The sequence below is a fragment of the Mirounga angustirostris genome, unplaced genomic scaffold (assembly GCF_029215605.1).
Source record: "Mirounga angustirostris isolate CCGP_5_RB_7025 unplaced genomic scaffold, mMirAng1.0.hap1 SCAF_2, whole genome shotgun sequence".
Classification (NCBI taxonomy): Eukaryota; Metazoa; Chordata; class Mammalia; order Carnivora; family Phocidae; genus Mirounga; species Mirounga angustirostris.
The window spans coordinates 210,430-269,471 of record NW_026991710.1 but is presented as its reverse complement, the minus strand read 5'-3'; the positions used below and the strand labels follow the sequence as shown (position 1 = coordinate 269,471).

The 59,042-nt window shown below is 50.8% G+C and overlaps 1 protein-coding gene and 1 pseudogene across 4 annotated transcripts; one reads left to right on the top strand and one right to left on the bottom strand.

The window, feature by feature from the left end:
- Nucleotides 1-3,697: 3,697 nt before the first annotated feature.
- PCGF3 (polycomb group ring finger 3) lies at nucleotides 3,698-58,779 on the bottom strand. 4 transcript variants are annotated; one of them, XM_064584070.1, is made up of 12 exons: nucleotides 58,595-58,778; nucleotides 41,459-41,506; nucleotides 40,977-41,129; nucleotides 39,777-39,983; nucleotides 36,565-36,682; nucleotides 35,304-35,400; nucleotides 31,816-31,871; nucleotides 22,470-22,580; nucleotides 21,498-21,586; nucleotides 15,151-15,288; nucleotides 8,049-8,129; nucleotides 3,698-7,650 (listed from the first exon to the last, which is right to left on the bottom strand). In XM_064584070.1, exons 5-12 carry the CDS (start codon nucleotides 36,671-36,673, stop codon nucleotides 7,603-7,605), a joined length of 729 nt encoding a protein of 242 aa, XP_064440140.1. In that variant the 5' UTR covers nucleotides 36,674-36,682; nucleotides 39,777-39,983; nucleotides 40,977-41,129; nucleotides 41,459-41,506; nucleotides 58,595-58,778; the 3' UTR covers nucleotides 3,698-7,602. The 4 variants fall into 4 exon arrangements, with proteins under 4 accessions (XP_064440140.1, XP_064440139.1, XP_064440142.1 ...); XM_064584069.1 differs by lacking the exon at nucleotides 39,777-39,983; XM_064584072.1 differs by lacking the exons at nucleotides 15,151-15,288; nucleotides 39,777-39,983 and having other exon boundaries at nucleotides 58,595-58,779.
- LOC123849147 (U6 spliceosomal RNA) lies at nucleotides 39,550-39,643 on the top strand (annotated as a pseudogene).
- Nucleotides 58,780-59,042: the final 263 nt, after the last annotated feature.

Genomic DNA, 59,042 nt, shown 5'->3' with positions numbered 1-59,042 from the left:
TACAAAGCTGTCATCATCAAGACAGCATGGTACTGGCACAAAAACAGACACATAGATCAATGGAACAGAATAGAGAGCCCAGAAATGGACCCTCAACTCTACGGTCAACTGATCTTCGTCAAAGCAGGAAGGAATGTCCAATGGCAAAAAGACAGTCTCTTCAACAAATGGTGTTGGGAAAACTGGACAGCCACATGCAGAAGAATGAAACTGGACCATTTCCTTACACCACACACAAAGATAAACTTGAAATGGAAGAAAGACCTCAATGTGAGATAGGAATCCATCAAAATCCTAGAGGAGAATACAGGCAGCAACCTCTTGCTAGACACGTCTCCAAAGGCAAGGGAAACAAAGGCAAAAATGAACTATTGGGACTTCATCAAGTGGAAAAACTTTTGCACAGCAAACGGAACAGTGGACAAAACCAAAAGACAACTGACAGAATGGGAGAATATATTTGCAAATGTTTTATCACATAGAGGGCTAGTATCCAAAATCTTTAAAGAACTTATCAAACTCAACACCCGAGGAACAAATAATTCAATCAAGAAATGGGCAGAAGACATGAACAGACATTTCTCCAAAGAAGACATCCAAAAGGCCAACAGACACATGAAAAAGTGCTCAACATCACTCGGCATCAGGGAAATCCAAATCAAAACCTCAGTGAGATACCACCTCACACCAGTCAGAATGGCTAAAATTAACAAGTCAGGAAACAACAGATGTTGGCGGGGATGTGGAGAAAGGGGAACCCTCCTACACTGTTGGTGGGAATGCAAGCTGGTGCAGCCACTCTGGAAGAGTATGGAGGTTCCTCAAAAAGTTGAAAATAGAGCTACCTTACAACCCAGCAACTGCACTACTGGGTATTTACCCCAAAGATACAAACATAGTGATCCGAAAGGGCACCTGCACCCCAATGTTTATAGCAGCAATGTCCACAATAGCCAAACTCTGGAAAGAGCCCAGATGTCCATTGACAGGTGAATGGATAAAGAAGATGTGGGGTGTGTGTGTGTGTGTGTGTGTGTGTGTGTAAAATGTAATATTATGCAGCCATAAAAAATGAAATCTTGCCATTTGCAATGACGTGGATGGAACTAGAGGTATTATGCTAAATGAAATAAGTCAGTCAGAGCAAGACAATTATCATATGATCTCACTGACATGTAGAATTTAAGAAATAAAACAGAGGATTATAGGGGAGGAGAGGAAAAATGAAACAAGATGAAACCAGAGAGGGAGACAAACCATAAGAGACTCTTAGTCATAGGAAACAAACTGAGGGTTGCTGGAGGGGAGAGGAGTGGGGGGATGGGGTAACTGGGTGATGGACATTAAGGAGGGCATGTGATGTAATGCTGGGTGTTATATAAGACTGATGAATCACTGACCTCTACTTCTGAAACCAATAATACATTATACATAATTATTTGAATTAAAAATTTAAAAATGTTAGGAAAGGAAGGGAGGGAGGGAGGGAGGAAGGAAGGAAGAAAGAGTGATAGATAAAAAGGCAACCCAAAAGACTTAGGTCTAAATCTAACCAAACATGTATAGGATCCATATGCTGAAAACTATAAAATGCTGATAAAAAATTTAAAAAGACCTACATAAATAGAGTGATTTAACATACACATGAATGGGAAGACTCAACATGGCATATCAATCTCCCCCAAACTGATCTATAGAATTAACATAATTCCAAAAATCTCGGTAGGACATTTTCACAGATACGGATAAAATGATTCTAAAATTTTTATGAAAGGGTAATGGAGCTAGGATAGCTCAAGTAATTTTTTATAAAGAAGAACAAAGGTGGATGAATCAGACTACCCAATTTTAATGCTTTCCCTAAAGCAACAACAATCAAGACAGTGTGGTGTTGGCAAAGGGACAAGACACACAGGTGAATGATCAGAATAGAGTCCAGGAATAGACCCAAATACATATGGTCAATTGATCTCTGAAAACTTGCAAAAGCAATCCAGTGGAGAAAGGACAGTCTTTTCAACAAATGGTAATGGGATGATTACTCATCATATGCAAAAAAATTGAACTGTGACGTACACCTGTGATGCTTCCAACTAACTCAAATTGGATCACATATAAATAGGAATAAAAGGATAAAATGTTTGCAAGAAAACAGAAAAATATATTCATGACCTGGCATCAAGCAGAGTTTGGAAATGACACCAAAAGCATAATCCATGAAATAATCCATAAAAGAAAAATATTGACAAGTTGGACCTCATCAAAATGAGAAACAGTTGCCCCACCAAAGACAGTGTCAGGAGAATGAAAACACAAGCTAAAGACTGGGAGAAATTTTTACAAACCACATATCCAACTTAGGACTTGTATCTGGGATATATAAAGAACTGTCAAAACTCAAAAATGAGAAAAAAAAACCTCAGTTAAAAAGTGGGCAAGAGATGCATCATAGATGATATAATGGCAGACATGCAAATGAGATGTTCAACATCAGTAGCCACCAGGGAAGTGCAAACTCAAACCACAGTGAGACCCTCCTGCACGCCTATAAGTGGCTAAAATCAGGGAGGACACTGACTGTTCAAGGGTGTCTGATACCTTGCTGTCAGAAATGCAAACGAGGGCAGCTTCTCATAACGTTAAACGTACACTCAGCATGTGATCCAGCAGTTCTACTTCTAGAGAAAGAAAACCTTATGTTCCGCATGCAAACCTATATAGGTTCAGTTGCTCTCTTCACCATCATCGAAAACCGAAGGCACAGATTTGCGTGAAATGGCAAACTTCTGCAGCAAGTGTCGACTCTCCAGATGATGACCCTTTCATGTCTGACTGTATCAGAAAGGCGACTGCCACCAAAACCTCTGAACAGGGCAGAGCACCCCGCCCCCCGCCCTGGCCTGGACATAATAAGCACTTTATGCACAGAGAGCTGACCTGCACTGGACCAAGTCTTCATCCCAACTGCTCCCTCACAGGCTGACTTCGCGTTTGGTTTGTTAACATCTTATCCCCTTGTATCTTGTTTGTTGTGTGATTTTTTCTTTAATGTACTCTGGTTTGTGTGAGGTATATGAAGCCAAATAAAATGTGTAGTGCAATGTCACTGAGTTTGGAATCCTAAGCCTGCTTTTATCTTGCTTTACAACTGAATAAAGCTGATGTTTTGGGAAAGCACAGCCCGCGTGTGCTCCTTAGCGTGCTCATGACAACATACACAGATAGGTACGTGCATGTATCTTTTGCCGCTTCTGCCCTCTAGAGAACCCCGACTAATATCCTAACAGGGAAGTAAAATACTGTCATCCACCCACCACAGGGACTAGCAGGTTCTTTTTCTAACAGTATTTTCATTGGCACACGGAGCTCTAAACCAAAGTGAGTTCTCCCTCCAAGCCAACAGATGAGTGGCGCGGACGTTACCCACATTCCCGCCAAACCTTTGGTACCAAACACTGAACCAGATTCACTGAAGTTGTGCAGATCCGAGGGCTGTGTGGAGTAGAATGATAAGCTAGTTAACACGTGCAGGCTCAGGACAGGGTGAAGCAGAGAACGGTGTGTGGGGTGTGGTATTTTCCCATTACACTATCTTATGCTCTCACAAGTACTTGACATTATATACAAAAAAACCTAACCCCCCCCCCAAATGAAATGTTTTAGATTATAACTTTTAAAGAATTTAAAGAATTTTAGGTAAGTTTTTCTTTTGCTTTTATTACAAGCATATAATATTAATTGGCAAAACACTGAGTACAAGCTTCACTATCATAAAATCAAAACATTTAAGCAATATTCCAAGAAAGATTTTAGACAAAAACTAGCCACCAATAGTACAAAAATTACACACCAACACAAAGCATAAAAAATGTAAACTTTCAAATTAAACAGTCAAAAATATGTATCTGCGTTGTCATCTCAATAAACCGCGACACGGGTGATGATCAGGCTAATGGCGGCTCACACCCCTGGACCCTACATCATTTGAGGAAAAATGGTTTTCTTAGACCCAATTAAGTCGTCAGAACAGACATTTACACTAACGCTACACACATTTTAGGGGACACTCAAACTTCAGTCCATCCTTCAGACACGCTCCCGGACGTGGTGAACCACGCGATGCAGGCGGGGGTGGGGGTGGTTGCCCGGGCAGAGCCTCCTTGGTGGGCTGGCGGCTGGCAGGGGCAGAATCCTCGTGAAGATTATGGCTAGTGTGAATAACGGTTTTCTAATCTACTCAGCCCAATTACCCAGTTTGTTTAAATACCAAGGCAAACGAACACACGGGCTCATCAGGCTGGGGTCCCACGTGATGTGGTGGACTGTGAATGATTTCCTGAGGAAACAGAGAAACTGGATTTGTTCTGATTTAGCTATCTGCGCTGTTTACTTTCAACGTCTTGAGAACGTATCTAATATTCACGTATGAAGTGGAAATCAGCTGGCTCGTTCCTAGAACATTCAATCCAGTAACACATTTCAAATTGCTGTAAAATGCCCTCCTGTGTGCTCTGAGGAGAAAATGAAATGGGTTTCTCAAGATCTCACCACAAGGAGTCATCAGATCCGCACGCCCGAGAGGGCCCGCCGCCGGTGGGATGGGGGGGCAGTGTAGGGCCGTCCCAGGCGTGGTCGACACACGGTGGTGCATCCAGGGCTGTGAGCGCGCAGGGTCTGCAACAGGAGACCCAGGGCGGCCACACACCACTTCACTTCACGGCTGCCTGCCCGGTCACGCACCCTAAAATATTCTCGCGCAGGGCACACGCACACGCACACGCACACACACACATCCCCAAACAGCATTCTTATAACAACAGGGAAAAGAGAAAACCAAATAGCTGAATGTACATATTTTGAAATTCCACCAACATTCCCTTTCGATTTAGCAGAAGAGATGCGACATTACAATTTAAACAGATGTCTAATAAATGCATCTTGGAACCTATTGCACAAAAGCATAAACAATGCTCTTCATCTATATAAAACAAAAACGTACAAATTAAAAGCTACTCAAAGTAAAGAGAAGAAGCTTGCAAAACATGTCACAATTTCATTTTATATGCCTGTAAATAAAGCTGGACCACGGAAACCAAACAATTGGATGGGAAAATATGATAGAAGGCTTAAAATAGAATAAATAATTTTATAAAGTTAAGTTTTCTTTTTTTTAACCCCCCAAATCTTAAATTCAATATTATATATTCTATCTGAATTTTCTATCTTCATGAAAACTGCATTTAGTGAGACCGCGTGCTGGGCAGCAGGTCCCACCACGGTGACGGTGATGCAGGAAGGTAACTGAACAGGACTTGTGTTACCAGCGTAAACAGTCGTGAAAACCACGTCACAGGAACTCCGTCTGTTAAGAAAGAAACTGATCCTGGCTTTCATGCTGGAAAAAATGAAACTCAGCCTTTTGAAGTGAAATGAAAGCGTGCCAGTGGGGAAGGGACCAGGGAAGCTGCCCTGGGACACAGGCTCTGGGCTCCTGTCAGCCGAGGGGCAGGGGGTCCCCGGGGCCGTCCTGCAGTGAAGACAGTCTGCATGAGGAATCTTAGAAAAATAGGTACGTCTGCTGCTGAGGTTTTGTCAGGTTAACACGATTACAAAAGGGGGTCACAGGTGGGTCAGCAGCCAGCCGGTGGTGTTAGCCAGGCTCCGACTATCTCCACCTCTCTGTGTATCGAAACGCGTCCACTTAGCACCATAACAAATTCAAGTGATTTCAAAGATAGCTACAAAGTTACAAATATATATTATGAGATTATTACAGCGATACTCAGTCTAATCTGAACTGTGAGCTGATTTTGTTTGAATTTGGATGCTTACACTGCTGAACCCTCCCCTCCTCCACCACCCCGGAAGATACCCAAGTTCCAACGCTACACCTAAAACCGCACTGCACCTGCAGTTGCAGACCACAGCAGCAGTAATGTGTATGCTGAGGTAGACAGGTAATATTTACTCATACACATCTACTCATTAAACCTGTGGAGTAACTCTAAGACATGATTTGGATGAATAGCAAGCTTAGCGACCCGAACACGGCAAACAGCACTGGGAGTTAAGGGGCTTCAGTGAGGGGTGAATGTTGACCAATTCCTAACAGAACTTGTTTTTAGGTTTCTAAAAGGCCTTACGTTAGAGTCACTCGGATTCAATTAATCTGAATGGTTTTCTTGTCACCAAGATTAGGTCTTACGTATATGGAAGAGGAAGCAGAAGAAACCCAACCATAACTTTCAAAGCAAGCGTGAGAAGAAATCCTAGTCAGGACGGTGACATACTCCATGAACAAAGGAGGTGGGCTGGCGGCCACCTGGGGGGGTGACTGAGGAGGGGGAGGAACCCAGAGCTCACGGACAAACGGACGGTGCGGATGGAGAGGACAAGGACGGACACAGAACCCCAGGACAACACTTTCACGGCCCCGGAGAACGGCTGCTTTCTCCTCCTGCCTTTACACATTCCGAGTTACTCTTTTAAAGGGACAAATACTTATGTGCTGGCAGAGTTTATTCACTAATTCCACAAAAATATTAACACGTGGGAGGAGAAAGGGGTGAACAGAGAGTGTGCTGCCTGCGACTGGCGTTTCAGGTCATGAAGGAACTGAAAATGCAACCAGCAGGCTCCTCTGCTCCCGGCAGGGTGCGCCTCCCCCTGACAGCAGCCTCAGGCGTGGGCGGCAGACGCAGGGCAGAGCTGCCCACGGGAGGGCGTGGGCAGCCGTGCTGGGAACCGCAGTCTGCACGCCCGGGGCACCTGCCCTCCTCCGACCCTCGGTGCCTTCTCAGGAAAACCCCCAGACAATGCCACCCCCTCTCTTCAGCACGATGAACGTGGGAAAGAATTAAGTAGGGAATTTAAGTGGCAGCCCTGAACCATCAGAGCCCTATTTCATACCAGTAATGTTTAGGAACATGAATGGCTCTGCAAGCCAGCATTAAGCCGGCCAAGCCATCTCTGGTCTACCCTGCGGAGCCCCGGGCCGTGTCTGGGGAGCAGCGGGGGGGTGGAGCCCCTCCCTCGCCTCAGGGCCACTCGCCCCAGTGCAGCCTCGGGGCCCAGAGTAGGGGCCAGGCAGGGGCCGAGGCAGGGGAGCTGCCGGCTTTTCATGGTTCCCAACGTGGAAAAGTAAATACTGTGGCTAACTCATAGTATTAATGGAATGCTTTTAAATTAACCCTTTATATACCTTCTAAGTCTTCAGGAAGCTAAAGGCAACATAAATATTGTCATTCACCATGAAGAGATATTTTTCAATAACTTAGGAAGGGTCCAGTAAACGTACAAGTATTTTTGAGGCTTATCGTGAACCCTAATTCAGAAACGAAACGGAAAGGACCAGATCTTCAAGGCCTGGAGAGCAAGCACAGGCCGTGTGGCCACTCTGTTTACCATCTGGTCTGTGAGGGGCGCCCTTCGGCCGCTGAGACTCTGAAGTGTCTCGTCGTCTTGTAACCGTGGTGCTGGTAGTGTCTTGCTGAGTGTGAATTCTCTCATACAAAAGTTATAAATACTCTCTATTCAGAAATCTGGTCCCCACGACACCGCAGGTGACTCGGCGGGGCAGCGGGGCCCGGCCCGGGGCCGAGCTCAGAGCAGGTCCATCTTGGGTCTGTAGTGCAGCAGGAGTGGGGCCTTCTGTAAGACAAAGGCAGAGCACGGCGCCCGTCAGGACCGCCGGCCGAGCGGACAGCCGCCCTCCCTGGGGCCCGGGTGCCCCGGGGCCTGCGCACACCTGCTGCCCCACCCGGTCCCGTCGGCTTTCACCCCCTTCTCCGGGCTGCCGCGCAAGCACTCGGGGACTCGGGGTCCTGCCATCTGCGTCCTGCAAGGCGGGGGTCACCTTGGCCAGGAAGGGCAGTGCTCACCCAAGGGCCCCGTGTGGCTGGGGCACTGATCATTGCAGAATGACTGCCCTTCTCACCAGGCCCGTGACAGGTACTTCTAAGCTCTCGGTTGAAAATATGCACAGACAAGTAGTTGCCATTTGTAACCGACTCTGACAATCAAACAATCCAACCTTCACAAAGTCTTACCTTGAATCTCCACCTCGTGACAACCACAAATTTGAGCGTGTGGTCCTTGCCCAGGATTTCCTCGTTGCATAAAATGTCCAGCTGGCGGGAGAAGGAGGGTTCCGTCAGGGCGCCAAGGGCATGGCACTCGGCACCCCTGGCCTCCGGGCTGTGCCAGCTACGTCAGTCGCCCGTGGTGACGTGTCCCGTTTCCAGGCGGCCCAGGTGGGGAGTGCTCGGAAGGCCCCGGCCCAACCCACCTGAGGCCTGAGGGGTCCACACCCACCATGCCCCGCCCCCCCAGGGCCCTCGGTCACCACACTGCAACCGTCTCCCCACCTCAGTCCACTCTTGGCCAAGTTTGTCCCTCTTACCTCGGTGGAAAAAGGAAATGGGTTCTTCAGATGGTCTTTTTCCTCTCTTTTTTAAAAAGACTACTTTTCGGGCAGTTTGAGGGCGAGAGCAACACTGAGAGGGGGGTTCAGAGAGAGATCTCCCGTGCGCCCCCGTCCCCCCACTACCCACATCTGCACCGGGATGGGACATCTGTTACGGCGGACGGGCCTCCACGGACACGTCATCCTCACCGAGTCCACAGATGGCCGCAGGGCCCCCCCTGGTGGCGCACATTCTGTGGGTCTGGACACGGGCATCAGGACAGGTGCCCACCACCGCAGCACCACCCAGAGTTGCTCCCCGGCCCCCACATCCCCCGTGCTCCCCCTCCTGCCCCCAACCCCTGACAACCGCCCATCCTGGTGCTGTCCCCGTGGTTCTGCCTTTTCCGGGATGTCCCACGGCTGGAATCCTATTGCGTCCTTCCCTCAGTAATGTGCATTTAAGGGTCCTCCTGTCTTTTCACGGCTTGGGCGCTCGTTTCTCGTGAGCATGAGTGATAGTCCATTGTCTGGGTGCAGCATGGTTAATTTACCCACTCACACACCGAAGGACGTCTTGGTTGTTTCCAGGTTTTGGCGACTATGAATGAAGCTGCTATAGACATCGTGTGCGGTTTTGGTGTGGACGTAAGGTTTCAGTTAATGCGGGTGAACACCACGGAGCAGGACTGCTGGACCGCATGGTGAGACTATATTTAGTTTTGGAAGAAACTGCCAAGTTGTCTCCCACCAGCTGTGGACGGGAGTTCCTGTTGCTCCGCATCCTCACCAGCATGTGGTGGTCAGAGGTCTGGATTTTGGCCGTTCTGGAGTGGTATCGCATTGTTTAATCCTTTTCCCTGATGACAAATGATGTTGACTCAGATGGTCTTTTAAGCTTCTCCCTCAGGACAAGGGGAAGAGACCCCTGCGTCTGTAGGAGGGCTGGGCAGCGGGGCACGCAAGGGGCCGCGTGGGGCTGGTTCCAAGAAGACTGCCGGGCACCGAGCCCCCCCTCCCCAGGCAGGCCCCTCACCCTCACCCACGCCGACCCTCTGGATGACCTCACCTTGACCCTGGGCTCCAAATGGCAGCGCACGCCACGGACCCCAACCTTGACTTGGGGCCCTGACCTCAGTTCACCTTCCACTATGCACAGGCAGTGGCCACGGGAGCCTGTCCCCAGAGGCTGTCCACCCAGTGCGCAGCCCCGAGCCCTGCTCCCCTAGCAGCCCCACCAAACACACCAGCGGCCCCGAAACCACACCCTCAACTTAAGCCATCAGAGTCCCGCCTGAAAGCCCGGAGGCCCATCCCCTGGCCTCTTCTGTCCTCACAGCTTTCCACTAGTTCTGCGTCTCAGACCTCCTTCTGCCTCTCTTCGTGTGTATCAACAGTTCATTTCTTTCTGTTTTTGTTTTTTTTAAATGTGGTAAAATACACATAAAATGTACCATTCTAACCATTTTAAGCCGGCAATTCAATGGCATCAGGCACATTCACACTGTTGGGAACAGCTCCACCCTCCACCTCCAGAACTTGTTCATCTTCCCAAACAGTCCCCAAGAAACACCAGCTCCCCATCTCTCCCCGTCCCCAGCCCCCCGACACCCACCATCCCCTTTCTGTCTCTATGATCTGACTCCTCTGGGGACTCACGGAAGTGGGACCATCCAGTGTTGCCCCTTTGTGGCTGGCTCATGTCACTGAGCCCAGTGTCCTCAGGGTTCACCCAGGTGGTGGCAGGTATCAGCACGTCCTCCCTGTTTAAGGCTGAATAACACTCCATCGTGTGGATTGTTGTCCGTTTTGTTCATCTGTCCAACCGTCCGTCCATCCATCCATCCATCCTTCTATCTGTCCATCTGTCTTTCCATCCATCCATCCGTCAATCCATCCACTCGTCCATCCGTTTTTCCTTCTGTCCGTCTGTCCATCCATCCATCCATCCATCCACTCGTCCATCCGTTCATCCATCTTTCCATCTGTCCGTCCATCTTTCCATCTGTCCATCCGTCCATCCATCCATCCATCCTTCTATCTGTCCATCTGTCTTTCCATCCATCCGTTCATCCATCTTTCCATCCGTTCATCCATCTTTCCATCTGTCCGTCCATCCACCTATCCGTCCATCCATCTATCGTCTGTCCATCCTTCTGTCTGTCCATCTGTCCATCCATCTATCCATCATCTATCCGTCCATCCATCCTTCCATCTGTCCATACATCTGTCGTCTGTCCATCTTTCCGTCCATCTATTGTCTGTCCATCCATCTTTCCGTCCATCTATTGTCTGTCCATCCATCTATCCGTCTGTCCATTCATCCATCTGTCCATCATCTATCTGTCCATCCATCCTTTCATCTGTCCGTCCACTCATCTGTCCATCTATCTGTCGTCTGTCCATCCATCTTTCCTTCTGTCCGTCCATCCATCCATCCGTCCATCTGTCCACCCGTCCATGGGCACTGGGGTGCTTCCCTGTCCCAGCTGCTGTGCATAATGCTGCCATGAACACGGGGGTGCCGGCATCTCATTGAGACCCTGCTCTCCGTTCTCCGGGGAACACACCCAGACGTGGAATGGCTGGGCCATGGGCTCATTCTGTGCTTAGTGTTTTGAGGACCCTCCACAGTGTTTTCCACGGCGGCTGCACCATTTTACACCCCATCGCCCGCCCCCCGCCCCCGCACAGGTTTTGTTTCCCCACGTCCTCACCATCTTTTGTTTTCTTGTTATTTACTCAGTTTTTAATAGTAGCCATCCTAATAGGTATGAGGTGGTTCTCACTGTAGTTTTGATTTGCATTTCCCTAACAACAGTGACACTGAGCATCCTTTCATGCCTATTGGCTGTATGTGTCTTCTTTGGAGAAATGTCTAAGCCCTTTGCCCATTTTTAAATCAGGTTGTTTGGTTTCTTTTATGCTGTTTTAGAAGTTCTCTATATATTCTGGATAGTAATCCCTTATCAGATGTATGGCTTGCAAATAATTTCTCACATTCTATACAAAATTTTTTCATTCAGAATGTCCAATTTGTCTATTTTTTTTTTATTTTGTTGACTGTGACTTTGCTGCCCTATCCAAGAAATCACTGCCAAACCCAGTGTCATGAAACTTTTGTCCTATGTTTTCTTCTAAGAACTTTACTGTTTTAGGTCTGACATTTAGGTCTTTGATCTAATCTAAGTTAATTTCTGCATATGGTGTGAGGTAGGAATCTGATGTCAATCTTTTGCATGGGGATGTGCAGTTGAAAAGACTATTCTTGGGGCGCCTGGGTGGCTCAGTCGTTAAGCGTCTGCCTTCGGCTCAGGTCGTGATCCTGGGGTCCTGGGATTGAGCCCCGCGTCGGGCTCCCTGCTCTGCAGGAAGCCTGCTTCTCCCTCTTCCACTCCCCCTGCTTTTGTTCCCTCTCTCACTGGGTCTCTCTCTGTCAAATAAATAAATAAAACCTTAAAAAAAAAAAAAAAAAGAAAAGACTATTCTTTCCCCATTAAGTGGCCTTGGCACCTTTGTTGAACATCAAGGGCCACATATATGAGGGTTCATTTCTGGGCTCTCTATTCAACTCCATTGATCTCGATGTCTGTCTTTATGCCAATATCACACTTTTTTTTATTAGTGTAGCTTTATAGTAAAAGGTTTGAAATTAGGAAGTGAGGGTCCTCCAGTTTTGTTCTTTTTCAAGATTGTTTTGGCTACTCAGGGTCCTGTGAGATTTCATAAAATTTAGGATGGGTTTTTAAATTTCTGCAAAAAACATCATGGGGATTTTGATAGGGATTGCTTTGACTATAGACAGCTTAGGTAGTATTAACATTTAGCAACATTAAGTCTTCCAATCCATCCACTTGGGATGTGTTCCCATTTATTTGTGCCTTCTTTAATTCCTTCCAGCCATTTTTGTAGTTTTCATTGTGCAAGTCTTTCACTTTCTTGGTACAGTTAATTCCTAAGTATTTTATTCTTTTTGATGCAATTGTAAATTGAATTTTTTTTTGTAATTTCCTTTTCCGATTATTCATTGCTAATGTACAGAAATGCAGCTGATTTTTGTGTTGGTTTTGTGTCCTGCTACCTTGCTGAATTTATTTTTTTAGTTCTAACGTGTGTGTGTGTGTAATCTTTGGGATTTTCTACATGTAAGATCATATCATCTGCAAACAGAGATAAATTTTAATTCTTCCTTTCCAATTTGGATGTGTTTTATTTATTTTTCTCCCCTAATTCTCTGGCTAGAACATCCAGTACCATGTTGGATAGAAGTGGTGAAAGCAAGCAACCTTGCCTTGTTCCTGATCTTAGAGGAAATGCTTTCAGTCTTTCACCAATGAGTCTGATACTTGTAGTGGGTTTTCATATATGGCTTTTATTTTATTTTCATGTATCTTCTATTCCTAGTTTGTTGTGTTTTTTTTTTTTTAAATTATGAAAGGGTATTGAATTTTGTCAAATGCTTTGCAGACCTACATCAGGTTGAGATGATCATGTGGTTTCCCTCTCTATTCTGTTGGTGTGACATATTACATCAATCAATTTTTGTATGTGGAACCACACTTCCATTTCAGAAATACCCACTTGGTTGTGGTATATAATCCTTTTAATATGCTGCTGAATTCTGTTTGCTAGTATTTCGTTGAGGATTTTTGCATCCGTGTTCATCATGGATGTTGGTCTATGGTTTTCTTTTCTTACAGTCTCTGTCTGACTTTGGTATCAGGGTAAGGCTGGCCCCATAGAATGAGTTGGGAAGTTTCTCTCCCCTTCAATTTTTGGGAAAAGTTTGGGAAGGACTGGTGTTAATTCTTCTTTAAATATTTGGTAGAATTCACCTGTGAAGCCGTCGGGTCCAGGGCTTTGCTCTGTTGGGACATTTTTGATTACTGATTCAGTCTCCTTACTAGTCGTAGGTCTAGTCAGACTTTCTGTGTCTCCGTGATGTAGTCTTGGTAGGTTCTGTGTTTCCAGGAATTTGTCCACTTATCTAAGTTATGACAATCCCTTTTATTTCTGTAGAATCAGTAACAATGCCTCTGCTTTCATTTTAGATTTTAGTAATTTGCCTTTTTCCTTAATCCATTGGTCAAATTTTTGGTTGTCAAATTTTATGGTTTTTTAAAAAATATGGTTTTTAAAGATTTTATTTATTTATCTGAGAGAGAGTGAGAACATGCACGGGTGGGGGTGGGGCGAGGGACAAGCAGACTGAGCTGAGCTTAGAGCCCGACCCGTGGCTCGGTTCCATGACCCTGAGATCACATCCCATGCCGAAATAAAGAGTTGGAGGCTTAACCAACTGAGCCACCCAGGCGCCCCTGTCAATTTTGTTGACCTTTTCAAAGAACTGCTGAATTTCTCTCTCGTTTTTCTGTTTTCTATTCCACTTATCTCTGCTTTAATCTTTATTATTTACTTCTTCTGCTAGCTTTGTTCTTTTTCTAGTTTTTCAAGTTGTAAATTTAGGTTGCTGATGAGATCTTTCTTGTTTTTAATGTAAGTATTTATAGCATAAATTTCCTCCTTTGCACAGCTTTTGCTGTATCCCACAGGTTTTGGTAAGTTGTATTTTCATTTGTCTCGAAGTACTTTCCAATTTCTCTTGGATCCATTAGTTGTTTAACTGTTGTTTAGGGGTGCCTGGGTGGCTCAGTGGGTTAAGTGTCTGCCTTTGGCTCAGGTCATGATCCCAGGGTCCTGGGATCGAGTCCCACATCGGGCTCCCTGCTCAGCGGGGTGCCTGCTTCTCCCTCTCCTTCTGCTGCTCCCCCTGCTTGTGTTCTCTCTCTCTCAAATAAATAAATAAAATCTTTTTTAAAGAGTATGTTATTTAATTTCCACAGTTTTGTGAACTTTCCAGTTTTCCTTTTGTTATTGATTTCTAACTTCATGCTGCTGTAGTCAGAGAAGACACTTTGTAAGATATCTATCTTTTAAAATCTACTGAGGCAATTTGTGTCTGCCCTCCTCTTATAAGGACTTTGTCACTGAATTTAGGGCCCAGCTGGATGATCCAGGATGATCTCTTCATTTCAAGATTCTTGACACATTGACAAAGACCTTTTTTCTAATAAAGTCACATTCACATGTTCTGGGGGTTAGGAAATGGACACATCTTTTGGTGGGGGTCACCACTTAACCCACTATGGTCTACCTTCTGGTCCCTCAAATCCACATCTGTCCCACCTGCAAAATATATTCACCTCATCCCAACATCTTAGCATAAGCATTGCCACCTCAGGAAGGCTCCCCAGCGACGTCTGAGCCGAGATACTCACCCCGGTTTCCGTCCACCAACCCCGTGTGCATACCAGGGCTGCTGGCTTTCATTTAATTCCCATCATTTACCACAAAGTACCTGAAAGTATCTCACCTATCTACCTGCCCACCTATTTCACCCCCTACCCAGCCCAGCCAATCATCCATCCATTTGTGAAATTAAAGAACAGAGTTTCTCTTCGCGAGGAAAGCCTGTTCTATATCTCAGCCTCCCTGCCACCGCACCAGCTTCCCCTCCTGTTAAGGGGGCTTCCCGTGCTCACATCTGGCCCTCCCTCCACTCTCTTCTCCACCACGTCCCATCACGCTATCTGGGAGCATGCAAACCAAACCGAGATTCTTTTTCCTTCTGATGTGAAATCTCCAAACAAAGATGTAAAAACAAAAAACCCAAAGAACCTTAGAAGTATCACTTTCGCAAATGAGAAATGACGTGTTACAGTTTCCATTTGCGGTACAACTATTACCTCATTGAAAGACGAAAGGTTAAGTTTTTTGGCGATGAACTTCTTCAGGTGCAGCACTGTTGCCTGGGCCGAGCAGCGGATCCACTTGCGTTTCAAGCCCCGCAGTTTGCTGCTGTTGCATTCCAGGCAGATGCTCACCTGTAAGAGACAGGCACGGCTGGCAGCCAGCAGGGGCCGCGGCGCGGCGCTCTGAGGCTCTCAGGCCTGCTCAGTCCGGGAAACGCCACAGTGCTGACCTGGTGAAATCAGAGTCCGTTCTGACTTCAACACTGTGGAAAAGGGTTTTACTTTGATCATTTTATGCACGTTATCCTAAATCCGTCCACCATTCTGTGAAATATAACCTAATAGTGTTAATCCTGTCTTATCAACATAGTACTTCAAAGTAAACCTGGAATGATTTACTCGTTGTACACACGGCACTGGTCTCGGAGGGAAATGGACGCAGACTGCCGCCCCCACAGGCTGTGCTGAGTGCTCTGCGGGCATGATGAGGAAGGACACACAGCCCGCAGAGGCGGTGCCCCCGGCTCTGCATGAATGCACCGAGGAAGGCCTCATGAAGGAAGCAGCAGGATACCTGGCCTTGGAACAGGACGGCAAAGGCACTAGAGAAGAAAGGACCCTGGGCTCAGGAGAAAACCATAAGCAAAGGCACAAAGTTTGAAAGTTCAGTTACCTCTTGGACAACCAACAATTCATTGGGGTCACAGAACACGGTGTGTGACAAGGAACCTCAACATAACTAACTAAAAGCGAATTTGGGACCAGGGGGTCCCTGGCAGATGCAAAAGGAAGGACCTGCTCGACACAGCACTCAAGATCGAATAATTCTCCAGTAGCAGCGACAAAAAATGGCACAATCAAACCCCACAAAATTCTGATAAAAGAATTAACAAAGGAGGGATGCCTGGGTGGCTTAGTCGGTTGGGTGGCCGACTCTTGATTTCAGCTCAGGTCATGATCTCAGGGTCATGAGACTGAGCCCTGCGTCGGGCTCTGTCCTGAGCATGGAGTCTACTTGAGATTCTCCCTCTCCCTCTGCCCCTTCCCACTGCCTGCACGTTCTCTCTCTCCAAAAAAAAAAAAAAAAAAAAATAGAGGAATTAACTGAAATATGTAGGTCTAAAATTACTAGAGATAAAAAGAAGGAATTAAAGGGGCGCCTGGGTGGCTCAGTTGGTTAAGCGACTGCCTTCGGCTCAGGTCATGATCCTGGAGTCCCAGGATCGAGTCCCGCATCGGGCTCCCTGCTCGGCGGGGGGTCTGCTTCTCCCTCTGACCCTCCCCCCTCTCATGCTCTCTCTATCTCATTCTCTCTCTCAAATAAATAAATAAAAAATCTTAAAAAAAAAAAAGAAGGAATTAAAAACAAAATACACTATGAATAAAAAACAGGCAGGTATAAAAGATAACCAAATACAATTTGTAAAAACTCAGTGGGTGGCTGAACCACAGATTAGTCTCAGCACAAGACAGACCAGTTTCATGAAAGATCAACTTGAGGAAATTACCTAAAAGAAGTACAGACAGCAAGATAGCAATTAAAATAACAAAACAAAGAAAAGGTAAAGGGGTAACAGACTGAGGAGTCTAACACACATGTAACAGAAATTCTGGAGGAAGAAGGGAGAACAAGGGAAAGGTAAATTTAAGAAATAAATAACGACTAAGGATCAAAATGATGGAGGACTTAAACTCTCAAATTTAGGAAGCAAAAGAAATAAAGGAAACCTACACCACACAGATGTGGGGGAGGCACCAGGAGGGAGCAGCAGGTAGTCCTCCCGATGAGGCCGCTGTGCCTGCAAAGCTCAGAAGAAGGTGAGCAGAGAAGTCACCACTCAAGGGCGCAGATGAAATGAACCGTCTGTAAGCAAAACAGAAACTGACGAGGAGAGGGGACCCCCGTAGGCAGGTGAGCTCGGGGGCAGGACGCCAGTTCCATCTAGATCGCTCAGGGAGTGTGGCAGGTTGGTTTCTTTTTTTTTTTTTTTTAAAGATTTTATTTATTTGACAGAGAGAGATACAGCGAGAGCAGGAACACAAGCGGGGGAGTGGGAGAGGGAGAAGCAGGCTTCCCGCCGAGCAGGGAGCCCGATGCGGGGCTCGATCCCAGGACCCTGGATCATGACCTGAGCCGAAGGCAGACGCTTAACGACTGAGCCACCCAGGCGCCCCTGGTTTCTAATTTTTATTTGGAAGAGCAAAGGGGCATGATTAGTCAAGACGATTTTGAAGAAGAAAAGTAAGGGGGTCTATGCCCCATCAGAAACCACAGCTTAACAGGTAAAATAATGAAATAATTGTAACTCGGTAAGTTCCTTGTGGTTTTGGCACAAGGGAGACAACAGCAGTGGAACAGAACAGAACCGACCCAAGCATGGGTAGAAACCTGCACGTGGTACGATTCTAATCAGCCAGGTGAGGAGGGCCTATTAGCCGATGCTGAGGAGCCAACTGGCCAACCTGGGAGGGAGCGACTCGACCTCCCCTCCAGCTGCACACAAATCACCTGCTGGTGGCTTATAACCTCCCTGTAAAAAGCAAAACTTTAAGATACTTTACAAGAAAACATAGGAGAACATACTTACGACCTTGCGGTGGGGAAATTTCCTGAAATACGAAGGAGAGCCTCGAGGCCGTGCACGGCGAGGGAATGTCAGACCACCCAGTACACAAAGTCCATGACAGAATAAGTAATTTGGTAAAGAGCGGAGGCACCAAGAGAACTGAAACACTTGGGAAGACGCTCAACACCAGTGGAAAAGGCCCCCATTACGGCTCTGTGGACTGTACGCACACGAAGACAGGAATGAGGACGACGACGAGGCATCACGTCTGGGCACAGCGAGTCCTGCTGGGGAGCCATGCCAGTCAGCCCCTCAAGTGTCTGAGCACCTGAGTGACCAGGACGCCAGACAGAAAGGTCAGTGAGCAATGACACGGTGCCGTCCTGCCTGTGCACACGGCAACACTACGTGGTGACATTACGCATCCCCAGACTCTCAGAAACATAACCGTGACTGAAAAAGGTCAGTTGTAGACAGACATATGCTCTGTTTCCTACGGTTTATGGCTACACACACATGTCAACATAAGTCCAGCAATCCAGCCTAGCACACAGTTCTCTGTTCACGGGGTGTAAGAGCCCCGAGCCCTGTGTCCTCCCCAGGTCCCCAGTGTGTCCCACAGGCTCACTTTCACGCATGTCCCAAGCCAAACTCTGGCCACCCCATGCCACCCCCTGCCCGAGCCACAGAGGCTGCCTGGTTGCCTTCCCACCTGGGGAGCCCTGGCCTCCCCGAGCTGAGCCTTCTGCCCCGGAGGCGGGCCGCACCCCCTCCGCCGCAGGGCTCCACACTCACTGCCCCCTCCCTCCTCGGCAGGCCCTGCTGCGAGGCCCTGCTCCAGCCCACCCTCCTCCCTCTTGATACACCTGGAGCTCCCTGACCCGCACATCTTCCCTTGCAGATGGCCGCCTGCTCACAGCTCGGAGGGGGTCGGGGCCCAGACAGGGTGGGTGCTTGGGGTTTGCGGGATGCTGCCAACCCCCCACCCCACTGTCCCACGGGGCTGAGGCTGCACCCCCAGCCACCAGCACCGCACAGGCACATGCCGCATCCCACATCCCACAAACCTGGGAGGGCAGGCATCGACAGACTGGGCCTGGCTCCTCCTCCCTGGGGCCTGGACACCACGCCCAGCTGTCCTGGGCTCAGCACGAGCTTCCCAAGTGAGCAGCGAGTGGGGATGTGGCCACGCTGCCCGACAGTTCAAAGCTCTCACTAGCCCTCCTGTGGCTGTTCGTGCAGGGACCCCCATGGGTCAAGGGCACCTCTGGGAACACTGGACAGCCCATTTGCTCAAAAGCCGGCAGAATGTGGGCCTTATAGGAGGGTCAAATTGTTCTTAAAAGTAAGTGTATATGCTAATTTTCTTATGTTTGCTTTAGTGACTCAGCAGTGCTCCAGAATCTGCCCTTTACTCCAGGCCCACCTGGCAGCAGTCCAGGGTGGGCGCGCTCATGTCCCACGGGCAGAGAGAAAGCTGCTCTGGACAAGGGTGGGACCAGGGCCCGGGGCAGTGGGAGCAGCGGGAGGGCAGGGTGCTGAGCCATCAGGGTGTCTGAGCAACACTTCCAGCTGACTGAAACGTCACAGTGCTCCATGAGGAATAAATTCAGAATAGTGCCAGACACTCCAATTCTCTGCTGAACAAAGACCAAGGGCTGCAGCCCAGCCACGGCTCAAGAGCAGTAAACCCTGACAAGCATCGAGCGTCAGCGTCTGGGCCTGAGGACTCCGGCCTGCTGGCAGACTCGGATTTGGGGGCTCAGACTTCTCTTAGCTGTTTTTCTTTTTCTTCTGCTGATGCTTGGTGTGAAAAGTGCACAATTCAGTCTAGTCATCTGAGTGACAGAAGAAGGAAGGGTTTGTCTTCAAAGTTACTCCGAATTTAGAATTCGATACCCAACCACGTTATCATGCAGACATGCACGGGAAACATGGAGGGACTCAAAGTCCATGACACACACACCCTCTCTGAAAAGAAATGAAGAGGGATGCCTGCCCCTCCAGAGGAAACAGACTCCACAAAAGGGGAAGATGGGATAAACCAGCAGTATAAGCAAAAAGCCCACAGAAACCCATACTACCTTTTGTTAAATCTAAATAATTATTGGGGCGCCTGGTGGCTCAGTTGGTTGGGTGTCCGACTCTTGGTTTCAGCTCAGGTCCTGATCTCGTGGGTTGTGAGATACCAGAGTCTGCTTGAGATTCTCCCTGTCCTTCTGGCCCTCCCTCCACCCCTGCATGCACACTCTCTCTCAAATAAATAAATAAATCTTTTTAATTTATTTATTTGACAGAGACACAGCAAGAGAGGGAACATAAGCAGGGGGAGTGGGAGAGGGAGAAGCAGGCTTCCCGCCGAGCAGGGAGCCCAATGCGGGGCTTGATCCCAGGACCCTGGGATCATGACCTGAGCCGAAGGCAGACGCTTAACGACTGAGCCACCCAGATGCCCTTAAATAAATCTTTTTAAAAATAACTTAACATGCGATTATTCAGGTTTTTCTCTTATGTTCTTCCATACGGTTTCAGTGGCTTCATTTAGCCTCACACAATTCTTGTTAGAATATTTCTAAGTTTGTTTTTTTTTTAAAGATTTTATTTATTTATTCATGAGAGATAGAGAGAGAGAGGCAGAGGCAGAGGGAGAAGCAGGCTCCCCGCAGAGCAGGGAGCCCGATGCGGGACTTGATCCCAGGACCCTGGGATCGTGACCTGAGCTGAAGGCAGACGCTTAACCGACTGAGCCACCCAGGCGTCCCTATTTCTAAGTTTTTATTAGTCATGTGAATAAGGCCCCCCCACGCCTGGGATTATTAACCTTATTCCCTAACGAGCGACACGTTCTACCAGTGTCCCCGTTGATGGTCTTAGGTTACGTCAGACAACGGTGTGACACGAGAGGGACAACGTTCTGCTCTGCCACACACACACACATATCTCTTCTAGGTCTGTGTCCTCAGTGTGTGCCCGGACTCTTCAGAACCATGCTGAGTAACAGCTGATAATGTGCACTTTCTTGTCTCTCTTTTATTTATTTATTTATTTTTTAAAGATTTTATTTATTTATTTGAGAGAGAGAGAATGAGAGACAGAGAGCATGAGAGGGAGGAAGGTCAGAGGGAGAAGCAGACTCCCCGCCGAGCAGGGAGCCCGATGCGGGACCTGATCCCGGGACTCCGGGATCATGACCTGAGCCGAAGGCAGTCGCCCAACCGACTGAGCCACCCAGGCGCCCTTTTCTTGTCTCTCTTATTAATGAGATGATGATTCTAATTTTGGTATGATGACTGCGAGAGCTTTCAGGTTAGGATACTCTATGAAAAATCTCGGTAGACACGGGTATGGGATTGGATCAAACGCTTTTACAGCATCTCTGTGATTACTTCTCCTCTTTTAAGTGGCGTATATACACAGATTCCTCAACGTTGCATTGTTTCTTGTCCTTTAATACATGACTGGACTGTACCTTCTTTGATGTAATAAGTGCACGTGCACAGAATCATGCCTGGCACTGAATTATCCCACCTGGGGAGTGGTGTGGAGAGGGCAGACTTTAATTTTTTTATATTTAAAATGTTTTATAGTGAGCATATATTACTTTGGCAATTGAAAAGAGATTGTAAAGAAGGAAAAACCACAGAGAAGTGTTGGCATTTTAACGTGTCTACTTTCTTGGCTACTCGGCCTTTTCTTTTTAAATGGAGGAAACACCCCAGGGGAGAGTTAGTTTTCTGAAGCCCACTGCAGCGCACGTATGGAAGCATCATCTACCTGCTCGTCACTTCTGTGGTAGTCATTGTCCTCTTCCTGCTTCTCTTCTGCTGCTTCTTTGTTCGAACTGTCATCTGCTTTGGTTTCACCTTTGAGCAAAAACAGAAGATACTGTATTACGAAATCCAGACTGTTAAACCATTATTTTTTTAACTGTACAGCATACTCAAAATGCTATAAAAATTCATTCAAATAAGACAGTTGCACCTTCAAAAGGATACGAAATCGGGGAGAGCTGGTCTACAGAGCACCCGTTAAAACACCTTGTTCCTTCAAGTGCGGGGGTCCCAGGGAGCTGACGTCAGCTGTACCTGGGTCTGCGAGTGTGCGTGGGAGGGCACAGCCAGCAAAGGCTGACGGGGACGGTGAAAGGGGCAGAGAAACCAACCCCCTCCCGCACCCAGTACTATTCAACGCTTAATATAGCAACTACCAACTAGGCATTGCAGGGCTCCTACAGTCTTTACTGCTCCAACGCCACCTTTAAAATGGAGACCCCGTTGTAAGTAAGTGTTTCAACAGGCAAGATCCCTGGCTTCCCAAACAGCCCCCAAATGCCTCCCCCTCCCTCCGCAGGGGTGCAGCACACAGATCCTGCCTTTCCTAGGGGCCAGACAGGACCTCTCCTTTCCTCTAACATTGTTAGAAATACACAGGGCGGTCTAGAAACCTCTCAGGAACCCCTGTGGTTACTAGAAAAACACCGTGGCGTGAAATATTTGAGTAATTTGTTGTAATATGTACAAACTAATTTTACCCTGAAGCAGGGCAGACAAAACTAAAGGGAAGTCTCAGGAGGCCCACCTGCACCGCACCCCACCTCCAGGTACTTTCGGGGCCCCCTCTGTCTCTGGCCCATTTCTCAGCTCTGCCCCAGAAGCGATGGAGAACGTCCGTTCCCAGACTGTACTACAAACTGTGCAGGGGGCACAGGGTGTCCCGAGAAGGGGGCTCACCACAAAGCCCACTCACCGTTCCGATGGGGATCTAGGTGCTGTTTGGCAGAACAGGTCTCCCCCTTGATATCTCCAGGCACTTCCATGCCTAACTTGTGGTAGAATTCCCTCTGTTTTCTCATTTCCGCTATTAAAAATGAATATACACTCTTAACCTTAAGAAGGCAGTGAATCACATGAAAATGCTGTTCACAAATGTTGTGTGAAGAAAACAACCGACGTGGATCGGGGGTTTCGACGGCTGCCGCTACCGAGGCGATGATCTGGACTGCCCCCCTCAGCACCTCAGAGCAGGGCAGGGCCGGTACCAGGCTGGAACCCGCGGCACTGGCAGACGCACAGACCCCTGGCCGCAGCCGCAGGCCGCCCCCCGCCAGGACCGCCATTCTCAGCACGGGGCACAGCAAACGTGACCCACTGACCACAGGCTGCTCAGTGGCGGACTCAGGCTTTCCGGCACCGCCCGCGCCCGGTCACAGCTTAGAAACCAGAGTGCGGCTGATGCACGGTGCCCTTTCACAGCTACCGACGGCCACCCAGGGGTGCCCGGCGGCGGGTGGAGAGTGCCCCCTGGTGTCTGTGGCAAGCCATCACAGCTCGCTGAGTCCCGGGGAGGCAGCCGCGCAGCCCCTCTGCCCCAGGAAGGTTCCCTCCGGAAGACAGGCCAGGCCACCACACTGCCCTCTGGTCTCCTCCTCAGAAGCGAGTCAGTCAGCTTGCTCCCCGCGGCCGGCAGGCCAGTCACTGCTGGCTGCCCGCAGAGTGGGGGCCGGGCCGGGAGACGGCAGGAGCAGCAGGCTGAAACACCGATTCTGACAAGGCAGCTACTGACCGCGACTCCGAAGCGCACACCGGACAACGAAGGTACTGGTCGTTGCTCAGGGCCACGCGGCAGGTAGCAAAGAAAATTTAAACCCAAGTTGCTCAAGCTAAAATCCTACAAATCACACTATGAAAAATACTCATGCGTACCTGACCCCGTAACACCTTGTTGCCCTTTTCCCCTGCACGTTTGTCTTCCCCCGTGCACCCGAGCTCCAGGGCCGGGAATACGCCTTGGTCACACCCTGGACCCACACCGACGCTTCGCAGTGCAATCCCGCAGGAGCGCGCGGATGCAGGGGTAGCAGGCTCAGGCAGAAAGTGGCCGCCCCTCAGAACGGAAGGGACGGCACTGCTAGCCTGCAGACGGATGGGGTGCTGGGACCAGTGCCAAGTGCCAAGCCAGAAGACTGGTCTGGGAAATTTGGGATCCAATAATCATACAAAAGCTGGCTCAGAATAAAGGTGTGAAATGTACTGCTCCCACCAGGTTCTCCAAGGACGACACTGCGGTCCCGCCGGTCGGTGCGAGAGGATGCTCACCGAACGCGGAAATGGGGCAGCTTGAAATACCTTGTTTTAATTCTCAGTAAAAAATTTTCACCTATCAGGAGGAAAAGAAGATTGAAAGTAACGATACTCCATGTCAGGAAGACACCAGCCCACAGATGTTACTTGGGGTGAACTTTCAGCAAGGTAATTTGCTATTTAAAACTATTTAGGGGCGCCTGGGTGTCTCAGTCGTTAAGCGTCTGCCTTCGGCTCAGGTCGTGATCCCGGGGTCCTGGGATCGAGCCCCGCATCGGGCTCCCTGCTCGGCAGGGAGCCTGCTTCTCCCTCCCCCACTCCCCCTGCTGTGTTCCCTCTCTCGCTGTGTCTCTCTCTGTCAAATAAATAAAAATCTTTGGGCCCCTGGGTGGCTCATTCGTTAAGCATCTGCCTTCTGCTCAGGTCATGATCCCAGTGCCCCGCATCGGGCTCCCTGCTCCGCGGGAAGCCTGCGTCTCCCTCTCCCACTCCCCCTGCTCGTGTTCCCTCTCTAGCTGTGTCTCTGTCAAATAAATAAATAAAATCTTTAAAAAAAAAAACACAAAAAAAACACACAAAAAACCCCAACTATTTAAACACTTCCCCACTGGCCCCCAAATTCTGCTGGTGATCTACCCTAAAGCAGTCGCCACACTAGTGCATAAGGAGAGAGGGCTGCACACAGTCGCCGGAGCCTTCTTCACAGTACTGGAGGGCTAGAAACAGCTTAGATACGGGGGCTGGGCCAGCCAGAGGCGGGCCAAGAGAGCCTCAGAACCCTTCTCAACACTGCAGGCAAGATACTACCCACTACTGACAGAGTCAACATATGAGACGACCCTAATTTACTTGCTACCCTGGGATACCGTGCAGCCATTAAACATGATACAGATCAGGGGCGCCTGGGTGGCTCAGTCGGTTAAGGGTCCAACTCTTGATCTCAGCTCAGGTCTTGTGAGTTCAAACCCCACACTGGGCTCCATGCTGGGTGTGGAGCCTACTTAAAAAAAAAAAAAAGATACAGGTCACATATTTTTTAAAGATTTATTTCAGAGAGAGAGAGTGCACGCGTGAGTGCGGGGAGGGGCAGAGAGAGGGAAAGGGAAAGAATCTGAAGCAGACTCCCCACTGAGCGTGGAGCCTGATGCAGGGCTCGATCCCACAACCCCGAGATCACGACCTGAGCCGAAATCAAGAGTCCGACGCACAACCAAATAGGCCCCCAGGTGCCCCAAGGCCATATTTTTGATGTGGAGCAAGCACCACAATATGTCGTCGTGAAAAAGGCAGATTGTGTAGCATGATCTCATTTTTTGTAAAAATTACAAGTTATAATCCTGGTGTAACCAGGATGCTGGGAGAGTCCAGGGGAGTGAGAAACACAGTGCTACACTGGGCATGAGCCAGTGTCCTTCCCTGGCGCTCTCAGCTCCTCCTCAATGACGCAGGCACATATGGGGTCCCACGGCCAATGTCACACTCGGGGGTGAAAGACTGCTCCCCCCCGCCCCGCCTCCGGGATCAGGCACGAGACGAGAACGTCCATGCGCACCACTTAGACCCAACATCCCATTCAGAGCGCCAGCCTCAGGGCTGGCAAGCACCCCATCAGCAAACAGAGCAGACACTGGGGCCGTGTGAGCTAAGCAGCAAAACTGAGATATGACGTAGGTAGGTCTGGGACAGGGGAGAAGGCAAGTGTTTTATGGAAATATAACAGAGTGCATTCTTGCTCTTATTATTTTGAATAAACTGTCATCTGTCAGATGAAGAAAAACAAAAGTTTCACTTTACCTTCACTATTCCTTCTCTGATGCACTTCATTCCTTCATGTGGGTCCAAGTTTCTGACCTATAGCACCTCCTTCTCTCTGAAGAACTTCTTGTATGGTCTTGCAAAGCAGGTCTACTGACAAGTTCCCTCGACCTCTGTCTCGCCGAGAAGGTCTCTACTTCTCCTCCCCTCCTGCGGGACACACAACTCCGGGCCGGTGGTTTCTTCTCTCAACACTAAACACTGCACTCTCCGGTCTCTTTGCTGGCGTGGTTTTGGAGGACAAGCCAGGTGCATTCTTACCTTTGCTCCTCTGTAATAAGGTGTTTTCTCCCTCTGGCTCATTTAGCTTTGATTACTCTGTAGCTTGAAAATGATATGCATAGGTCTTGTGTTCCTGGCGCTGATCCTGCCTGGTGTTCTCTGAGGGTCCTGGGTCCAGGGTCTGGTGTCTGACGTTAGTTTGGGGAGATTCTCAGTCGTTATCGGCTCACGTATTTCTGCTGTTCTTTGTCTCTCTCCTCTGCGTCTCGTGTTCCCGTTACGTGTACCGTACGCCCTTGCGACTGTCCCACGTCCTTGGAGACTCTGATTTTTAGTGCATACCCTCTTGTATTTTCAGACTTGGGAGTTTCTGTTGATAGATCCCCAACCTCAAGGTTCTTTCCCACACAAGTCCTGTTACTAATCAACCTACCTGAGGCTTTCTTCATTTCTGCTACTGTGGTTTTATCTCCAACATTTCTTTCTGCTTCTTTCTTAGGGTTTCCATCCTTCTGCTTACACTACCCACCTGTTCTGGTCCACATTACCCATTAGAGCGCTTAGCATATTTACTGTTTTAAATTCCAGTCCGACGATTCCAACATCCCTGCCATGTCTGTTCTGATGCTTGTTCTGTCTCTTAGCGAGCCTTGTAGTTTTTTTTCTCGTGAGCCAGCTGTGATGTGCCAGGGACAAGGAATTACCGTAACCAGGCCTTTAGTGATGTGGTGAGGGGTGGGGAAGGGGACGGGCTCTGTGCTCCTCTGAATAGGTCTCAGGCTCAGGGAGCTGAGGCCTCCACACTGAACTTCATCAGTGCTCGGTGGGAAGGGGTGGCTGGAGCTGACCGGCTCCCCTTGCTCAGCTAGTTTCCCCGGGGGGCAGGCCTCGTTGGAGGTATTTCAGAATGGCTCCTGAAGTTGCTTCCCCAGCGGGAAGCACTGAGAGACCGTGGCCGAGCTCCTGGGCATGAAGCTCACGATACTGGATCTCCCTGCAGGTTTTTCTCTCTGAATTGTCCAATGGAGCCTCCAGCAATTCCTCAAGCACAGTAGAGGTTTTCGGCCCTGTGCCAGTTCCCAGGGAGGTTTCCGCTCCGGAGTCTCTGCCCTGGGAGCTGGGGCCCCCATACCAGTCTCTCCAATCTTGGGGCAGCGGTTTGCCCTATGTCCACCCCTCTTACAATCTAAGAAAAATGGCTGATTTCTCAGTCTGTTCAGCTTTTTGTTAGGACAGAGTGGCAACTTCCAAGCTCCTTACATGAGGAACCGGAAACCAGAAGTTATGAAATTTCAAAATACGGTAATTATAATTGAGTACAACTTTTTGCACTATAGGCCACTAACAAGAAAAATGGACTCTTTTGGGGGGAACGATACTTAACTGGGGTGAAAAGTTAGTGCTCCTTACCATCAAAACTGGTCACACATGTTCATCTCTACCGAGACTCTACACATTTTCATTTCTGAACATGTCTTTCTACACAGAAACGCTGACATCAGGCCACAAGCACAGGACTTTATGTGGCTCATGCGTCAGCGAGGAGGTGCTCAAGGAACTCTGTGAGCCTCTCCTCCTGCTGCTGGCCCCTGTGACGCCATCACACTGTGGGCTAGTGGTTCCCCACTGAAGAAGGGTGGACTGAAGCCCCACAGCAGCATGGTTAGTGGACTCTGAAAGGTGGACTGCACTCGAGGTCCTGGGCCTGCAGCTGGAGCCCAGAAAACAAGCCTGCTGCAATCTGCATGGGCTTGGCGATCTCCCTCCTCCTTTCACTTCTGAGGGCATGACATCTGCAGGGCCGCGTGACCCCAGCAGGAGTCTCCGTTGTGGAGTCTGCATCGAAGTCGTGCTGACTTCATTACCAAACACTATCAAGTCTTTGGCAAAAGGTAACTTCTGAAGTCATTCAGTGTTCAAGGTGCCTCTTTCCATTCTGAAAATTTCCTCTGCCCTTAGCTCCAAACTGCACACACACACACTTCATCACTACTGAGCCGTTAAGGGCTGTGCGGGAGGGGAAGTCAGGACGCTCAGCCCCACCTCGGACAGGAACTCCGACGCCCGGGCCGGCAACATATGAAAGAGCGGACGGAGCCTACTGCGGACCCCACTGGCTCAGTGACACAGGAAAGATTCACCTCGACAGCGTGCCTGCTGATGAACATGACGTCCTCCAGACATCTTCCATTTTCACAGGCATGGTTCGTTCGTTCAACTGAGCATCCTCCTGATCCACACGCATTCCTACCACCACTGGTTGTAACACGTCTTGGCAGATTCCACTTCAGTTGTACTGAATTAGAAGTTTCTCAACCCCTTGAAGATATTCCCGCCTGCAGTTTTTCCGCGCTGCTCGGAGAGATTTCTTCTTTAGTCACTCCAAGCTCACCAAACGAACAGCTGAGCAGACTGGAGACACCAAAGCCAAGGAAAACCACTCAAAACCGCCTGCCTCGCTTTCTCAGTGACTCCTGATGTTGATTGCAGAAGCTCCCTCCCTGAGAGAAGCTCCTTCTCTGGGTGCATTACCTCCGCTGCTGCGGTCAAGCAAGATTTAATTAACTTACCATCAGTAGACAGCTTTCCTTGTTTGCTAACACATGAGCCAATCAGAAACTCACTTTGACTGCAGCCTCATCTTCATCTTTTATTTCTGTGAAGAAATCCTGCTGTGATGAGATATTCCATTTTAGACTTTCAGTTCTTCCCAAAGGTTGCTTTCCTGTGCATCGGGGGTCCTGTGCGTTCAGTCCGGTGATGAGCGCACTCACGAGGACAGCTCCGAAAAAAAACCATCTACACTTCACTGCGGCTTCGAAGGGCAACATCTGGAGCCCATACTTTCCTTCTTACTTGTTTTGACATGATGCGTATGCACTGACAACAGAGTCTCACCAGGGCACACACAGCTCTCGAACAGCTGCTGGGCTGCAACTGCGTTTCTGAGATCTGCGTGGTGCGGCGGCGAGAGCGCCCCATCCAGGCTGCCGCCTTTCCTGCTCGGTGTTGTGACGTGAAGACAAACGAGACGGGAAAGAGTAAGCACGCTGTATTCCAGCAACACTACTTACGGATGACGGAATTTCAATTACTGTAACTTTCACATCACAAATGTTATTCTTTGACTCTTTCCTAACCATTTAAAAGTATTAAAAAACATTCTTGGCTCATGAGCCCTACAGACAGGCAGCAAGCCAGATCTGGCCTGCAGTTTGCCAACTCCCACTCCAGCCAGTGCGGAGGCAAGAGAAAGAAATAAAAATGCAGACCCCTTGGCCTAGAGATTCTACTTCCAGAATAAAGCCAAATATATCCACCCACACCCACAAAAATTTGCAAAAGCGTGTTCAGCGCATCTCCTCCCCTTCGGCTAAAGCCAAAGATGGGAACGTCCTAAGTTTCGGTCAGGAAGGAGCCCAGGAGCAGACGACCCACGCACCCCGTCAAGACGGGCAGAGCCCGACGTGCTGGGGAGCTCCTCTGCGCCACGCTGGCGGGAGAACCAAGCTGCGGGCCATTCGATAAATTTTATAAAATGTGGCCTCTACAAAGGCAGGTTTTTAAAAAATTATTTAAAAAGGAAACAACAGACAACTGAAAAACGGAGCCTCCACCAGGAAGGCCTCGTCTACAGGGAAGAGAGAAGCGGCTGGCATGCGGACAGCGGCGGGAGCAGACGGCAGCAGGTGCTGCCCCCACCAGGTGAAGCCGGCTTGCCAGAATGGGGCCTCCACCTGAGAAATCAGGTTTGCAACCGTGGGCGCAACCAGCACAACGATGAACTGCAGACAGCCTGTGCCAAAGCTGTTGTGCTGTGAAGGGTTTCCGAGCTGTGATGTTCCTGTGATGAGCCACACGTGGCCAAGAGTCTGAGAAAAGGAGAAGCTGAACGTCTGGTCTGTGAGAAGAGACCCTGGCCCGAAGGGGAAATGGGGCACACCCCCCGCAGAGCAACCTGCCTGGTCAGCAGGATCATCGTCCTCGCACCATGTCCTTCCATTATAACCATGTCACAGGGCATCCCACCCACGGATGGCACCCGGACTCCGTGGGGAGGGGGCAGGAAGTCAACAAGAGGAGCCCAGAACCCACCTGCCCGGAAAGCAGGGCCATTCCAGACTCCCAGGGTGGTGTCGGGGACCACCAATGGGAACACTTGGGCTTCAGAAAGGACAAGGACCCCTGCGCGCTGTGAACACACGCACGCATGTCCATCCACCTGACGTGGCTGGAGGGGCCAGAAAGCCAACTCGGCACGCCGTGCACAGGAGGAGTTCTGCTCCGTGGGCCTCAGGAACCCAGCAGCGGTGCACGGCTCTGCGGATGCGCTCTACCCAGGACACGGGCCGGGCCAGGCCCTGGGAGAGCCAGATTTTACTGCTTCTAATGAATCACAGACGGACGCTGTGCTAGTGCAGGGCGGCGGGGGCGACCGACGGACAGGCTGACTGCACCTGTTCAGATGCAATAACCACCAGAGGTGGGCTTCCCAGGAACAAGAGCCAGAATCCACTCAGGCCTGCAGACGCCACCAGTTCACAGGACCGGGGTGCCCTGAGCAAGTCCAGACTTGGAGACAGGAGAGGCCAGGAGGGGGCCAAACAGTCAGCCCTGGGGCTGACCCAACCTGGATCCGGAATGAAATAAACTGAAACAAACTCGAAAAACGTGGTGTTCTCGAGGCAGTTAGAAATGTTGGCACTGACCGGGTATTTGATACCAAGGGATTACTGTTATTTTCTTAGATCTATAAAGGTGCTGTGGTTACGTGTGTTAAGAAGAACCTTATCTTCTGGGACAGGAAGATGGGCGGGGGCAGTGGATGAAACAGGATTCACTGTGAGCTGGAAAACTGTGGCCTCTGGGTAATAAACACATGGGATTCTGTACGTGGTTCTGCCTGCTTTTGTGTTTAAAATACTCTATAATAATTTTTAAAGGTACTGGCATTTTATTTGGATGTATTCTTTGCCTTAGGACTAAAAAACTTTTGGCTATCAAAAGATGGTTGCCGGGCGCCTGGGTGGCTCAGTTGGTTGGGCGACTGCCTTCGGCTCAGGTCATGATCCTGGAGTCCCGGGATCGAGTCCCGCATCGGGCTCCCTGCTCGGTAGGGAGCCTGCTTCTGCCTCTGACCCTCCCCCCTCTCATGTGCTCTCTCTCTCTCATTCTCTCTCTCTCAAATAAATAAATAAAATCTTTAAAAAAAAAAAAAGATGGTTGTCTCCATCTACATTTTACTCAGGAAACTTAAATTCTTCTTATATAAATGAACTTGTGAATGGTGAAGAAAAGATGAACAACATTATTAAGTTATGTGAAAAGCCAAATGAATATCTTCTGATCTAACATAGTAAGCTGTATTTTAAATTATAACCGTCTTCTGAAACATTACAATGAGAAAACACAGCCCAAAGAAATTCCTAACATATTTTATCTTTGAAAGAAAGTGCACCTAAGTTTTGTCAGCAGGCACTGCCATGTCATCCCACCCCCAGACCCTGAGACCAATGTCCCTCCCCACCGCCCCTATCACCACCCCCACAAAGAGGGACAGCAACAGTCTCTGTGTTCAGAACTGGAGAAAAGTTTTAAAAAGAACGGCCATTTCCACTTTCAGGATATTTATACTACATAGTATTTCTTTTTAATTCTCAATGACATTTGACTTTAAATGCAGTTAACCTTTATCGACACCCTGGCTACTGGTTGCGCGTCTGCGGAGGTATGATGAGGGACGCCGCCCCCACGAGGCTGCATGCTCAGCACGTTCCTCCCGAACGCAGGAGCGGCAAGGCAGAGACAGTGGACGAAGCCGGCCCCACGGTACTCGTGAGTTCAGCACAGTGACAAGACAGGTGGTGCTGTTGCCACAGAGGGGGCCTCCCTCCAGGGCCAGGACCCCACGAGGAAAGTCCCCCAGACGCCGTGCTGCAGACTCTGCGGTCCAAGAGAGACATTCTGACACTCACCTTCCTGAAGGCCTGGAACCAGTTTGTAAACAATGTCCTGCATGGTTCTGTCATGACTGGCAAAGAGAATACAACAGATAAGGTTAGCCAAAAACCCGGGCACATTTTCCAATAACAAGAGCAAACTCCACAATCACAAATTTGAAATCTTGGTTGAATTCTGCTTCTAGTTTGCACTTAAAAAAATGTGCTAGCAAACGTTATATATGACCTGAATTGATGCACCATTTAATTCAGGTTCTGGAAGCTTAAGAACATTTCAAGTAGTGCTGGCACAAAGGTCCTCTAGGTGATGAGTGCCCTCTGCCTGCTGAACGCAGTGCCAACCAGAGCCGTGGCCTGCAGTGGCCTGTCCAACCGCACACCGCCTCCCCCCTCTTCCACGGGTGCTTCCCCGGGTCTCCACCGGACAGGAAGCTTTTCTTTAACGTTCTGAAAAAGGTAGAGGACAGGCCCTAAGATCAGGCCCTCTGGTGGTCTTTATGATCCACCTACGAAGGTTTTCTGGGAATGTTACATAAGCACAGTATTTGAAATATAATTCTTATTCCAGTTTGCTATTTTTAAACATAATTTTTTTTTAAAGATCTTATTTATTTATTTGAGAGAGAGAGAATGAGAGAGACCAAGCACATGAGAGGGGGGAGGGTCAGAGGGAGAAGCAGACTCCCCGCCGAGCAGGGAGCCCGATGTGGGACTCGATCCAGGGACTCCAGGATCATGACCTGAGCCGAAGGCAGTCGCTCAACCAACTGAGCCACCCAGGCGCCCTTAAACATAAATTATTAATACATTTAAGTAACTGTTTTCAAATCAGTGTTAATTTTCAAACATCATCCATTAAAATGAAAACCTTAAGAAACCCAGATAGGTAACTTGTAACTAACTGACAAACAATTATGCTCCACAAAACCCACCGACATTTAGCCGAGAGAGCTAGACCAGGACTGGGCACACAGCAGCCACGCACCAGGCTCACCGTTCTGCCACAAACGGTGGGGGACCAGGTCCTGCAGAGACCACCGCTCACCATTTCCAAGAACTCTGAAGTTCTACCAGACACTGGGCTGACGACTCAGCCTGTGGTGTGGCTGCCAGAAGCAGGGTTCCTCAACCCTTCTGACCACGATCCACACCAAGAAATACATCTCACGTCCCCACGCTCACATTACGTGTGTGTATGGGTGACGGACACACGCACATGGATAAGCATCACGAATCCCAGGTGGCCTGCAGCACGTGCGACTCCCATCTCCGACACTACCCCCACTGGCTTCGTGGAAAGCTCACCTGGTCCACAAGGAAAGCAGGCTGGACCGAATCCTGCTGCAGAGCTCGACCCTGGGTCCTCTGCATGAACATGCTAAGCCCTGCCTGCCTGGCCAAGGATCCACAGGGCAGAGTGGAGGGCTCAGGGGACCCTCCCTGGGGAGGGTTCCAGGAGGCAGGACAGAACAGCACAGGGCATTTTTCCTGGTGTCGGCACATCCAGGCTCTTGGTGTGGCAGCCCCTTGGTACAGAGGCCACTTCTTTGCAGTATTCATGCTTACACTGCATGCTGTAGGCTACACACCCTCTCTTAGCTCTTCTCTTGACCTGGCCCACATGGCTAAAGTCCTTGTCTTGAAGATGAAGCCTGGAAGGACAGAGCTGCCTCACAGATCCACCGGACCTTAGGAGCTCAGGCTCAGCACCCGCCTGCAGCCAGCACCTCACGGCATCGTCCTACCTCCTAAGGCCCGAGCCACTGCCTGGGGCCCTGCATGGGGCCACCAGGCCCTGCTGCCCCATCCTAAGTGCCCTCTCCCCACTCTGCCCCAGCCCAGAGCTGAAGGCCCTTCCTTTGGGGCAACCGCGCGATCAGGGTGTAGCAGAATCAGAGCAGAAGGCTGGGCCAAGTGTGGAGGGCGAAGCTGTGTCAGGAACAAGGCTCCGAGCCAACTGCAGAGCCGGCAGCAAGACGGGTAAAACACTGTAGTTCTAGGCAGAGCACAGAGGGCAAGGAGTAAGGGGCAGGATTAGCAGGAAAGAGCCACCCTGGAGCCCAGAGCCCCCAGCAGGCCTCAGGGCCGAGCACCTTCCCCTAGCTCTGCACCTTGACCTCCCTGGCCTCCCTCCCTGGTCACCACATGGTCACTGCACAGAGAAGAGGCAGGGCCTGGCCAATGCACCTGGCTAGCTCCGCTCTACTGGCCCCCTCTGTGTGTTAGCAGGTTAGGCTATGTTTAGAACACCAGGGTCCCGGACTGCTAAAGAGTTTCAGCTCTCCAGAAAGCCCTGCCTAATGCAGAGCGCAGGAGAGGGGCCGTGGCACTCTGAGAGGGAGGCCAGAGTCTCCACAGCTTCCCACCGGCATGAAGCCCCACTACCTCCTGCCTTTTATAGTTCACATCAGGAAAGCCCCCCTGCTCTACAAAACTACACCCCCAAGACAGGAAACACGTGAATACACACTGCCAACAATTAGAGCCCAGAATATATATAAAGCGTTTCTTAAAATCAGAACAAAACAAAGAACCCAATAGAAAATGACATGAGATGTGAACAGACACCTCCCAGAAGTCCAAATGGCCACGTAACATTTGGGAAGAGGCCGGGGCTCACTGATAACCAGGGCAAGAGCACAAGATACCCTACAGAGCCACCACGTGGCAAGAATGCAGTCCACGGGCACCCACAGGACACACTGGTAAGGTCGTGCACTGCACAACAGCCCAGGAGAGCACGGCAAGGCCCAGAGCAGCACTGAGTGCCCGCCACGGACACCCCAATGTCCCCCGGCCACAGAACCCCACACTAACAGGCCGGGTCAAGGGCAAGGCACACAAACACACTGTTGGTCCCACTTGTAGTGAGCTGGACAAAGGGGACTAAGCTCTGTTGTCTGGGGACGGTGGGCTGTTGGGCAGGGGCTTCTGGGCCTGGCGGTATCCACCTCCTGATCTGGGAGTGGTTTCTCGCTGCGCGACATGTTTTTAAACTCTTCTGTGCCCACTAGATACTTCACACCCTTAGGAGTGGTTCAGAACAGATTTTCAGACCTACCTCTGCTGCTCCCACGTGGTGTGGGGAGTGCTTCGCTTCCTTTAGAACAGCCCCCCAAGTCTGGAAGCCATTTAAAACTCTGCATAAAAGCCACAAGCCGACCCCCTGACGCCAGCAGGGCCACCAGCTGCAAGGAACAAGATGCAGGCCACACGCAAGGGGCCTAGGACCACTCGTTCCACAACAGAAAGGTGGACCCAGGGCTGCCACCCGCTTCAGAGTAAATGTCGGCCCGTTTAGTGTAAAACCAGTGAAATCCACATTGGTCCTGAGGTTCCTCAAATTATTCAATTTGAGCAAATACTCCTGAAAACTTGTGGGAACGGCCCCAGTGCTCACTGGTCTGACTTGGCCGGCAGGGAGGCCAGGTGCGCAGAGCAGGGCGGCTCCCTGACATGGAACGATGCCGGAAGCTGTGACCGGGGAGCCTGGAGGCACTTACCCAATGTACTGTAGCGGGTGACTCTGGTGGATCACAATCCTACACGTGGGGCAGGTGTTATTCTCTTCCAAATACTTGACCAGGCAACTCCGACAGACTGTTTGCAAAAGCACATGCATGTCAGAAAGTGAAACCAGAATGCAGATCCCGACACGTCCTCGGGCTCGGCACGCACTCCAGCCACAGTGCAGACCACCTCGCACGTGGCTGCTTCGATGGGACACCTGCCTCTCAGGTCTCACCAACAACGGAGAAGTCTCAAGTGCTCAATCAGGCGCCTCACTCAGCAGGTCTGGGGTGTAGGGATAAGAGGGACGAGGCACCTAAGTGAGGACGAGGTGCCCAGAGGTCAAGAGCTGAGACATCACTAGAATGCACTTTAGGGTCTCGTCCGAATATTCTCACCACAGGGGCTAACAGTTACAATTTTCATCTTTGTCTAAAAAAATCACAAGATTTTCTGTGTATAACAGAATTCGAGAAAATTCAATGAGAATAACAATTTAAAGCTATGATTACCTTTAAAATAAAAGTTCCATCAAAATTGGCAAATGTTTTATTTTCTAAGGCAGAAAATACAGGATCAAAAGTCATCTGCATTCCAGGCATTGGTTTTATTGCAAAGACCCTGTCCCCACAGAGGGCTCCTGCCTGGCATCCTCAGCCACCGTCCCAGCGGCTAGCTTCAGGTGAATAGCACCTGCTAACTGTTCACTCAAGACGGGGCTTAAATCACCCCCAGTTCAGCACAAGCTGGGTCTTCTAAACATCAAAACACAGGCTCATTAGCCTTGAGGAGCCAAACCACATTTCCCTGTTTAAAAAGTTTAAGGAATTCATTTGGAAATTTTAAAAATAAGCATTTCTGTCCACTAGAAATGAGTATTTTGTCATAACGCAGTTATACTGGTTTTGCGGTTACACAGAAATAACTAAATTTTCCTGTATTTAGCTTTCTTAAATGATATCGCTACTCAAATTACCCATAATATTTTTAATTTGAAATAATTTCTCTGATTTAAGATCTTCTTTAGTCCTGCTTCTGTGTCTTGCTTTGTGCTTGAGCTAAAAGCTTTTGGTGAGAAAAAAAGAAGAAAGAAATAAAAGAAAAGAGAAAGCCCAAGGATCAAGAAACCACAAGGCTCGAAGCTGTCATAGGCCTCGTTCGTTCTAGGACATTCCGCCATGCACATATGCAGACACTCAGTCACATTTCTCCCACGTCTGTCAAACACCATGTTCTAGAATATTCCCCACATACACGTGTGCAGACACTCGGTCACCGTGGTCGCGTCGATGAGATATCCGCTGCATAGGCGGCAGGTGATGTGGGCGTTTATGTCCCAGAGTTTAATCTTTCTGGTCAACATCTTTGGCTTCTGCAAGAAAAAAACACTTATTAAGTAATATCTGAAATACTCCCATGTGTTTTTTTTTTTTTTTTTTTAGATTTATTTATTTTTAGAGAGAGAGGGAGAGAGATAGCATGAACAGGGGGAGGGGCAGAGGGAGAGCGAAAATCTTCGGCAGACTCCCTGCTGAGCAAGGAGCCCGATGCAGGGCCCCATCTCACGACCCCGAGATCACGACCTGAGCCGAAACCAGGAGTCGGACGCCCAACCGACTGCACACCCAGGCACCCCTGAAATACTCCCAGGTGTTCCATCAAAGGTCCAGGCTCAACATAAATCAAGCTACAGCACATCCCCCTAGAAGGGCTCAGCTACCCACCAGGGCCAGGTCCAAGCTGCAAAGACTCTGGGGCCCGACTTCCATCTGTAGAATGGAGTGCTGTAGGTCTTCTCACAGAGGACCGTGACTGTCCTGCCAGACACCCGACGGGCGGCACCCCGCAAATGCACCACCGCTTCTCCTTAACCACCGATGACACTGCCCCCTCCAGGCCCCCCCGAACCTCTCCTGCTCAGGACTGAGCTGAAGCCAGCTGGTGAGGTGGGTGGGTGAGTCAGGAGATCCGCGCAGCTGCAGGAAGAGAGGCTGCGGGAGCAGGAGGCTGTGGGGTCACTGCCAGAGCTTCTGGCTCCTCTGTAAAGCTAGGGGACAAATGACCCTGAGGGACGCTAGTGGGGGCAACACTGGCCCAACCTGAATGAGAAGCAAGGTCCCCCAGTGAGGCCTCATTGTGGACACATGGGAACAGCTGATAAGCACATGCAAAGGTGCTCAACCCACAGATACATCCACACACGCAGGTCACACCACATGTCATTCCTCAGACATTCCAGTCGACGTTCGGTCCTGACAAGTCCCAGGGAAGCGGACAGTCAGAAGGGCTGCCAGCCAGATGTACCCGAACAGAATAGGAGCTGTTCCATTTCTAGAGATTTATCTTAATAACGGGACAAGTTCAAAAGATGTTTGCTGCAATTGTTTAAAATGGCAAATCATAGAAAACTGCCACCGAGGACTGGCTAAGAAAGCAATTTCATTTAGCCAGCAGGGGCGCCAGACACTCCTCCCCTTCTCTCTGTCCTGTCCAGGGGAAATCCAACCGGCCCCCCAGGACCTCACCCTTCCTGGGCCTCAGCAGCCTCTTGGCCCAGCACAGCCCAGTCCCACAACTGGGGGTTCCCAAGGCCACCTGCCGATCCCCCTCACTGTCCCACAGGACATCAGCATCGCACACGCCCCAGCATCATCAAAGTCCAGACACTGGTGAGCTGAAGTGCTGACATGTTGTTTCTGTCTCGGGGGCGGGGGGTGCGCCCCTGCCTGCTCAGCCCCACTGTACCAGTCTCTCCCTAGACCACAGGCTCTATGAAGGTTGGCTTTGTTACTGCATCTCCTGAGCTGTGCCAGGAGTTACAGCAGCTCTTGGGGACGTCCACATCCTACCCCAAAACCTGTACGTCGCCTCACACGGGAGACGGTCCCAGATGACCCTGTGGGCCCCATGTCATCCCAGGGCCCTTAAGAGGGGAGTTGGGAGGGTCAGAGTCAGAGAGACCGGGAGACATGACGCTGCGGGCTTGAGGGTGGGCCACGGGCCAAGGGTGCAGGTGCCCCAGAAGCTGGAAAAGACAAAGAAGCCAGAAGGAGCCAGCCCTGGGGGCACCTTGACTTCTGACTTCGGCACTGTCAGGTGACACATCTGTTCCAGCAGTAGTAGGAAACCAACCCGAAATGCTGCTCCAGTGAATGCCCACAGACTGAATGTCCCCAAAGTGAGCATTCCTAACAGAAGTCTGCACAAAGACCAGAAACAGGCCTGTCAGAGTTGAGGGCGTCACTGAGGGCGGCTGGTTCCCAGGCCACTGGGCAAGGGCAGTCGCTGCTTAATGCTGTTTCAGAGAAAGGGGAAAGAAAGCAAACCACCCGGGGGACTTGCGGCCCACGTGCCTCCGCGTGAGGTCCGAGGGCAGTGCTGGCCATCCCTGCCAGGGCGCAGTGCAGCCTGGGGGGCGCCTGGCCGGGGCTCTGTGGCTGGTGAGGGGGCAGAGGGCCTGGAGGGAGCAGCAGTCTGGAGGTGAACTGTCAGAATCCACAAACTATCAGAGTGAGTGAAGGCATCTGGCTGGCGTCGCTCACGGAATGGCGTGTGTCTACACTGCAGTCCCGCTCCAGGATTTGCGTGGAACGCGAGACAAAAGCAGACCCTTCTGCTGTTCACTCACATCTCTCCTCCCTTCAGCGTCAGGCTAGAGCAGACACGTGGTCCCCACTGGACAGGGCCCTTCCCACCTCCCTTGCAGCCAGGTGTGTCTGTGGGTCGGGGTTCGCTGACGTTACTAGGAATCCAGTAAAGATGAAATGGGGCTTGGTGGACCATTCTCAGAGGGTTCCTGTGGGCCAACCAGCCTCATCTGGTGAAGACGGGCCCGCTCTGAGCCGACCTGGGTTTGCATCCTGTTCTTGGCACACGTGTGTGCACTGAGGCCCAGCCAGGTGGCTGGCCTTCGGGGAGCCCAGCAGCACCGAGTGCAGCAGGACATAAAAGGACAGATCAGCTGCGCGGATCTCCTGACTCTCCTGACTCCTGGAGTCATCCCAAGCAAAGCAGAGCAGGAAACGGGCCTGCCGACATGGAAACCTCACGTGAGGCCCACGCTGGCCCCTACTGAGTACTGTTCTCACGTCCTCCACCTTCTGTTGAGCAGCCGTTTATATGCCAGCCACTCAGGACATGAGGACATGCAAATATTCCTACCACACAGTAATGTGCTCAGCAACAAAATATCTTCCCAACCACCAAGTAACTGAGCTGCCAAACTACAGACAAAACAGGGCTCGCTTTGGCCACACATATACTAAAATTAGAATGATACAGAGAAGATTAGCTCAAGGATGACACACAAATTTGTGAAGCCAAAACAAAGTCCCAGGTCACGCTGGCACAGATGGGGCCTTTGGCCCCTTTGAGGGACAGGGTCAGTGTGAGCTCATGCTTAGTGAGCAGGTGGGTAAATAGATGAAGACGTGTGTGTGCATGTGAGTGTGGACTCCCACACCTACCTCCCAGCTCTGTCCGTTGGGGGGGCCTGGGAGTAATGGCTCCTTGGCGGCCTAGGTCCCAGTGTGGACACACCACTGTCCGCCACGAGGCTCATGGGTGCAGGAACACGGCTGCCGTAAGGCGGGGCTGGGAATGCAACAGAACTGGGGCAGAGCATCTGGCCCCAGCTCCAAGGGCTCCACTGGCCACACTGGCGACAACTGGAGCTTCAAGATACGGGGTGACTATCATCAGGAGAACAGAATGAATCAGACTACAATCAACAGAATAACACAGAAGTTCACGCGTCCACACTGAGACAGACAAGTAAGGAAGGGACGTGAAGGTGAGCTGATCCCATGGAAGCAGGAGTCACCAGCCACCACGGACCGAGGGGACAGTTTCCTCAGGAACCACCAATGGAGGCCTTGCTGAGAGAAGACTCAAAAAGTCTCCAAGACCCCCCGACCAAACACTTCTTGGGCACAGAGTGAGAGTGGGGCGTCCCGGTAGAAACACTGTGTAGACGTCACTTGCTGAGTGAGGGGACACCCAGGTGGGCACCAGGCGGCTGACAGACCGCTGTGCCTCCTGGAATCATGCCACGAGGGACACAGCACCCCTCTCGAGACCCCTGTTAATAGAGCACACACGAGTCTCACCCACAGGAAACCCCAAAGGAGGCAACCCCAAGGGAGGCAGGTCGCAAGAGACAAGGGAGGACGGAGGGGGCAGGCCGCCCGAGCACAGCGCCCGGCTGAGGGGATGGCCCCGACAGCCTGGAAAGGGACCCTCTACCTGCTGACCCCCCACGTCAGGAGACGAGAGTGGCCCCAAGGCCAGCCACCCTCCCGTACTCAGGCCTATGAGGAGCTGCACTCAGGAGGGGAAATGTCCACTGTCACCATCATGCAGACATCCCGCCCCTGGGCCTCCCACGCCTGGTGGCCCCTGTGCAGCCCTGGACACTGGACAGCAGTGGGCATGAGCCAGGGGAGGAGAGTGTACCCTCCGCACGCTGCACCTACCAGCAGAGCCCCGGATGCCTCGCCCGGTGCGTCTTAGAGCCTCTCGCAGGGGCTGGGAGGCAGACCCCACGGACGTCAGGAGAGGTCAGCAGTGCGCGGGAACGGTGGGCTTTTCACAGCTGTCCATCCCTCCCCACGCGACAACACAGGCCGCTGAAGGGCCGGCCTGGGGGCCGGGCGAGACTGCCTCACCTCTTCTAGATGTCTTCGGTCCCGTCCTCCTGCCTGTGCATTGGGCGCTCAGGCTGCGGCTCTGATGCGGTCAGTCCTCGCCTGCGGCTTCACTCTGCCCTGCGGGTCTTCACGTCTGCGCCTCCCTGCTGTCCCTTGATCTCTGCCCATTTTCTGGCACAGAAACAGCCCCCGTTATTTCCTGTCAGCTCATTCATGGAGGATGCACACGGTCCCGTAATGAAGCTGTCTAGAGTTCTTAGGTGAGTCCCACGTAGTAAACAATACAACACGGTCAACCGCAGCTGTTAGTTAAGAGGAAATCTGGAGACGTGGGAGTGGCTGTACCCTAATCTCCCCTAGAGCTGTCAGATATTACGTTCTAAAGGAGTTGCAAGGAAATGACTTCTGTGGCGACAGTCTACTCAGTAAAATCCAGGGTACATCTAGGCAATTCACATGCACTGAAAGAAGAGAAAAATCAAAGTTCAAACTGCATTTACCTGTACATGGCAGATGGCAGCCCGGAACGCTCTGCTACATTGTGAGGCCTGTGGAGACACACAACACAGGGGCATCACCCACACATGCGGTCCACACGGAGCCCATTGTCCCCTGCCAGCAGCCTTGGCTTTGCCCATGTACTTGTTTAAAACAACCAAGAGGAAAACAGGAATTACTGACACTAATGAAGGGGCGGCTGGGGGGCTCAGTCGTTGAGCGTCTGCCTTCGGCTCAGGTCATGATCCCAGGGTCCTGGGATCGAGCCCCGCGTCGGGCTCCCTGCTCCGCGGGAAGCCTGCTTCTCCCTCTCCCTCTGCTCCCCCTGCTTGTGTTCCCGCTCTCATTGTGTCTCTCTATGTGAAATAAATAAATGAAATGTTTACAAAAATAAAATAAGGGGCATCTGGGTGGCTCAGTCGTTAAGCATCTGCCTTCGGCTCAGGTCATGATCCCAGAGTTCTGGGATCGAGCCCCACATCGGGCTCCCTGCTCCGCGGGAAGCCTGCTTCTCCCTCTCCCGCTCCCCCTGCTTGTGTTCCCTCTCTCGCTATGTCTCTCTCTGTCAAGTAAATAAATTTAAAAAATCAAAAAAAAAAAAAATGACATTAGTGAAGAACCAGAACCGACCGCAGAGACGTGGACAGATCTCAGTGGCAGTCCTGTAGCCTCCGCACCCCACACCTGCCCGCAAGCGCCGGTGTCACCAAGGCCCAAGGGCTGCTGGGCTGGGAGGCCCTATGGGAGGTGTGGGGGCAGGGGGCTCCATCACAGCTCCAGAGGAGGGGGCAAATCTCAGGGGTGACCTGATGGGAGGCTGGGACCTCGGGGAGGGACAGGGAATAGTAGTATTTAATTGCTGTGATTTCTGTGTTTTTTGCACCCTGACATCCCTCCTCACATCCTGTAAGGCGAGCACGCAGGCTCCAAGCTGGGTTCCAGGCCACGGCAGGGGTCACGGAGTTCTAGGGGGAGACGGGCACAGACACCAACCAGCACAGGGCCAGGGTCAGGGCTCAGGGAGGGCCGTGTGAGGGGCCTCACTGAATGGAGCCTGGTGAACACAGCTGAGGGGAGAGGGTGATTGTGAGGCCTCCGGGAAGACCTGGGCTCCCACTGTGGGTGACAGGGAGCCAACAGGTTGCTCTCAAAGCTCCAGGGGGGTGGGGGTGGTCTGCACCCCAGCCTGCAGGCCCCAGGGTGGTCAGGCTGGTGGCCACGGTGCCATGTGGGGGCTCAGTCTGAGACGCCTCCAGAACCTCCATGGACCCTTCCCTCCTGCCTGCCCACACTCTCCCTCCTCTGTGGGAAGCCCTGAGGTCTCCCCACCCTCCAGGTGGGAAGGTGGACAGGCAGGGCTGGAGGTGCTGTCCCTGCTCCCTTCTGAAGCAGGGACACACCTGAGAAAGCACCAGGGCCCTGGTGGCTTAACGATAGTGGTTAAGTACAACCTTGGAACGGTGGGTCTAGTAATACTTAAATCATGTTCACGTTATATCCAGTTTATGTCATTTTTACTCTTCAAGCTTTCCACACTGCATTATTAATTAATCTTTGAAGCTCAATTAACTTCTACAGAAAAAGGAAGACAGGGAGGGAGGGAAGGAGGAAGAGAGTTACTTGGCTGGTTAGGAAGACTACCAGGTGTGTCTAAGGCACTGACAAGAGAAGCAAGACGAGGAAAGACGGGACCTAGTTCTAGACCAGGGCTGGCCAGAATGCTCTGGGATGATGGGACTCCAAGAATCCCCTCTGCCCAATAGGGTGGCTGGTGAGCCCTTGAGATCTGGCTACTGTGAATGAGGAACTTTTCAGTTATTTAAGTTGTATTGTGGCTAGAACACTAGACCTCAGTGAACAAAAAAGACACAAAAAAAGGCTCCCTAGAGCCTACATCCTACTGGAGAAAGACAGACAATAAATAATAAATGCTACACATGGGTAAATTACTTAGTATGTTAAAAGGTGATAAATGCTATCAATAGGAGCAGAGAAGGGGAGTCAGGGCACTGGTGGGGGGGAAGGGGGTCAATGAGTCTCTCTTTGAGAAAGTTACATTCGAGCAATAATAGAACTATGCTATTGGTATGAATTATGAAGAACTTTATGCTGACAAAGTTGAAAATTTATATGAAATTGATAAATTCCGCGCTGTGAATTGTACAAGACTGTTGAATCTCAGATCTGTACCTCTGAAACAAATAATGCAATATATGTTAAGAAAAAAAAAAGAAGAAGAAGAAGGCAGCGGGAGGGGAAGAATGAAGGGGGGGAAATTGGAGGGGTAGACGAACCATAAGAGACGATGGACTCTGGAAAACAAACAGGGTTCTAGAGTGGAGGGGGGTGGGAGGATGGGTTAGCCTGGTGGTGGGTATTGAGGAGGGCACATTCTGCATGGAGCACTGGGTGTTAGGCACAACAATGAATCATGGAACACCACATCTAAAACTAATGATGTAATGTATGGGGATTAACATAACAATAAAAAAATTTTTTAAAAAATTGATAAATTCCCAGAAAAATAACTCACCACAATTGAGGCAAGCAGAAAAAACCCAGAAGTTCTGTAACTATTAAGGAAGTGGACTCAGTCGTCAGGAACACCCCAGGCCTACCATCTCAAGGGCGGTTCTACCAAGTGTTCAAGGAACCCAAACAAACCTCCTCAAACAAATCCACTCAGACAATCACAAAGACAGTATTTTCCAACTCATTTTATGGAGGTAACATGCACACACATCAGATCAGAACTGAAGGAAAATCACAGACTGAACTCACTGGTGGCCATCGGTGTTAAAATTGCAAGCACACGGAGTCACCTGACCCAGGAGTGTCTGAGCAGGAGGGTCATGCTTGACAAACTAGCTTTATCCTTACTATGCAAGGGGGCTTACTATGAGGGAAAAAAGTAATTTGACAAAAGACAAAAGGAGAAAAATGAGAAGATCTTCCCAAAGATGCACAGAAATCATTTGATAAAATTCATTATCCACTCATTATCCATTTAAAAAACTCTTAGCAAATTTAGAAGCTAATAAAAGTTCTCTGTTTAAAAGAAACACAGGGGCGCCTGGGTGGCTCCGTCAGTTAAGTGTCTGACTCTTGATATCGGCTCAGGTCATGATCTCAGTGTCGTGAGATCGAGCCCCGTGCCGGGCTCCACGCTGGGCATGGAGCCTGCTTAAGATTCTCTCTCCCTCTGCCCTTCCCCCACCCTAAAAATAAATAAATAAATAAGACACAAACACAAATATGCACTCAAAGGTTTATGCCTGAATGTTCAAGGCAGCTTTCTTCATAATAGTCCCACATAATAGTCCCACAATGGAAAGAGCCACAGTGTCCGTCAACGGGTGGTGGGGAACAGAAAGTGGTCCATCCACTCAGCGGGTACTGCTCAGCAACCAAAATGAACAAAGGACAGAACTCTGTGCTGCAGGAAAGAAGCCAGACACAAGGACCTCGCAGTGCATGTCCCACCGGACACACAGTTCTAGAAAAGGCAGATCTGGGTGCCTGTGGGCCGGCCAGTGGCAGGGACTGGTGGCCGGAAGTCTGAGGAGATGGCAGGGTTCTGGGTCAGGACTGGGGTGTGGGACAGATGCACCAAAAGACACCAACCACACCAGAAAGCTGCGGTGAGCTTTAGCGTGGGTAGACTGTACCTCTGTTAAAAGTGCATTTTAAAATTTAAAAAAACTACAACAAACATCATTCCTGGTGGTGAAATTGGAAAAACAAAACAAAAACAAACTCCCATTTTATACCAGGCGTCTCCCCCACCCTCATCCCCAAATAATCAATTCCAGGTGGATGAAGACCAAATGTGAAAATACAATTTTAAACCTTTGGAAGATACTAGGGAGAACATCTTCCTGACCTCAGGTGAGGAAAAGATAACAAAGCAGAATCAAAAAGCACTAACCACAAAGGGAATGACTAATAAAATCAACTTCGTTAAAAATAAGTGCATCAGATAATCAAAGGACCCAAGAGTGGAAACAGCCACAGTGGCAGAGAACACCCCACACCTGAGACTACAGTCCAGCCAAGGCTCCACAAGGCTGCTCCGTAAACTAAGCTTGAATGTCAGTCCCTGCTTGGGATGGAGGAGTTTCACTTCACAAAAGAGAAAATCCAAATAAGCATATTTTTAAACATTCAGCTTCATAACCAGAAATGCAAGCTAAAATCCCCACGAGGGTCTGCTACAGGTCCACCACGCTGGTGAACACCTTCTCCCTTGCGTCTGCCAGCCCCCAACTCCGCGAGACTGCTCTCAAGACCCCAGTGACAAGGACATTACCAAGATAACCCACCTCCCAGACCCCTGGCACCCTCCACATCTGACTCCCGAATCCCTTCCACGTGGCTCCCTGCCGTGGCTCTGGCCCTGGTTCTGTCTCACGCAGGCTGGTTCTATCACGCGCTCCGCGCAGGTGCCGAGCCTTCCAGAAGGGCATGGGTGGCGTGTCTCTCCACCACAACTTTCAGGCCAGCCCAGGCCCACAGGCAGTCATCCTGGGTGAAGAGGCCCAGCCTCCCCGTCCACTCACCGTGGGCCACCCCTCCAGCTGGCCTCCACCGCCAACAGCTGTTCACCGGTGCCTCTACCCGGGCCCCTCCGCGGCACACCGCACACCGCACCGTCTGGGTCACGCCCCCCCCAACTCCTGCGAGTGCCCTTCAGCGGCTGCTTCCCCACCCCTCCATCACCGCGTTGCACCTCCATCACCGTGACTGTCCTTTAGGTAAATACACCGGGTTTGTTTTGCAGGGTGGAAGTAATATGCACCTTTATTCAACATGATTTGGAAAGTAAAGAATAACACTAAGGAAAACACCCTACAATCCTAGGCACCCCGAACTAACTGCTGTGCTTAACGCAATGGTGGGTTTCCCTCTGTGGGCATATCCTCAAATACTTTGAACAAACACATATATCCTAATTTTTACTAGAAAGCCATCCTCAGACTACATATGATGCAATGCAATAGGGCTTTTATAAGGCATAAACTACGCCGGTGTCTTCGCACATCAGGCTCCCGGGTCACAGCTGCAGCTGTGCCCCCTGACCCAGAGACGCAGTGCTTGGGGGCAGCCCCCCACCAGTGGGCCCCTCCTGGGAGCACCCCCCTCAGGGCCAGAGCCAACTTCCCTCCCCTCAGTTCCAGGGCCAGCCTGGACCCTCCTCAGGCCCGCCTGCCCGGGGACCCCCCAGGAGAACCTGCACCCGCCTCCTCACGCAAATCCACACCCAGGGGTTGTGCTTCTTCCCGTTAACCAATTCCTACAAGAACCTTCAAGTTTTCCACTTACTTTTTAATTAGTTTTGCTAAGTGGTATGTTTCTAGGAAAATCTTCATCAAAATCACCAGCACAGAGTTGATCATAATGCCCCATAACCTTTATCAAACAGCTTTACTGAGAAATATTTGTCAAAACATAAACTGCACGTATTTTAAAGAGACAACTCAGTTTTGACATTCGCCTGGGAGAGGACCACCACAGTGGAGATACGGCCCCTCTCCCCAGAGACCCCCGATCCACCCGGTAACTGCACTGGGGTGGCGTGTTCTGGGTGCTGTGTTTGCGGCTCCTCTCACTCATCCTGTTTTGAGGCTCACTCATGTTGGGGCACCAACAGCTCATTCTCGCTCTGAGCAGCGTCCACTGCAATGTTGTTGGCCCGCTCACCAGTCGATGGGTATCTGGGCTGTTTCGTGTGGGGCTGTTAGGAACTCATGGCCACATCTTCCGTGTGGACAGATGCTCTGGAGTAAATGCCAACCAGCAGACCACATGTGGCTGCTTGACAACTTTTTAAGAAACTGTCAACCTGCTCTCCCCCCACCATCCCCGCCATGTCCAAGCACCAGCTGCCCTGTGGGGGGCATGCTTTCCTCTCCTCCCTCCTGACACCACCCTCACCCCAGTCCTGCCCCTTCTGCCCTGAACACCATGCCCTCTGTCAGCCTTCTGTGCCCACGGCCATCCCCTGCACACACCATGGCTCCCATCTGGATGGCAGATGCACCCAGGACAGGCCTCCCTATGTCCACTCTCACCACTGATTCAATCTCGTGGACAAGTCTGAGCAACACGTAGAAAAGCAAATCAGACATGTCCTTCCCGCATGAAACCCTTGAAAGGATCCAGACTCCTGATGAGCCATGCCCTCCTGCCATGCTCCAGCCCCATCAGCCCTGTCCACGTCAGGGTTCCATCCATGATCAGTGTCTGTCCATGTCAGGGCACATGCTAGCTCCGTGCCCCTTGGCCTCGCCTACCTCTGAGCTGTCTTTGCACCATTCCCCACCAGCCTGGCCCTCCATCCTCAGGGCAGCAGGCTGGCTCCCTGAGCCCCCTGGTCAGGCTACCGCATCCCCAGGTCTAATGCCGGCCTCTGTCCCGTCCCTCACACTGTCAGCATCTTCAGGGTGCGGTGCCCAGCCTGCTCCCCCATGGCACTGTGAACCCCCACAGGAGGGCTGAGGCTGCATCCTCACTGCTGGCCATCATGTCTAACTGAGCACTCACCCCTGAGCTGCCCAATCAACCAGAGAGATTTCTGTCTTCACCCAAGTACTCGAGAAGACCAATTCCTATTTCCACATGAAAATCACCAAACTGAACTCTGCTCCATGCCCAATGCCCTGTCCTCCCAAACCAGTCTGTTATGATCTTGGATCCGCACCTGCTGCTCCATCTGATGGGCCTCTCTCTCTCCCCCCAACCGCAGGACCCGCGTCAGCACGCGACAGGTGCTTAAGACAGAACCCTACTTTTTGTTGTCTGTTCCACTGTAGCCTCTTCTCTACGGCCTACCTGACCCCATGACCCTGCCTCCCAGAGCCCCGGCTCCTCACTAGTCTCCCCATGGCACCCACTGACCCGTTCCCTGTGTGGTCCTGCTCCCCCGTGGGGCCTGGCACACGGCAGGGCTCAACAGGTAGTCGTCAGGCTCACGCACTCTGACGGCCACACGAGGTCCTCAGGCCTGGAAGAAAGGACGGCTCTGCCAGGGCTCCGCATGCAGGCCAAACACCCAGAATTCATCGACATCTCAAGATGAACAGAAGCATATCATGAATGTTCCTTGCTGGGACACTGAAATCAGGTCAAGATGACGAGAAAAAGGGAAACTTTAAATGTATTTCTATGTGGCTACATACTGCCACAAAAGCTTTTTTAAAAAAATAATGAGATAACATAAAAAGTGCTTTGAATTTAGACTCTCAAAAGGACAGTGAAGTCCCTGCTCCACCTTCTCCCCTAACTTGGACCTGACACCCCACCCCCACCCCAGCCCATGGGCCCGGCTGCACCCCTGCTGCCCCCACGCCCACCCCCAGGTCACCATAGTCTCAGCCCTGCAGAAAGCTGCAAAGGGCTACCTCCCCAGGCCTTGTCCTCGCCTCCCCACTCAGGGACGCCACGGGCCACCACCCACAGCTATTCTCCCTGCATCCCTGGGTGTTCTGAGGAGCACGCAGTAGGATGCCTAACGTGTTAAATGAGTGACTACCAACTCACTGATATAGCAGACTGATGCCCATGTCCATTGCTGCGTTTACTCCCAATTTTTACTTCTTAAATGAAGGGTTTATATACATCTGGGTGTAACTTAGTGACCTGAGGTACAGTCTCCAGGGCGGGCTCCCAGGCACATGTCCTGAGCAGCACTGAGGCCCACCCACATCAGAGACGTCCACCTTCATCAGCCTGAAAGGCTCCCAGGCACCCATCCCTGTGGCCCAGCCCCTTCACTTCCTGCCACGTCCCACTGGCCTCCCACCTCCACGTTTATGCAGCTCAGGAGCCCCGACCCCAAATTCAGACCTCAACTACCTGTGCTCCACTTGGAAGGCCGGCATCGCCAAGCATAATCTGGATTTCCTGCCAACGCCAGCTCACCCCACCTGCGGCTTCTCGCTCACCTCGCACCCACGTACAAGAGATGGGGGCAGCCATGGCCCTCACACCTACCCCACTTGACTGTGCTGTTCAGGTGCACCGGGCTACACACCCCCGACACAGCTCCTGGGAATCCCGTGAAAACACGAGTCTGAGCGGGTGGCTCCGTGGCATGAACCTCTCCAAAGGCTCAGGGAAAGCCAAAGCCTTCCAGTGGCCACTGAGGCCCCAAGCCAGCTCTCTCACTCCACTCTGGCCGTGGTGGACTCCCTGCTAGTTCTAGAACACCCTAGGTGTTCTCCCACCTCGTGGCGCTTGCACCTACTATAGCTGGGACATTCTCTCTCATGCGGATACATGGGACCTACCTCACCCCCACCAAGCCTCTCCTCAAATGTCATCTCCCCAGCAACACCTTTAGGGACCATCTTGTGGACAATTACATGCCCTGCATACACTCATGCGCACACAGCACAGATCTAAGATATTACCCTTGGATTTATAATCTACCTATTTATTTTGTTACTACCCATCTCCCTATCCTACAAGGCCAGCCACGTGACTGGAAGTATTAAAAATGCACTAAAAGGGTTATATGATAAAGTTGAGAAAATCTTCTCAAAGAGTAGATCAAGATAGGAAATAGAAAAGATCCAACATCCAAACAACAGGTGTTTTAGAAAAAACAGAAAACTGAGATAAGGAGCTTTCAAATACACTTTAATATTTTATTTCTTAAGCTGGGTAATGAGTACACAGGTGTTCATTAGTATCTTTCTCTATGCTCATTTGTAGGCAATATTTCATGATTGGGAAAAAATTATTCAAGTATTTCCCCAGCTGGAAGAACCATCAGGCCACAAAGGCCTGAGTGCCTGGCACAGTGAGTGAAGATGCACATGTCTAACCAAGTCCTGGAATCTGAAGACATCAAGGGTACAAGAAAGGGTCCTACAGGTTCTGGGGGGAAAGGAGTTCACAATGGGGTGGGAGTCAGATAGCACCGGACTTTTCATCAGCAGCAGTGAATCCTACCAGTAAAAGCGGCAATTCTTTCAAAGTTCTGAGGAAAAGAGACTTTAATGTGGAATTCTACACCAGCCAAACTATTCGTCAAGTATGGCTGGAAGCCAGGGCGTTTTCAGGCGTCTCAGGGAAGGTGCTCAAATACTCGTCCCAGGCATGCCTATGGAGACCAGTGTGCTCACAAGTTATCACGGCCTTGCGCTCAGGGAGCTCCAGTTCCAGCTGCTGACGAGACATGCCAAACTCATCAGCAAAGAGTGATGAGCACCATGAAGAAAGCAGATGAGGCAGCGAAGCAGAGCAAGCGGGTGGAGGGGCTGCTTTAGCCAGCGGCCAGAGGAGAGCGGTGCGCAGGGACGTCTGACCTTGGACCTGGAGGGAAGGGCCAGAGCAGCAGGCGGGGCAAGGGACCCCCGAAGCGCAATAGGACCACTTTGCGGCCGGCTGGCCTGGAGGACGAGGCATCCACACAGGACAGGGGGACGAGGACAGAGGGCCAAGGAGGGCACGGACTCAGACACGATCCTTGAGAGTTTGGAACAGGAGACAGTAATGTCAGACAATGTCAGGAAAAAGGGAAGGTGAGATTAGAACTCAACTGTATAATAGATCATTACATAATCACACCCATTTTAACTCCCAGATCCAACCCCTGGAGAAGATGAAAAACATGCCGTGAAAAGGGGCTGTTGGACCCCAGGATTCTTCCAGCAGGGGCCAGCTGATGAGGCTGTCAGCTACAGACATGCACCCCCCTTCATGAAAAAGGCTGACTCAGGGTAGAAACAAGAGCCCAGAGGGCAAAGCAGATAACCAGCGGGCTCACCCTGAGCTTAAAACCCAATCAAGAATCCCGACTGGGGGGCGCCTGGGTGGCTCAGTTGGTTGAGCGACTGCCTTTGGCTCAGGTCATGATCCTGGAGTCCCGGGATCGAGTCCCGCATCGGGCTCGGCGGGGAGTCTGCTTCTCCCTCTGACCCTCCCCCCTCTCACGTACACTCTCTCTCTCTCATTCTCACTTTCAAATAAATAAATAAATAAATCTTAAAAAAAAAAAAAGAATCCCGACTGGGGATCCCCACTGGGTTTCAGAACTGCGTTGGGCCTGTGACTCCCTGCTACGTCCACTTCCCCATTCTCAACTGGTAAACCTATACCTGTCCTGCTGTGAGGGGTGCCCTGAGAAGGCAATCTGTCTCACTTGGTTCACAAGTGTCCAGGACCAGCACCCAGTGGATTGCACCAAGCGGATGATCCAGGGGAGGAGACTCCAGAGCTCTGTGGTTCAGGCAAGGTCTGGGACTTTGAGCTGGTGCTACAGTGGGACGAGACCCTGGGGAACCTCAGGAGAGGGAGAGGTGTATTTGGCATTTGGGAGGATACGAATTCTGGGGTGCCAGGACTGTGGCAGGCAGAATCCTGAGATGGCCACGAGACTCTGGCATACACGTATCTCCCACCTTATTAGCCTAGGTACTGCTGCAAAGGCATTTCTGAGGATGTAATTACGGTCCCAAATCAGCTGACCTTAAAACAGGGCAAGCCAAATAACATGGTCTTTCAAAGCAGAGTGTTCTCCAGCTGGTAGCAGAAGAGCAGGTCAGAGGGGTGAGTCCTACCGGCCTGGCAGAAAACAACCTGCTGTCAAGTACCCACCATCCTGGGACAAGAACTGTGGGGCCTCTAGGAGCTGAGGGCACCCCCAACGGACAGCCAGCAACAAAGCAGGGCCCCAATCCAGCAACCACCGAAGATGGGCTAGTGAGCTCAGAAGATGACTCAAGTCCCAGACAAGAGCCTCAGCCCAGCACGCTGATTTCAGCCTCTGAGGCCCTGAGCAGGAAGAGCAGCCACACTGTGCTAGACTTCCAACCCACGGAACTGGGACTATAAGTCGGTGTCCTTTAAGCCACTAATTTTGTGGCAAGTTGTTATGCAGCATTAGAAAATTAATGTAATGGTATTTAAAGAAATGGAGTTAATAGCAGAAGAAAGGGCCAGTTTCCCAAGCATGTAAAATAGAGTGACCACCAGCCCTGGGACCATTTTCATTAGGCAACTATTCTCCCAATTCTGGAGACAAGGAACAGGTTAATAAACAAGGGGCAGAAGCTACAGCCTCTTTGTCTGGACTGAACTGTGCCTACCTCAAATTCCTGTGTGGGAGCCCTAAGCCATCTCCAAAGATGGAGCCTCTGGGGGCGAGAGGGTTAGATGTGTAAGGGTGGGCCCAGATGAGATTAGTGTCCTTGCAAGAAGAGCCCGCAGAGGGCTTCCACAGCCAGGAGGCAGCCGGTCCGCACCACGAACCACAACTAGCACCCTGTTCTTGGACTTCAGTCCCCAGGACAGCGAGAAATAAATGCCTGCTGCTTAAACCACTCCATCCATGACATTCTGTTGTGACGGGTAAGACACCCCTCTTGTGATTTCTGATGTCCATCTTTTTCAAGAGGCTGCCTTCAACGAAAGGCTGGGGAAAACGAAATGCCTCTAGCCATTCCTGTCTCTACAGTAAGAAAGGCACTTACTTTATGGAAAATAAATGTTATTTGTCAGCAAAAGTCCTATTTCCATTAACGATTTCAAACCCTTCCACCCACTGAACCTTCTGCCAAAAGCATCAAAACTGATGAGTAGGGCTCGCCCATGTGCCTGTGAGGAAGGATGAAATGGCCGGAGGATGCCTCCCCATCAGAAACAGAACAGGGAGGGCCCGACTGACTTGCCCCCTGGGAGGACACTGGGAACTGCGGCACCAGAAGTGCAGCCAGCGGGGCTGACCCAAGTACCACCACAACCTGACCGTGTGTCCCCGATGGCGCGACATGAAGCCCTCACTGGCTCCTACGAAGGGATCTCCCAAATCTCAAGCCTGACTCTGCCTCTCTCTCATTCCTTCAGTTTATAGAGTACACAGGGACAACAAAGGTGGACAACACCGTAAGTGAAGAATCAGAAAAATCCAGGTGTGACACGTCACCTAGAAAAGTCAACCCTGCGGAGGGCAAGGGGGGAACCTAAAAAGACACTAAGGGGCCATGACCTCCAGGGCCAGTCTGGGAATGCAGGTGTGCCTGGTTCAGGAGGCGGCATGACCCCCAGTGCACTCTGAGAACCCAGGTGTGCCTGGTTCAGGAGGGGCATGGTCCCCAGTGCCACAGAGGGAACCCACCTGTGTCTGGTTCAGAAAGGACATGACCCCCAGTGCCACTCTGGGAACCCAGGTGTGTCTGGTTCAGGAGGGGCATGACCCCCTGTGCCATGCCCAGAACCTGCCTGGATCTGGTTAAGGGAAAAATGCCATAGAAGACATTCTTGAGACAAGTGGAGAGATTTGAAAATGAACAGGAAATTATTAGCTGGTATGTGAACCAAGTGCCCATTTCTCAGGTGTGATAATGACATTGCGGATGTGTGGAGACCATCCTAATCCTGTGACTTGTGTGCTCTTGAATTATTTAAGGAACTTGGTAGATTGTTTGTAGCTACTTTCAGATGATTCAATAACAATAAATATGTATTTAGAAAAAAGAGGTAAAGCAAGTATGTTTTAGCATATAATTAGCACATAATTGCTAGATCGGGGTGGGGGTACAGAATTCTTTGTTTTTCTCCATTGTGTTATTTTCTGAAATAAAAATGGGGAAGGCTGACCCTTCTCGGCTCCTCAAGTCCCAGCTGTGGCCTGTGTCTGTTTCCTCCCAGGCACACAGGGGTGATCAGAGGGCAGACCTGGGGTGGCTTTAAGAACCAGACAAGTTGATACACAGTACCTCCAGGACAGGGCTACACAAGGTGTGAATAAAGATCAGTTTTTAGTTTTTTGCTGAGCATCCAACACCGGCCAGGCCCTGCTGAGCATCACCACACTTTCTGCCTCCATAAAATCCAGTTAGCAGGGGTTTCAAAGAGGAATGCAGACAGCTTTCTACTGTTTGCATATTTCTTGCTAAACATCTGGAATTTGCTGTTATTGCAGCAAAGTCCAGAGAATACTGATTCATTTGCAAAATAATCCAATTAACTTCCACTCTCCAAATTCACCTAAATATTAGCAGTTCTCTTCAAAAAAGCAATCAACCCAACAATCAGTTTTTAAGGACTGTATTTTCTAGCGAGTTTTATTTCTTCTCAATGCGTTTTGCTTAATTTAATAGACAATTCTGAAAAATGCGTCTAAGCAAGGATCACACCTTAACCCTCTCATTATGTGTTAAGTGTTTCATTATTGTTGTCATTTGGCCTTCAGAGAATTCAGTTCTGTAGGGAGGAACATGGCAGATCAGAAAAGATAGTCTTATTATTTTTAGAGGTCTTACTTCTTAAAATTTAATGATAAACTATCAACTTGTAGAACAGTATGGTTCTGTTTTTTGAAGGACAATGAATTGGGTAGCATTTTTGCACTGTTAACGGCAAATATTAGAAGGGCAGTAAGAAACTGTCCCCAAACCTCAACATACTTCAATAGTAAAATTAATTTTCAATTTCAAATTCGATTCCGACCACTAAGCAAATAGCTTCAAATGAAATAATAAATCCTGGCATTTAATAAAGAGTAACAGTATAAACCAAAACAAACCTTGCTTTATAATTCAAATCTAACAACTCAAATAAGTCATTCCAATCACTGGCAAAGGGCCCTGCCTCACACTAGCAGGGTGGAACCCTGGCAGGTCCAGAGAGAATTGGGCAGCAGGAGGGGACACTTCCTTCCACAGAGAGCTCCTGGGACAAGTCCCCCCCCCCCCCCCCGGATGGGTATGCTTTACAGCTCCATGCTACAGCCCCAGCCCAGAGTGCCAGAGAGAGGCATGGTACTGGAGTCTAGGCACACCAGGGAGCCCCAAGCCCTGAGCACTAAGGCCCTTACATTCAGGATCCTGGAGCATGACTTCCTTACAAGGGTCAAATACCCAAAACGTCTCAGGATCTCACCTCTGAAAAACTTCTTACAAAGGCCAGTTTATAATTCCTGGAGCAAAATCTTGGGCAGGAATAAAAGGATGCTCTGGAAACACTGAAGTCACTGAACTTGAAGCTATCAAAGAATTCTACAGCACTCAATTTAATTTGCAGGGTTGGCGGGGGAGTTGGTTATGATTTGCTACAAGTGCAATTCCCAAGAATCTTCCCTATTTATAATTTATTTTCCCCCATGTTTAAGTTCCAGCGGTTTTAGTCATTATGTTGATATCAGAGAAACCTATACATTTAAAGAGATAGCTGAATTGTTGCAACCTTATGCTTAACACACTGCTCTATATACAATTCTGCTAATTTACTTACAGGGTATTTCTCAGGTACAGGCCCTGTATTAGCTGAAACCTGGTAAACGACAGGTGTTAAGATGGCCACAGTGACCCTCACCCCCACTCCCAGTACACACACCCTTCCTCTCGAATGAGGGCTGGGCCCAGTGACTAGGTTCTAACAAAGAGAACATGGCAAAAGGGATGGGATGTCCCTGCCAAGATTAGGTCATGAAGACTGTGGCCTTCTCGCTTGCTGTCGTGGTCTATCACTGGCTCCCCCTCACTTGCCCGATGAAGAGCCCCAGGGGCTGAGTGAGCGGGCCTGGAAGCACAGTCAGACACACGGTCAAACCCTCAGATGAGACCACAGCTCCAGCCAGCACTCTGAAGGCAGCCTTGTGAGACTCTGAGCGAGGATCCAGCTAAGCAGTGCCTGGATTCCTGACCCACAGACACTGTAAAATAATAACTGATGTTTTAAGGCACTAAGTTTTGGGGTAATTTGTTGGACAGCAATATATAAACAATGCAACCATGCAGCACTATCACACCTTTAAAAATCCAAGAATAGGAAAATAAAGAGCCTAACCAAACCTGAGTGCCCAATTTGGCAAGTCTTTTCCAAAACTTCACAAAACAAATTAAGTTTTAAAAAAGGAACAAAAGCACAAAAAAAGAAAAAATCAGAACTAAGTGTTGAGTAAAAAGGTCCCAAGTGTGGTTACATTTGGCAAATAAAAGTTCCTAAGCTGGACTATGTGGGGACTCCATTTGGTTAAGATTTGGTCCTATGAAATGTCAATCTGAAAATCTCAACGGGTTTTCTCCCAAGTAACCAAGCAATGAAGTTGTGGCACAAAGTGAAATACTGAACTGACCAGTTCAAGTGTCTCTCCTGGGAGTCCATATAGCTCAGAGTTTTAGATTTGTATCTTGTCCTACTGCCCAATCTCTGGATAAGTTTGCAAGCCTAACACACGTTGATCTTTCTAAAAGTATTCCTGCTGTTCACTCATTCATTCACGCACTCACTTCTTCATTTAACAGTTGTGTGCTGCCTGCTGGCCTCACACCAGGCAGCCAGGTCTGGGAGCTGAGCTGGACAAGGCCCTTGCCCTCTTGGGCTTTTCATTCTCTCAAACTCCTCCAGCATGATCTTACTGGACACACTCTGGAGCCATTCCCCAATCAAAGAGCAGCACATAACACACCCTATTTTTTCATTAGCACTTTCAAATTAAAGGAGAACACGGGTTCTAGATGAGTCTCATTCAAAGGTTTCAGAGAAGCAAAGACCCCCAATTGCTAGGTCCTTTAATATTTTCCTTTCCGGGAGTGGAGAAGGTGCCTGATCCACTCACCTGATATGTATGCTCGCCTGCTCCAACTTTCCTGCCCCAGGCCAGTGCCCCCAAAACACTTCCCTCGGCTTCCAATACTCCTGGTTGGACCCCACCCCTCCTGGAACTTCCTGGACACTGAAAACACCTCCAGTCTCAGGATGGAGGGCACACCCACACATGGAGAGAGAAGAGGGCAGGGGTGGTTGAAGGTGATGAACACTGACCACAAGGCCAAGGCAAAAGACAGTAGGCCTGGAGTAGGGGCTGGAAGAATAAGGTAGGGGATCTGGGGAGTGAGCACAGTGCTGGCCTGAGGCATGGAGCCAGTGTGGACGAGGAGCTCCACTCGAACCCCCAGAGACATGAGGATGGTCCCAACCCTGCCTCACATGTGTCCCTAGGGCCCAGCCAGGCAGCATCTGCTGAAGGTCAGAAGGTCTGTAGGGCTGGCCCAGGTGCTCATAACATCAGGGTGCTCAAGGGCCTCACAGGGATTTGCACTGTGGGGCTCAGGTGACCAGGATCCCTGATGCCCCCAAGCCTTCACAGCAGGTGGATCCAGTTGAGCAGACTGGACATATTAAAGGCTCCTCTGGATCCTGCCTCAGGGGTCCAACCCGCTGGAGGGCTGGCTTGGGGTTCCAGCATTCCTCAGAGTCCACTCTTGGGGTCTGGGTGATTCCCATCGACTTGCTCAGGAGTTCTGGCCTTCTGAGGGACCAGCTCTTGTCTGGGTCCTGGCCCTCCCCGAAAGCCTGGCTTCTTCGTGGTCCTGCCCCAGCATCCAGATGCTCCCAAATGACCCACCCCGGGCCCTGATCATCCCGAGTCTGTCGCATGGGATGAACCCTCCGCATGGCACCCTGGCCTCCCACTCACAAGGGACAGTCTCAGGGTCTGGCAAGGACTGTTCTAGGACCCCAGCCCTCCTTGGAGCCAGTCTTGGTGTCCTGGCCGTCCTCAGGGACCCAGCCCAGCTGTTCGGCCCTCCCTGGGTCCTGCCAGGTCCTGGGTCCGGCCCTCCTCAGGGACCCAGCCCAGCTGTTCGGCCCTCCCTGGGTCCTGCCAGGTCCTGGGTCCGGCCCTCCTCAGGGACCTGTCTCGAGCGCAGCCCTCTCTGGCTCCTGTCCAGTCGCAGGGTCCCGTCCTCCTTGGTGACCCGTGCTGGGGTTGGACCCTCTTGACGACCCACCCCAGGGTTGGACACTCCTCGGTGACCTCTCTCTGGGTCGGTCCGGCGCTTCCCGGTCCCTGTCTGGTGGGTCTGGGGTCTAGCCCTCCTCCGCGAGCCGTTTCAGGGTCTGGCCTTCCCCGCTGGCCGGTCCCGGGGTCCGGTCCTCCCTGGTCCCTCCCCGATGACCCGTCCCGGGGTCCGGCCCTTCCCCGTGACCTGTCCCGGGGTCCCGACCCCGTGGGTCCGGCCGGCGCCCGGAGCCTGCCGAGCCGTGTGGGGACTCCGCGGGCCGGGCCGACGAGGGGCGCAGGGGCGCGGGCAGGGGTCCCGAGCCTTCCGGGCCCGCACACCGGCCGAGGCCGCGGCCTGAGGAACGGGCGCCGCGGGCCAGGCCAGGCGGGGCGCGGACTCACTGACCTGCCGTCTCGGCTGCGGGCGAGCAGGGCGCACGCGGGGGCAGCGCCGGGAGTGGGGGGGGCGCCGCTCCCTCCGGGTCCCCCCCAAGAGCAGGAGAAAAAAACCCGTCCGGAGTTTAAAACAAAGAGGCGGAAATGCCCGAACGGAGCCGAGCGCCGAGTCGGGGGCGCCGCGCATGGAGCATGCGCGTTGCGCGGCCCGGCTCCCACCCCGCAGCCGGGGAGGGGGCGGGGCCCGGGGGCGGGGCCTGAAGGGCGGGGCGGGGCGTGGTCAGAAGGCGCAGGCGCGTTCGGGCAGGGCTTGGCCGGGGGATCTGGAGCTGGGAGGGTGCCAGGGGCGGGGCCCGCAGACGAGGCAGGGGACTGCGGGGGCGTGGCCCGAGGGGCAGTGGGCAGAGGGGGCGTGGTCGGCGGGTGCTGCGCCGGGGTTGCGGGGAGGGAGAGTCCTG

Excerpts from the sequence above, each read along its gene's own strand:
- PCGF3 (XM_064584070.1), bottom strand. The coding sequence starts at position 36,673 with ATGTTGACCAGAAAGATTAAACTCTGGGACATAAACGCCCACATCACC. Across the intron at positions 15,289-21,497 it reads ACCACAGAAGTGACGAGCAG|GTGAGCATCTGCCTGGAATG; the intron begins GTAGATGATGCT and ends TGTCTCTTACAG. Across the intron at positions 7,651-8,048 it reads TCACGAGGTGGAGATTCAAG|AAGGCCCCACTCCTGCTGCA; the intron begins GTAAGACTTTGT and ends TTTGTCTTACAG.